Source organism: Papio anubis, chromosome 11, assembly GCF_008728515.1.
Source record: "Papio anubis isolate 15944 chromosome 11, Panubis1.0, whole genome shotgun sequence".
In the NCBI taxonomy this organism is placed as follows: Eukaryota; Metazoa; Chordata; class Mammalia; order Primates; family Cercopithecidae; genus Papio; species Papio anubis.
This window is the reverse complement of record NC_044986.1, coordinates 95,864,253-95,932,657: the sequence shown is the minus strand read 5'-3', so window position 1 is coordinate 95,932,657 and position 68,405 is coordinate 95,864,253. Positions and strand designations below refer to the sequence as shown.

General features: G+C 43.1%; 1 protein-coding gene across 4 annotated transcripts; it reads left to right on the top strand.

Moving 5' to 3' along the window:
- The first annotated feature begins 22,673 nt into the window (after nt 1-22,673).
- MAP3K8 (mitogen-activated protein kinase kinase kinase 8) lies at nt 22,674-49,449 on the top strand. Of its 4 annotated transcripts, XM_031652421.1 has the most exons (9): nt 22,990-23,310; nt 27,496-27,854; nt 31,180-31,245; nt 35,681-35,848; nt 37,457-37,718; nt 38,844-38,950; nt 45,390-45,542; nt 46,541-46,787; nt 48,281-49,449. In XM_031652421.1, the coding sequence occupies exons 1-9, from the start codon at nt 23,019-23,021 to the stop codon at nt 48,409-48,411; spliced, it is 1,785 nt and encodes a 594-aa protein (XP_031508281.1). In that variant the 5' UTR covers nt 22,990-23,018; the 3' UTR covers nt 48,412-49,449. The 4 variants fall into 4 exon arrangements, with proteins under 4 accessions (XP_003903562.1, XP_031508281.1, XP_009212447.2 ...); XM_003903513.4 differs by lacking the exons at nt 22,990-23,310; nt 31,180-31,245 and adding an exon at nt 22,674-22,940; XM_009214183.4 differs by lacking the exon at nt 31,180-31,245.
- The last annotated feature ends 18,956 nt before the right edge of the window (nt 49,450-68,405 follow it).

Genomic DNA, 68,405 nt, shown 5'->3' with positions numbered 1-68,405 from the left:
AATTTTTGTATTTTTAGTAGAGATGGGGTTTCACCATGTTGGTCAGGCTGGTCTCGAACTCTATCCTCGGCCTCCCACAGTGCTGGGACTACAGGCATGAGCCACCGCACCCAGCCAGGACTTCTTGATCTCTTTTGTCAAATGCCTGAGTGTTCAGTGAATGATCGAACATGTCAGAGTCAAATAAAATATAGAGATGAATTTCTACATTTAAAAAGTCTTATTTGGGAAGCAAAAATTGCAATTCAGGCACACAGACCGGGTGCCCTTCAATTTGAAAAACAGGCAGTTACAGCAACCAGGTTTGCAGAGAATTGCATTCTTGGAGCAATGTTTTGTACCCTGAGTGCTTTTTCACCCCTTGCTTCTCGACTGTTAGTTGGATATAACAAGGATGATCCAATTTGTATGATCAGCTTCCACGAACATTATGTTGTCTAAATAAGGAGAAACTCCTATGGATAAATTGCCCTTAGTAACCAAACAGTTGACTTCACATAGCCATTCAGTTCACACTTAAAAGGAAATCTCACAATCTCTTTCACTGACTTTAAACCAATACATGCAGAAAGATCTACTTATATATTAGGGAAGCCAAAACATATGTTTATGTTAATTCCATTCATTTATTCATTGCTTAAGTCCAAGGAGAAAATTTTATAGTTCTGTTCCTTATGGCTTAGCCTAGCATCTTGCAAAAGGATAATCCATAAGTATTAAGTAAAGATCAGGGAATCTTCAGGGTATAGTACAAAAGGCACTGGCCTGGGAATCAGAAGAACTGAGTTCTAGTCCTCCCTCTACTAGAAACCTACCACCTGTCATTAGGAAAGAAATTTAATATATTTTTCCTTTTTTTTTTTTGAGATGGTGTCACCCTCTGTTGCCCAGGCTGGAGTGCAGTGGCACGATCTCGGCTCACTGCAACCCCTGCTCCCTGGGTTCAAGTGATTCTCGTCCCTCAGTCTCCCAAATACCTGGGACTACAGGTGTTCACCACCATGCCTAGCTAATTTCCGTATTTTTAGTAGAGACAGGGTTTCTCCGTGTTGGCCAGGCTGGTCTGGAACTCATGACCTCAAGAGATCCACCTGCCTCGGCCTCCCAAAGTGTTGGGATTACAGGCAGAAGGCACCATGCCCGGCCAAAAGCTTATTTTAAAATCATATTTTCTTTGATGTAATCTTTATGAGTGGATTGTAGAAACCATGGAATTGCGTAAGATTGACATGTTTTCTGAACTAAAATGAGTGAAATTCATCATCTGACAAGCCAGTTGTTTAATGTATTCAACATGCTTGTTATGTAATCACTTCTGGTTGTATTTCTAAATTCTGGGCCTCCTAACTTCTCTAGCAGGTCAAGTCAGGAGGCCTTTCATGAACTATATCTCATGAACTACATCAGCAGGCCAATCTCAACCATTGACTAAGATTCACTCTTAGATTTTGCTGGGAAATATAAGATACAAATAAAATTGCCAAAGTGACTCCTCATGGTTATATTATGCAGAGAGATAGACTGTTCTTATGTTGTTTTCTTAGAAATCATTACAAGCTGCTTCACGTGTGTGTGTGTGTGTCACAATATATTACATGTGCAATATATTATATATGCAATATATTAAAAGATATAGGCCGGTCACTGTGCTCACGCTGTAATCCCAGCACTTTGGAAGGCTGAGGCGGGTGGATCACCTGAGGTCAGGAGTTCAAGACCAGCCTGGCCAACATGGTGAAACCCCGTCTCTACTAAAAATACAGAAATTAGCCGGGTGTTGTGGCACACGCCTGTAATCCCGGTTGCTTGGGAGGCTGAGGCAGGAGAATCTCTTGAACACAGGAGGCAGAGGTTGTAATGAGCTGAGATCACACCACGGCACTCCAGCCTGGGCAACAGAAAGAGACTCCATCTTAAAAAAAAAAAAAAAAAAGGTTTAAAGCAATCACTCAGATCCTCATATACAGATTGGCAGGGCCCATTATCTCTTTCCTGAACTCTGTCTGTATCAGATTATTCAAGAATCTCATGGCCTGGCACAGTGGTTCATGCCTGTAATTCCAGCACTTTAGGAGGCCAAGGCTGGTGGATCACCTGAGGTTGGGGGTTGGCGACCAGCCTGACCAACATGGAGAAACCCCATCTCTACTAAAAATACAAAATTAGCCAGGTGTGGTGGCGCATGCCTGTAATCCCAGCTACTCGGGAGGCTGAGGCAGGAGAATCACTTGAACCTGGGAGGCGGTGGTTGCAGTGAGCCAAGATCGCGCCATTGCACTCCAACCCGGACAACAAGAGCGAAACTCTGTCTCAAAAAAAAAAAAGAATCTCAGGCATAGGCTTTGGCCATGCAAATGGACAGTCCTGTTAACAAACACCAAAGAAAGAACTGATAAATCTGGTCATTTCTGACAATACATGCGTTTTCTGCCACTGCTATTTCTATTATGGCCACGTGGAGTCACTGTTGAAAACTGATGGTTTCCATAGTCCAGTGCTTTCTCACCAATGCTAGGATGAAGCAATGCCCTGCTCTTTCAAATGTCCTCATAAAAATAGCTTACATTTACTTTGAACATACTGTGTGCCAGTATTGTCTTGTGTCTAATTACACCACAATATGCCTGTGAATGTTATTATCCCCATTTTATAGATATGAAAATTGAGAAAATTAAATTCTATGACCAAGGTCAAAGAATAAGTGGTGATTCCAACACAGATTTGACTGACTTTCTAATCATTATGATTACAGGTCCACCCCTTAAATTTGTTCAGGTTTTTTGATCTAGTAATTCCATTACTAGAAGTCTATCTGAATTAGAGACGCACATGAAGGTACATACAAGAATATTCAATGCCGTATATGTAGGAAAGTTAGAAGCAATATACAGTTTCAATGTGAGGAGGGGACTAGTTAATTTGTAATCTATCCACAGATTAGACTACTGTTAGATTATAAATATAGATCTCTGTTTATACATATGTTACATATAATTTATATTATGTTATATATGTATTATATGTATGTATTATCCTACACATTTATATTATATGTAATGTAATTTATATGTAATATATATGTAAATATAGATCTCTATTTATGTGTTACATATAATATATATATACCATATGTATATATCATATTTATATGCTACATATGTCATATCATATTTACATGTGTTATGTATGGTATATATTTTATGTAACAATATATAAACATTATGTGTAATATATGTAAACATGCATGTTATATATAACACATATTACATAGTATGTAACATATAAGGAGATCTATGTTTACACATATATCACATATATGTATATACACATATATACACACACACACACACACACATATATATTTATTTATTTTAGAGACAGGGTTTACTATGATGCCCAGGCTGGAGTGCAGTGGTTGTTTACAAGCACAATCGTAGGTCACTGTGGCCTAAGACTCTTGGACTCAAGTGATCCTCCTGCCACAGCCTCCAGAGTAGCTGGAACTACCTACATGCCATCATGCTCAGCTAACATATTACATTTATTAAGTGATTAATGTTAATATTAGCCACTTATAATTCTAAGCATTTTAGGTATCTTGGCTCAGTTAACACCCAGAAAACGCTAGGATACAGGTAGTAATAGAATATTTCATCTAGTGTAAGACATCGTCATTATGAAACACTTCATTATTTTGGCCAGGCATGGTGGCTCACACCTGTCTGTAATCTCAGCACTTTGGGAGGCTGAGGCAGGAGGATCACTTGAGGCCAGGAGTTTGAGACCAGCCTGGCCAACATGGCAAAACTCTGTCTCTACTGAAAATACACAAATTAGCTGGGTATGGTGGTGTGCACCTGTAATCCCAGCTACTTGGGAGTCTGAGGCACGAGAATCACTTAAACCCAGGAGGCGGAGGTTGCAGTGAACCAAGATCATGCCACTGCACTCTAGCTTGGGCAAGAGAGTGAGATTCCATCTCAAAAAAAAAAAAAAAAAAAAAGAAGTAGCATTAACAATTTTCTTATTTCCTCTGTGATTTCCTTTTCTAAGCCATTGTTGCTATGGAGATGATGAAGGATCGGTGAGACTGAAAGTCATGTACCAGTGCCCACGGGCAAATGTTTTAAAGTGGGAACATTGGATTTTGGAATCTGACACTAATGTTCTTGCAGTTTGGCTTCGTATATTCCCAAATAAGTTTTCTTTCTGTTTTTGGGAGACAGTTTCTAAAGTTGGTCCAGGGAACTGACTCGTGAGTCAGAAGTATTCGGTGAGCTTACTGAAATATAGATTTCTGGGCTGCACCCTTAAAATTATTTCATCAGAATATCTAGAAGTGAGATTCAGGAATCTGTATTTTTTTTTTAAACAATGTTTAGCATTTATAAATGGTTTTAGCTAAAGCATGAGAACCATTACTGAAGACCATCACTACATGTGTGCCCATAATTCATGGAATTCTAGATTTACTTTTTAATTTACTTTTCTTTCTGTTTTTGAAACAGAGTTTCACTCTGTCACCCAGGCTGGAGTGCGGTGGTCAACACAGCTCACTGCAGCTTTGAACTCCTGGGTTCAAGGGATCCTCCCCTGTCAGCCTCCCAAGTAGCGAGCCTCCATGCCTGGCTAATTTTTGTAGTTTATGTAGAGACAGATTGTCTCCATGTTTCCCAGGCTGGTGTCAAACTCTAGAGCTCAAGAGATCTTCCAGTCTTGGCTTCCCAAAGTGCTGGGATTATAGGCATGATTCACCATGCCCACTCTTTGTATTTAATTTTCTGATAAGGCTGTGGTTTTCTTTTTTCATTTTATTTCATGTATTATTTTATTTTCATAGAGACAAGGTCTACCTATGTTGCCCAGGCTGGTCTCAAACTCCTGGGCTCAAGGGACCCTTCTGCCTCAGCCTCCCAATGTGCTAAAATTACAAGCATGAGCCACAACACATAGCCCTGTGTTTTACCACATGAAAAACATCTCATCAAATCCAGTTATTGCTAGAGTTAAGCACTTTTCTCCATGCAGACCAAACGAATGTTTTTTTTCTATGTTTGCTTCATATTAATTTTTGACTTAGATTACAGAGAGTTTTGTAAATTTACTTACATGTGATTTTCAACTGTGATCCCCTCTTTAATAATGAGTTCTATGAACTTAGACCCCAATAATTCCATGAGTTCAGATGCACAGTCACCTGTACAAGTACAGCATTACTCATTTCTATTCTTTGTTTTTTTGTTTTATTTTGTTTTGTTTTTTTGAGATGAGGTCTGGCTCTGTTGCCCAGGCTGGAGTGCAGTCTGGAGCTCCCAGGCTTAAGCGATCCCCTCATCTCGGCCTCCAGAGTAGTTGGCACTACAGGTGGGCGCCACTGTGCCCAGCTAATTTTATTTATTTATTTATTTATTTATTTATTTATTTTTGTAGATACAGCGTCTCCCTATGTTGCCCAGGCTGGTCTTGAACTCCTGGGCTCAAGCATTCCTCCCCTCTTGGCCTCTCAAAGTGCTGGGACTACAGGAGTGAGCCACCGCGCCTGGCCCACAATTCCTGCCACATTTGATACTAACTCATGTCTTCTTTTCTTCAAAATAAGAAAGAAGGAAAGAAAGTGTCATTGGAAGAGACAATAGAGAAGAGAGATTGCTGTCCCATGTTTCTTTCCTCTGCAGGCTGTTGTACCATGTCAGAGCCATCTGTCCCTGGCTCCCTTAGGAAGTGTTACTGCTGCCAGATTGTCTTGTGGGCAGAAGTGCCTGTACTTGCCAGTGGTTGCAAGGCAGAGGAAACGGCCTCTAGTTGGATAGGGACCAGCATCTGGGAAATACTCTGACTCCACTCCTGGGGATAGAACCCATGTTTTCTTCCTGGGTCAAGAGACTTCTCCTTGGTCTATGGCAATCCAGCTGGGTTAGGAAAAGAAAAGCCCGCCTGGGTAGCTGCATAGCTATAAGGCTCAGGACATTCAATACTAGGCTTGCTCTTCTTTGTCCCAGTGTATTAAAAAACAAACACTCCGTGTAGTTCCCTGAGACACAAAAACAGGCCTTTAAACTGACCTTTCTAAAGAAACTGTTAGCAGGGCACAGTGGCTCACACCTGTAATCCCAGCACTTTGGGAGGCCGAGGCAGGCAGATCACTAGAGGTCAGGAGTCCAAGACCAACCTGTTCAACGTGGTGAAACCCCATCTCTACTTAAAAAAAAAAAAAAAAAAAAAAATAGTGGGACGTGGTGGTGGGTGCCTGTAATCCCAGCTACTTGGGAGGCTGAAGCAGGAGAATTGCTTGAACCCAGGAGGTGCAGGTTGCAGTGAGCTGAGATCACGTCACTGCACTCCAGCCTGGGTGACAGAGCTAAACTCCATCTCAAAAAAAAAAAAAAAGAAAAGAAAAGAAAAGAAAAAGGAAAGGAAAGGAAGGAAGAAAGAAGGAAAGAAACTGTTGCCCAGGGAGGTGACTCACACCTGTAATCCCAGCACTTTGGGAGACCAAGGCTGGCAGATCACCTGAGGTAGGGAGTTTGAGATCAGCCTGACCAATATGGTGAAACTCTGTCTCTACTAAAAATACAAGAATTAGCCAGGCTGTGGTGGCACACACCTGTAATTCCAGCAACTCAGGAGGCTGAGGTGGAAGAATCGCTTGAACCCTGGAGCCGGAGGTTGCAGTCACCCGAGGTCATGCCACTACACTCCAGCCTTGGTGACAGAGGGAGACCCTGTCTCAAAACAAAAAAAAAAGAACCTGTTAAGATCTCCCTAAAGTCTCTGCAAACTATGTCAAACATTCAATAGTTCCTTAGTTGGGTATTTTCTTAAAATTTTCCTGTTTCTTATCAATGCTAGATATTTTTCCAAGAACTCAAGGGAGATTTGCAGTGGGATAATCCAGTTCACATGGTAAAAGTGAAACCACTACTACATAGCTTGTGATGCAATAAAGTAAGTGAAATAAAAGAGGCACAAAAGGAAACCGGAAGTTTCCATATCTTAAAAAGAAAAACCACAGTGATAAGGCTTCAACCTGCTGAGTCGGTTACCCAGGTTTCTCCAGGAACTGGAGAAACCTCCATGTGGGGTTTCTGCTACTAACAGAGCCCTATTGAGTTGAAAGAAAAATCCAACCACCACCAAGCGTTACTCTATTTCTCCAGCATCAAGGAGGTTAATTTTTTTCACTCTATTTATGCCTTTTATTTTTTTCACATAATCAAGCAAAGTAAAGCTCAAAGGGATTAAATAGCTTTTCTAAATCAACAGCTAGTATCAGGCCAAAAAAGAAAACAATTGGCATCTGGATGTTATATAACACTAAAGCTCATGTTTTTTTCTTTTACCTCAGACTTTCCACCAGGGACTAAAACAGGTTCAAATACTGTGTAATTGATTATATTTGATTATGGCGTATTTATGGGGACTATGTAAAGCAACATTTCTTTACAATATTCTTTTCTTTTCCTTCTTTCTTGAGACCAAGTCTCGCTCTGTTGCCCAGGCTGAAATGCAGTGGCAAGATCTATCCATATCAATTAATAAGAAAATTGAAACATGGACTTAAGTGACAAATGTTTATTCACCCACAGTGACTTTTGACTTATACCAGGTTGCTATAATCTAGAGCATTATGTTTATGTGAGTGTCACAGTCTCAGAAATATTCTCCCTGACCTGAGTAAGTTCTAGTCCAAAAGTATGTCTCCCCATCCCGTTCACTTCCTTCACTTTGTTCATTTCCTTCTTGAAACGTGTCATAAATTGTGCACTTATGTGTGCTTATTTATTTGTCCAGTGTCTCTCTCTCTCTCCCTGACAAAACTCTAGACTCCACAAAGGCCATCGAGTTTTGTGCACTGCTGCTCCCCAGCACCTGAAACTGTGGCTGGCATATGCTACACACTCAAGTATTTGTTGAATGAATGGATAAATGATGTAGTGGTTATTCTTTTCTTCTCATTTGCAAAGCTGATTTTAGAAGCAGATACCAGAGATAAACGTTATAAAATCTTAATATCTGTGCTTTACAAAATCAGAACTATGTTCACTAAACTGTTGACGGCAATTATCGTTGATCTGAGTGTCGGGATTGGTGGGTAAATTTCATTATCCCTATTTTCTAGCAAGTCTTTAGTAAACAGGAATTGTTTTGAAATCAGATTTAAGCTTTTAAAAAGTATAAACTCTTGGTACGCTCTCTAATTTGCTGTTCTTCTGAGAGCAGTTAGAGCTCTAATCTGTGCATCAGGATGGGGAGCATCTGAAGTTTCCTCAAATGTAACTAACTAGAGCCAAGAAGATACATGTCAATATTCCAGTATCTCCTTCTGCCAGGAGGTCTCTGCACCCAGACTTTGCTCTGTGAATCTTGGATCTGACGGATAAAACTGGGGGATCCGACTGGGCAGCAGTTTACTTAGCTAGAACCACTCATGGTGGTGGGTTTCAAGCAAACAAGGATGTGGGAGGCAACCTGGTGTCAACTCAGGGCTGCATGCAGAAGTGAGGAGGGCTGGCCAGTGGCTTCATGGGTGACAGCAGCCCATGAGTAATGTGGGCTGTATCTCCAGTACCTATAGCAATCCCTGGAGCCCACCGATATGCGTAAGTGTCTCTTGAATGAGTGGGTGACTTAGCACCTGCTAAGTCCAAGAATATAATAATCCAATGGCTATATAATTTTGAAGGCAATATATTTGAGTTAGAATTTTGGCCATGTGTATTATCTGAGTGATCTTGGACAAGTTACTAATCTCCAAATTTCAGATTCCTCAAATACAAAACAAGCCTTGTAACAGCAACTTTCAGGGTCACTGCATCAGGGATATTAACTGAGTAAATAAGTATGCTTTTCAAAAGCATTTTAGTACAGTATAAATACACGCAATACACGATTTCACTTTTCTCCTATGGTCAGAGCTGTAGGTTAAGAGGTTTTGATATTATGAAAAGTAAAATGAAAACAAGATAACTTTTCTTTTTTCTGTTATATAATAAAGAAACCAAAGCTCTCCGAGTTTAAGTGACTTGCCTAAGGTCACATGGACAGAAAATGGGGAAGCAGAGATTTGAATTTAAAAAGTGTTCTTTTCACTTGGTGAGTATTTCCCAGGAACATTCCCCTCTTGCTTTCTGAAGTTCAGATTTGAGGGGCCTAAGCCTACCCCTACTGAATGAGAATTTCCTAGGTGATACTTATGAGGCAAATGGGAATCACTGATCCTAAAACCAAGCCATCATCAGCATGGAGTTAAGATTCTGAGTGAATGTGTCCCCTTCACTGCCCCCCGTGACAGGCTGGCCATGCCCATGAAGGGCTATCATAAGGCGACAGCCTGCCCCTCAGGACAGGTGACAGACAATCTCCTCTTCCCTTGATTATGTTGTTAGAATAAGGACGGAGCTACAGTAACGCCTCAACTAACGAATTGAGGCCACAGTCACCATTTATTGCCTGTGATTTTGCTACTCAGATAGAAGTAAGATAGACAGATGTGGTATTATACATTAGAAAAGGGCTAGGCGGTTGGGCACAGTGGCTCACGCCTGTAATCCCAGCACTTCTGGAGGACAAGGCGGGTGGATCACCTGAGGTCAGGAATAGGAGACCAGCCTGGCCAACATGGTGAAACTCCATCTCTACTGAAAATACAAAAATTAACCAGGCACGGTGGCTCATGCCTGTAATCCCAGCACTTTGGGAGGCTGAGGTGGGTGGATCACGAGGTCAGGAGTTCGAGATCAGCCTGGCCAACATGGTGAAACCCCATCTCTACTAGAAAAAAAAAAAAACAAAAATTAGCCAGGCATGGCAGCGGGAGCCTGTAATCCCAGCTACTTGGGATGCTGAGGCAGGAGAATTGCTTGAACCCAGGAGGCAGAGGTTGCAGCGAGCCAAGATTGTGCCACTGTACTCCAGCCTGGGTGACAGAGCAAGACTCTGTCTCAAAAATAAATTAATAAATAAAATAAATAAATAAATAAACAAACATTAGCTGGATGTGGTGGCGGACTCCTGTAATTCCAGCTACTTGGGAGGCTGAGGCAGGAGAATTGCTTGAACCCGGAAGGCGGAGGTTGCTGTGAGCCGAGATCACGCCTTTTCTTCTGTATAAAAAAAAAAAGCCACATTTTGGGAGACAGGAGGATCACTTGAGGCCAGGAATTTGAGACAAGACTGGGCAATGGAGTGAAATCCTCTTCTCTAAAAAAAAAAACTGTAAAAAACAAACATTAGTGGGGCATGGTGGTACATGCCAGCAGTCCTAGCTGCTCGGGAGGTTGAACACGGTGGATTGCTTAAGCCCAGGAGTTTGAGGCTGCAGTGAGCTGTGATCACCACTGCACTCCAGTCTAGGTGACAGAGTGAGACCTTGTCTTAAATAAATAAATAAATATTAGAAAACCTAAAGTAGGTCAGAAGTACCAGAAAATACAAACTCTGCCCATTGGCAGTGGTGTGCTAGTAAATATTTAAGAATCAGCTTTCTGAAAGCCCTGCCCTGATGTGTAGTATTCGCTGGTCTCTGTGATGTAAATTCTCCCACCACGACGTATTTCAAGTTACCAATGTGAGGCCACAGAATGTAATGTTGGAAAGAGAGCTACATCATTATGCAGTGTTTCCATCACACAGATATGATAGACCTAAGTAACCCGGAGAGCCTCAAGAAGGGACAAATGTATCACAATTATCAGGAAGTGGTGAGTTTTTGTATTTATTCTCTTTGTCTTTAATATATACTTTACTTTCTTGGAATTTTTAAATTTTATTTTATTTATTTTTGAGATGGGTTCTTACTATGTTGCCCATGCTGGAGTGCAGTGGTGCGATCTCAGCTTACTGCAACCTCTGCCTCCTGGGCTCAAGCGATCCTTTTACCTTAGCCTTCCAAGTAGCTGGGACCACAGGCATGAGCCACCATGCCTGGCTAATTTTTGTATTTTTTCTAAAGATGGGCTTTCACCATGTTGCCCAGGCTGGTCTCAAACTCCTGAGCTCAAGTGATCCACCCGCCTTGGCCTCCCAAAGTGCACCCAGCTAGGAATTTCATTTTTGATAATGGCTATGTTTAACAACTCATTCTCACAGATCCCTGAAAAGTTTAATGCTGGCTTTGGTTAAGGCCTTAACAAGGGATTGCAGCAGGCCACTGCCTTTAAGAGTCTCTGGGCAGGGAACCATTGTTGTAGGGAAAGTGTTGGCCTGAAGACTGGGATTTGTGCTAGAGCTGGCTGGGCAAATGGGGAGATGCCTCCGTCTCCCTCAAGCATTCTTGGGAATACTGTAGAAACAGGCCTGAAGCCCCAGCAATACCTCCTCCCACCTCCTATTGTCCCATCCAGAACTTCCTCAGCATCTCTGGGTGAGAGGAGGCAGCATGTGTCTGTGTTCCTGCAAACCTGGAGAAATTAAGGCAGGACTACTTTAAGGGTAAGCAAAACTAGTGTTCTATTTCGAAGGTGTCCTGAGCTCAGCCCTCCCTCACATCCTTAGTCCCAGGAAATAGCTGAAATTCCTTGACAGCCCCTTCCCTGAGTTAGAGATCAAAGATGAAAACATTAGATCTGCAAACTGCCTGAAATTCATTGACGTCTTCAGCCTGCAGCCTGCGTAGGAAAAGAAGCTGGGCTGGGAGAGCAGGCTGAGGCATTTCACAACCGGTGCATGGCAACCCTGTTATCCTCCAATAGGCAGCAACAAACACCAGCTGCATACAGAGTTGCCTTTGCTGCAGGAGGCAGAGCCCCTGCCTGTAGATGCAGGAAGTTGTTTATTTGAGTTCAGAGTCAGTCAGACATGGATTAGAATCGGGTTTCCCTGGACACTTAACCTCTTTAAACTCACGTAAATCCTACAGGTAAGTGGAGAGAATAGGACCCACCTCAGGACTGTCGTGACAGTCAAAGGAGATAATCCATTTACAGGGCTTAGCAGAGTCCTGGGAACATAGTACATGCTCAAAATGCAGCTGCTATTAATGTTTTTCCAAAAAATTTTATTTATTTATTTATTTTTTAGATGGAGTCTCGCTCTTGTTGACCAGGCTGAAGTGCAATGATGCAATCTCGGTTCACTATAACCTCTGCCTTCTGGGTTCAAGCTATTCTCTTGCCTCCGCCTCCTGAGTAGCTGGGATTACAGGCACCCGCCACCACACACGGCTAACTTTTGTATTTTTAGTAGAGACGGGGTTTCACCATGTTAGCCAGGCTGGCCTCAAACTCTTGACCTCAGGGGATCCACTCACCTGGGCCTCCCAAAGTGCTGGGATTATAGACATGAGCCACCATGTCTGGACTTAATAGCATTTCTAACACCGTCAGAGTGTATGATGATGTTTCATTATTATGAAATTGATCAATCAAAGCATCTAAGTATTAAGGAAAAAATCCTTCTGGGCTGGGTGCGGGGTGGCTCATGCCTGAAATCTCAGTATTTTGGGAGGCCAAGCAGGAGGATTGCCAGAGGCTGGGAGTTCCAGACCAGCCTAGCCAATATAGTGAGACCCCTGTCTTTAAAAAAAAAAAAAAAAAAAATTAAAATATTGTTTTAAAAAGGAAAAAAGTTCTGATGGGCATTAATCTGTAGATTTAATTAAGAAAGGCAAGCAATCTCCCCTGCCCACACTAAAGAAATTGAATTTGTTAGCAATTGCTTTTAGTACTGCAGCATAACTGCTATGGCTTGGATATGTCCCCTCCAAGATTCAGGTGTTGCCAATGTGATAGTGTTGCTGGAAAGAGGTCCCAGTCCAGACCCCACAAGAGGGTTCTTGGATCTCATGTAAGAATGAGTTTGGGGCAAGTTCATAGAGTAAAGCGAAAGCAAGTTTATTAAGAAAGTAAAGGGGCAGTCGCGGTGGCTCACGTCTATAATCCCAGCACTTTGAGAGGCCGAGGTGGACGGATCACCTGAGGTCAGGAGTTCAAGACCAGCCTGGCCAACATAGTGAAACCTGTCTCTACTAAAAATACAAAAATTAGCTTGGCATGGTGATGCACGCCTGTAATCCCAGCTACTCTGGAGGCTGAAGCAGGAGAATCGCTTGAACCTGGGAGGCAGAGGTTGCAGTGAATCGAGATCACGTCACTGAACCCCAGCCTGGAGGATGAGACTCTGTCTCCAAAAAAAAAAAAAAAAAAAAAGTAAAGGAATAAAGAATGGCTACTCCATAGGCAGGGCAGGGGCTCTACTAAGGATACTTATAGTTATTTCTTGATTATATGGTAAACAAGGGGTGGATTATTCATGAGTTTTCGGGGAAAGGAGTGGGCAATTCCATAACTGAGGGTTCCTCTGCCTTTTAGACCATATAGGGTAACTTCCTGCCATTGCCATGGCATCTGTAAACTGTCACGGTGCTCGTGGGAGGGTCTCTTAACATGTGAACGCATTGTAATTTGCATATAACAAGCAGTGAGTGTGACTAGCGGTCACTTTTGTCACCATCTTGGTTTTGGTGGATTTTGGCCTGCTTCTTTATTGCAACCTATTTTATTAGCAAGGTCTTTGTGACCCATATCTTGTGCCGACCTCCTATCTCATCCTGGAACTTAGAATGCCTAACCTGTGAATGCAGCCCAGTAGGTCTCAGCATTATTTTACCCAGCTGTATTCAAGATGGAGTCGCTCTGGTTCAAAAGCTTCTGACAACAGGATTAAGAGGTGGCATCTTTAAGAGGTGATTAAGCCAAAAGGGCTCTTCCTTTGGCAATGGGATTAAAGCCCTTATAAGAGAGGCTTCAGGGAGCAGTGGCTCCATTGTCCTTTGACATTCCATCATGCAACAAGGCACCATCATGGAAGGGGCGAGCAGACCTCACCAGACAACCAAATATGCCCCACCTACCAGTGCCCTGATCTTGTACTTCCCTGCCTCTAGAACTGTTCTTTATATATTCTCCTTATTATAAATTACCTAGTCTCAGGTATTTTGTTATAGCAGCACAAAAAGGTACTAAGAAAGGAAAAACCAAGGAACAAAATGTGTTTAACTCAGCTTAAAACAAAGTCTCACATAAAGATAAGAATGCCACATCCTTTTAAATCCACTTCCCAAACCATTGCATGGGAAAAACACCATTCAAAAAGACAAATTATTTTTGAAGAGTATAATATTCTAGTTTTCTTTTGTTCATTCTTTTTTTTTTTTTTTTTTTTTTTTTTTTTTTTGAGATGCGGTCTTATTCTGTCACCCAGACTGAAGTGAAGTGGTATAATCTTGGCTCACTGCAACCTCTGCCTCCCAGGTTCAAGCAACTCTCCTGCCTCAGCCTCCCAGGCAGCTGGGATTACAGGCATGCGCCCCCACACCAGGCTAATTTTTATATTTTTAGTAGAGACAGGTTTTCACCGTGTTGGTCAGGCTGGTCTTGAACTCCTGACCTCAAGTGATCTGCCCGCCTTAGTCTCCCAAAGTACTGGGATTACAGGCATGAAGGCATGAGCCACTGCACCTGGTCACGCATGTTTTTTGTTTATTTGTTTGTTTTTTTGTTTTTTAAGATAGGGTCCTGCTCTGTCACCCAAGCTGGAGTACAGTGGCCTGATCACAGCTTACTGCAGTCTCGACCTCCTGGGCTCAATCGATCCTCTCACCTCAACCTCTTGATTATATGGGACTACAGGCACCCCCACCACATGGGCTAATTAAAAAAAAAAAAAAGTGTTTTTTTTAGAGATGGGGTCTCTAAAAAAAGAGGCTGGGAGTTCCAGACCAGTCTAGCCAATATAGTGAGATCCCTGTCTTTAAAAAAAAAATAAATATTTAAAATATTGTTTTAAAAAGGAAAAAAGTTCTGATGGGCTTTAATCCACAGATTTAATTAAGAAAGGCAAGCAATATCCCCTCCCCCACACTAAAGAAATTGAATTTGTTGGCAATTGCTTGTAGTACTATGCTGCCCAGGCTGGTCTCCTGGGCTCAGGTGATTTTCCCAGCTCAGCCTCTCAAACTGTGGGATTACAGGGTGAGCCACCATGCCCAGCCCTTTTTTTCTTTGTTTATGCATTTACACTTGCATGTACAGGATGGGGATCAGATTGTACATATATTTTTTAACTAGTTCCTCCCCCTGCCCAAACAATATGTTGACAGCAGTTCCCTCCCATCACAGGCAGAGCCTTCGCTGTGCAGTATTTTCAGGCCCTGCATTGTACTGGGGGGAGAGAGGACTGTGAGGTTAATATGTAAAGGAGTGAGAGGAGGCACTTAAGATGGCATATGGGAAATCTCCACCAACTCAACTGGGGCTACACTTTAGCATTTAGCCCTAGGCAGTTTAGAGAGACACGGAGTTGGAGGGAGCATGATTGCTGAGTCTTTCTCCCCCTTTAAAAGTTCAGCAAGTGAGTCAGGGTGCTGTGGCTCATGCCTGTAATCCCAGCACTTTGGGAGGCCGAGGCAGGTGGATCACTTGAGGACAGGAGTTTGAGACCAACCTGGCCAACATGGTGAAACCCCATCTCTACTAAAAATACAAAAAATTAGCCACGTGTGGTGGCACATGCCTATAATCTCAGGTAATCGGGAGGCTGAGGCAGGAGAATGGCTTGAACCTTGTGGGGCAGAGGTTGCAGTGAGCTGAGATCACACCACTGCACTCCAGCCTGGATGACAGAGCAAGACTCTGTCTCAAAAAGAAAAAAAAAAAAAAAAAAAGGGTGGCAAGTGAAAGCTACTGCATGTGCATGAGGACAGAACCTTGCACAGTTCCTGGGTGCCAGCAGTCCTATGCCTTGTGGTCATTTCGGAAGGCCATGACCAAGAAACGCTGCACAAGGAGTTTCCATTTGGGAGGTGGAACAGAGGAGCACAGACCAATAGTTTCCGTTTTTAAAGTGCCGCTCAAGAACCTCAAATTTGGGGAAGCCACAACACTAAGTAATACAATTCTTAACACTTAGCATACAGAATAGTGCTTTTTAGGCCCTTCGAGAGACCTACATTTTAGTTTTCTGCACATGAGAACAGATGGTCTTGGTTCATACACAGGCCCAGTTTACACCCAGCTTTCAAGATAAACAACAGCCACAGCTGAGTGAATTTAGGAACTCCCCTTCCCTTCCCAGGGTTACCGGGGACTTCTCTCCCCTTACCCCACGGGAGGACCTCATCTCTGCCTGGGGCCCCATTTCCCTTACTCAGTTGCTGTTTTCACTTTACACAGTAAAGGCAAAAGCTGGTGTGCACAGAAATGCTCCCAAAGGGGAGGAGAAGGCAAAAGGAAGGAGGAGGATGGAGAAGACTGTCCCTTTCAACCTTGTCTGCATTCCTCCCCCATAGTCCTAAGGTGGATGGGAAGGGAAGAGGGTTGTAAGAGCTGAGGGCATAGCCTTGCCCATTGCTGTACCATGAATGCGTTATACATACTCATCTCTATTCTTTAAGGCAGGCAGGTGGGCCTGTGGCTCCAGGGCCTGGTGTCTTTGCAATCTCACCTGGGTTGTCTTAGAGGGTTGCTGGGGGCAGCAGAATCTAATGAAGCACCCTTGTGGTCCCCACAGGTCTGATGGATGGCTCTGCTCCACCTCAAGATGCTAAGTGAGGCTGAACAGGTTCTCATGACTGCGTGGTCATGAACAGAGGGCCCAGTCTGTGCTAGAGGAAGGAGTTTATGTTTTAGGTATTGGAGCAGATGGCCATAGTCCAAGGAGCAGTCAGTGGCAGGGATGGGGCATGGGGTGGAGCTATCGGTTCCCACAGTGGAAAAGGCAACCCTAAATCTCTGCCTCCATTGGATACTTCATTCTTTGGGCCGATGTGCCTTTTCAGTGGTATCCAAGCTAACTGCTCTAAGGATGCATGCATTTTCTGCATGTTACTTTGTCAATCTGAAAATCCCGCCCCTCCTTTTTTTTTTTTTTTTTTTTGTCACTTAAGCTGCAGCACAGTGACATGATCATAGCTCACTGCAGCCTCAACATCCTGGGCTCAAGCAATCCCCCTTCCTCTGTTGCAGGAAACTGAGGACCAGAGAGACCGATATGGAGAACAGGAGGATTGTTTATTTTAGGTACGCACCGGCTCAGTGGATTCACATCCAAAAAGCTGAGCATTGAACAAAGACTGAGCAGGGTTTTTATAAGCAAACTTACAAAAGCCAAACAAAAGCAATTAATCATACAGTGACAGGTCACGTAATCTACAGCACAACTGTTGACTTAGCATAACTTGTGGCATTGCATAGCAGGTGACCTTGTAGCTGCGTCAAAAGAAAAACAAGAAGTGGCTAAATGCAGACTTTTGTAAAACATAATCATGCTTAAGAAACCAGGGAAAGGAGTAACAGTAAATTTATCTTTTTCTTCTTTTTTTTTTCCTTCAATCTTGCTCTGGAGGGGGGTGTTGTCTGGAGCCCATTCCCTTGGCCTTGGTTTTCTGGACAGCATTATCTTATAACTGTCCTTGAAGTGAGCTTGCTAGGCAGAGAAAAACTTAATACTTGTTCTTTTCTTTTTAACCCTTGCCTTGTCTGTTACTTTTCTTATTTATTTATTTATTTATTTATTTATTTATTTATTTATTTTTCGAGACAGAGTCTCTATCTGTCGCCCAGGCTGGTGTGCAGTGGTGCGATCTCCACTCACCGCAACCTCTGCCTCCCGGGTTCACTCCATTCTCCTGCCGAGTAGCTGGGACTACAGGCGCCTGCCACAATGCCCAGCTAATACCTGTTACTTTTCTTACAGTGAATGAATGCATATTTAGTTTTAAATTTCTGCCTCACCTCAGCCTCCCGAGTGGCTTGGACTACAGGTGCGTGCCACTGTGCCTGGCTAATTTATTTATTTATTTATTTATTTATTTATTTTTTTGTAGAGAGAGGATTTTGCCATGTTGCCCAACCTGGTCTTGAACTCCTGGGCTCAAGAAATCCTCCCCTGGCCTCCCAAAGTGCTGGGATTACAGGTGGGAGCCACCATGTCCCGCTTGAAACTCTTAATATGAAAAAATTAGCCGGGTGTGGTGGCTCACACCTGTAATCTCAGCACTTTGGGAGGCTGAGGTGGGTGGATCACTTAAGGTCAGGAGTTTGAGACCAGCCCAGCCAACACGCAAAACCCCATCTCTACTAAAAATACAAAAATTAGCCCGGCGTGGTGACATGTACCTGTAATCTCAGCTCCTCAGGAGGCTGAGGCAGAAGAATTGCTTGAACCTGGGAGGCGGATCTTGCAGTGAGCCGAGATCGTGCCACTGCACTCCAGCCTGGGCGACAGTAAGACTGTGTCTGGGAAAAAAAAAAAAAGAAAGAAAGAAAGAAAAAAAGAAAGAAAAGAAAAAAAAAACACCAGAAAAACTTTAATTATTTTTATTTTATTTTTTATTTTTGAGATGGAGTTTCACTCTTGTCCCCCAGGCTGAAGTGCAATGGCGTGATTTTAGCTCACTGCAACCTCTGCCTCCCAGGTTCAAGTGAGTCTCCTGCCTCAGCCTCCCAAGTAGCTGAGAGTACAGGAATGAGCCACCACACCCGGCTAATTTTTGGATTTTTAGTAGAGACGGGGTTTCACCATGTAGGTCAGGCTGGTCTGGAACTCCCAACCTCAGGTGATCCCACCTGCCTCGCCTCCCGAAGTGTTGGGATTACAGGCATGAGCCACCGTGCCTGGCCAGAAAAACTTCAATTATATCTGAAATCCACTCACATTATCATAAGAAACTTACACATATCAATGAAAAAAAAAAAAAAAAGAGTTACTGGATTTTTAAAATCCAATTTCAAGTTGTTTACAACTTAAGACAATAATAATGGTTGTAAATTTATTAGCTATGTGTCTGTACAGCTTCTCACCTGAAGGTTATTATCAAAAGTATAAATAAGTTGTTATTGAAACATCTTAATTTGTATAGCTGTTTCAACATGAAACCATAAAGAAAAAGTTATGATCATGAAATCAGGCTCAAGTTCCTCTTAACTTTAAAAATATCTCATTTAAAGCTTTATTCAAATTATCTTCCTTCAATACTTTGTATTTTATTTTATTTTTTTTACAAAAAAACAACATATTTTCACCAAGCCACCTATAGCTATGCTCCCAATTTATTGCAGTTTATTTTATTCACAAAATTCCATATTTTACTAATATAAAAAACTGAGAAACAATGCCCCATATCATATTAATTAGTCTAGAGCACAATTGTGGTTACATCGGTTAACAGGCCAACAGGGTTACCTACCCATTGTTAATAATTTTGTTTCTGTGAGTAAAATAATTTGGATTTCCAAACCACAAATTACAAATCCATTAATGTCCCAACCTGTGAGTTGGAGCAAGCCTCTTCAGGTAAACTGCAATCGGTTACAACTTCATTTGCAAATGCATTTTGCTTGCTTCCAACAGCTGCTAGAGAGCTGTTTCATAACGTGCTTTAGGATCGTTTCCAGAATAACCCCCTAAGGTTGTGTGCACTCTGGCTCAAGGGACTTCTCATTGGTAGGTTTAAAACTCACTTAGCTTGCTCCTAAAAGCGCAGGATTGTTTTAGTAAGCCTGCATAAAAAACGAAAAGCCAGACCAAGAAAAATGCAAGGAGTCCAGGCACGGTGGCTCACGCCTGTAATCCCAGCACTTTGGGAGGCTGAGGCGGGCAGATCGCTTTAGCTCAGAAGTTTGAGACCAGCCTGGGCAACATGGCAAAACCCCGTCTCTAACCCTACCCAAAATACAAAAATTAGCCGGGTGTGGTGGCATGCACCTGTAGTTCCAGCTATCTGGGAGGCTGAGGTGGGAGGATCACTTGAGGAGGAGGGTGGAGGTTGCAGTGAGCTGAGATCGCCCCACTGCACTCCAGCCAGGGTGACAGATCCAGAACCTATCTCAAATACATATACATACATACATACATACATACATACAAGAAGTCCACAAACGTTTTATTTCTTTTCAGCTGTTCTCTCCCTTTTGGCCACCTTGTTAAAAACTTTACAAATATTTTCAAGTAAAACCTTCTAATTCACCCCAACAGATGAAACCTACTCTGGCTTAAGCCAGAAGCAAGAGAGAACCCTGCTAGACCAGCCATTTCACGAGCTCTCTAAAATGCAACTCTATTTGGGAGACTTCTATGTAGGAAGTAAGGCTAATAATGCAGTTCCCAGATTAGGTGTGGTTTTAATGAGCTCACTCAAGGCGGGTGGGGAGGGGAGTGGTTCCATGGTTCTATTTTTAAAACTCTTGTAAAGATCATCCTTTGTTGTCTAAACACCGCAGAAGAGAAAGAGACGTCTCCCAGTTTCTCAGGTTACAATCAGAGGTAACAACCTGTGCTAACCCGGTTTCCAGCGAAAAGGCCAAAAGTGTACTAATAACTTCGGCTTCAGCTGAGACTGGGATAACCCGCTTGAGCCAATGCCAAATTCCACCCATCCGGCGCGCAGGCGAGCGGGGCTTCTCCTCCCCAACCCTGGCCCAGGCTGCTTCTGCCAGGTCAATGCTGCCGCGTTGGTGGAATTCCCTCGCTCCAAGATCAGAAAGGCGGAGGCTTCAGGAAGTGGTTCTCCTCTAGCTGCAAGGGACTGCCTGGATATTTGGAGGGAATGGCAAACGCCCTGCTTCATGAGGTGAATGAATATAAATTAAATCGCTCTCGTATTTAAAATAACTTCGGGGATGACAGTGTCCAGGCAATCGGCCCTCGATGTTGGATTAGCTACCTGGGCTTGTTGTCTGCGAGTTAAGGTCCTGCAAAAAGTCCCTAGTTTGTCACCTCAGCTAACCTACCTCCTCCGGCAATTCTCTCGGTACATCCTCGGGTTGGAATTGTAATTCATTTTCCATAGCAGAAATGGGGAGGGCTCTAGAGAAGGTCCAAGGCAAATCGTTTAAAAAATTTTTATTTTTGGCCAGGCGCGGGGGGCTCACGCCTGTAATCTCAGCACTTTGGGAGGCTGAGACGGGCGGGCGGGAGTTTGAGGCCAGCCTGACCGACATGGAGAAACCCATCTCTACGAAAAATACAAAATTAGCCGGGTGTGGTGGCGCATGCCTGTAATCCCAGCTACTCGGGAGGCTGAAGCAGGAGAATCGCTTGAACCCCGGAGGCGGAGGTTGCGGTGAGTCGAGATCGCCCCATTGTACCCCAGCCTGGGCAACAAGAGCGAAACTCAGTCTCAAAAAATTTTTTTGTTTTATTTTATTTTTTAAATTTGAGACAAGGCCTCGCTCTATCGCCCAGGCTGGAGTGCTGTGGCTCAATCATAGCTCACAGCAGACTCGAACTCCTGGGCTCAAGGGATCCTCCTACCTCAGCTTCCAAGTAGCTGGGATGGCACGCGTGAGCCACCATGCCTGGCCAATTTTTATTTTTATTTTTTGTAGAGACGGGGTAGCTATGTTGCCCAGGTGGTCTCCAACTCCTAACCTCCAGTGATCCTCCCGCCTCGGCCTCCAAAGCGCTGGGATTACAGGCGTGCGCCACTGCGCACGGCAATTTAGAAACTGCACCGGGAGCACGTACCTGGGCACTGTGAAGAAAAGGGCATGGACTTGAAGTGTGACCGCGTTTGAATCTGAGTTGTGCCTGGGACACCCCACCTCCTGGGCCGTAGGGCAGAGAGAGAGGATGTCCTCCTCACATGGTCCCTAGCTCTCCGCGCTCTAGCGGAATGCCTGGCTCCTGGTGGATGCTTGATACGTGGGAAATGTAGGGGGAGGGGGTGGCGGGGTATTGGGAATGTCCCGCGGAGTGGATTTCGGGAGAGTGGCGCTTTTCTCTAGAACTCTCTTCCGGTTACACCTGGAGTAAACGCTTGCCACTCAAGAAGGAAAACCCCAGATGAGCAGCTAGGACTGAGGGGGGTGGGGGGGAGGGGGGAGATCAGTACAGGTACTCTTCCTAATGAGGCGGTGCTACAAAATAACCAATTTTAATAAAGACTGCAAAGAAGAAAACCAGGTTCTGCTGTCGGAGTGCACAGGCCCCCAGCCGAGCGCCCAACACCCAGGTTCCGGGCCCACCCTGAGGCAGCCTCTTGGAAATCTCTAAGCTGGAATGTGTGCGTGAGCCATTGCCCTCTTTGTGTGTGAACTTGAAGCGAAATCTGGGCGAGGCGGGGCCGTGCTACTAGTAATCGGACCCACAGTCGCGGTTCCGAGAAGCCCCAAGCTTCCCCGGCCTCCCGCAGCACGGCGGGGAGGGCACGAGGCGCCTCTGTCCCCACCCCAGAGCACGGGGCGCGCGGCAAATGGCCTGGTGACCGCTCCCCACCCCCACCTCCCACCCCCGCCCCCTGGGAGCGTGCCCTCCTGCCGGACCCTGGGACTCCAGAGAAGCGCGGAGGGCGCGAGTACACTAAGATATACGACCTTCCCTGGGGACCGGGAAAGGGCACAACTGCTTCTTGCAACTCCGCCACCAGGACGCCTTGGGTCACCAGGCCCGGGGGAAAACTCGTCCACATCCCAGGCTCTCGACTCGAGCCGCAGCTCACGTCCTGCGCCCCTCCCCGCGTGCCGCTCTGCTCCTCCCTAGTCCCGCCTCCAGCTCCGCCCGGGCGCCCAGAGGGTAAACGAGGGGCGGCGGGGAGCGCGGGGAGGGGGGGCGGACGCGGAATTTCCCAGCGCGGGGGCTCTGGCTTCCCCTGCAGCTAGGCAGTCTCTTTCTGTTTACGGAGAGAAAGGGGAAATGGAAAAGTCGGGGAGGCGGTGGCTGGCGTGCGCTGCGCCGCCCCTGGGCCGGCTCAGACGCCGTGAGTCAGGAGCAGAGCACGGCGGTCTGGACGTGCGGGCGACGCGGGGCTCACTCGTCCGCTCGGCTCTGGACTGCTCGCCACGCTCTGGGGTCCGGCGCCCTGGCTCCTGCTTCTGCCGCTGCTGCCGCCGGATCCCGGTGGCCCGGCGTGCCCGGCTCGCACGGGCCTGCAGCCAGCATCGCACCGAACCTTCGGGGGTCCGCGGCTGGAGCGCTTGGCCGGCGTGGGAGCGCCAAAGCCGCAGGTAACCCAGGGTTGGGGGTCTCCGGCGTGTCTTTCGGGTCGCGTCCCGCCTGGGTGCCCCGGGGATTCCCATGCAGAAATGGAGGGTGACCCCAGCAGAGGGGAAAACTCTGGCGTGGGAAGAGGTGGGGGCGTGCCCACAGCTGCGCTCGCGGGTCGCCGGCTGCACCAGGCACAGCTGGAAAGCACCTTGCGCAAGGGTCTCACGGGGTGCAGACTCGCGGCTCCTCCCCCTTCCTCCTCCTTCCCGGATCCGCAGGGCCCGGGCAGTGCTGGTCTGGGCAGTGCGCGGGGAAGCGGGGACCCGCTGTCACTGCGCCTCCCGCCGCCGACACCGCCTGGACGGCCGCGCTGTCCCTGCCCCAGACCCGGTGAGTGCAGCTCGGAGGTTGGAGGACCCGACCCTCCCAAATGCTGGGTGCTTTGATAATTTACAAGCTTTTTAGGCTCCTTTGACTTAGAGAACCAGGAGGAAGGGAGTGGGAGTGTGGGCTGGTGGAGCCCAGAGGCTTGTGAATGGCTGGAACTAAATTCAAGTTTGTAACCTGGACTGTATCCCGTGACTAAAGGAGTCATAGCAGAACACGAAGGCTGGGCTTTTGGTCTAAGAAAGAATACTAGGAGAAAAAAAAAAAGTTATTTTCACGGAAGTTGTTTTCGAGCGATAATGCATGATCAGGACTGACTGAAATTTTTCTAGCTCTAGGCGGAGAAGGACGCCCAGGGATAGTCCCCATAGTTAACAGGGGAAGACACCCGCTGCCTTTAAGAGTGAAACGTTGCGATGCTTGTCTATTTCACTTTGGGGAAGACAAGATAAAATGCTGCTCTTGATAAAAACGGGGACAGAAAGGCTCTTGCAGTTGCTTTACGTACTTGTAGCCTGAGTCGTGTGTGCCAAGGAACGTGTAATCCACTTCCAGCTGACGCCCCCAGCTCTCTCCGAAGGATTGAGGTTTGTGTGCAGGTCGTCTGGCAGATGGCCCATGAGGACTTTGTCGTGTAAAGAAAATGGGAACGTGGAGGCATCTAGAGGTTTTGAAGCAGAGTGGCGGTCCTTCCTTCTATACCCCTGAAACGCATAATTCCGGGGCTTTTTGAGAACAAAAACATAATCAGAGATGTGCCCTGAGGGAGAATATACTATTTTGGCAGGATCTATCTATCTATCTATCTATCTATCTATCTATCTATCTATCTATCTATCTATCTATCTATATTAGTATAAATATATATATATAATTTTTTTTATTTTTGAGGCGGGTTCCTCTTATGCATGGGCTGGATGCAATGGCCTTGATCTGGTGACACACTGCAACCTCCACCTCCACCTTCAAGCGATTCTCTTGCCTTAGCCTCCTGAGTAGCTGGGATTACAGGCGCCCGCCGCCATACCCGGCTAATTTTTGTGGAGACAGGGTTTCACCATGCTGGCCAGGCTGGTCTTGAACTCCTGACCTCAAGTGATCCACCCTTCTTGGCCTCCCAAAGTGCTGAGATTACCAGCATGAGCCACTGCTCCCGGCCTAAAAAAAATAATTTTAAATGGGAAATAACACAAGGAATAGTCATTCTTTGTGAGGCAGAAGCATATGCTGGTACGTTGGCCATTTTCATTCACACTTGCCAGGAAACACTCACATTTTGTTTATGTATGTGGAGGCAGCCAAGAGTATTATGTTAATGTTTAGGAACAGAATTTCCTCGTGATTTTATTGCTGATTTCTGAAATAATTCAGTGTAACTAGTTTTGACTGTATTTGCACATCTGTCCAATTCCAAAAGCTGGCATAATTTTCTGTTTGGTTAGGAAGCAGGAATTTTATGAGGACTTTTATTGTAAATTGTGTCAAGGGAAAAATCATCTTATACTAAACGTCTTTATTGCCAAACTAGAATACCTTCACAATCTGAACTTTCTAGGTGGCTACAGATCATGAATAACTCAGAAACCATTCGCTTATTGTGTGCTTCTTTAAGGCTGGAAAGTGCTGAGGCTTTTTGCAGGAGCAGTTAGCAGGCGAACTGGTCAGCAGGGTTTCTGGGGAGCATAGATTTGTGTGTTGCTAAGGAATTAATGCAGGCAGTGAGAAAAGTCTCAGTGTCAGACCCTCCTCCACCTCCCGGGTCCTGCTTCCCTCCCTCTCCCCTTTCCAGGCAACTCACAGTTTAGGGGTGTGGTTGTGTGTGTTTAAGCTCTTGGGTTTTACATATAAATGCTTGAGACTTTCTGCAGGATTTAAAAACCAAAACCTTGTATTACCGCTCTTTTAGGATTTGTCTTTTAGTATCTCCAGTCCTCACAGGAAAACCCCCCAATTAACAAAATAAAAGAATAAAAAGAATACTACTACTAATTTTTTTTTAAAACCTCTAAAATTTGTCTTCCCGGATCAGCAGAGTGAATTTGAGCTGTGTGGACATTTTTCCTCTTTCTTTCTTGAGTCGTGTTAGTACTGAGAACTTTTTTTTTTTCTGTCAAGTCATCCATTTGATAAATAAGTCCAGGAGACTTGGATCCTTTCAACCCCTGAGGCCCCAAATTAGGCTGTTTTTGTTTTAACTTCTGTGTTTCCAGTAAATTCGACAAGCAGAAACTGCAACTAGATGGCTCAGTAAAACCGATGTCAAATGTTCCTCCATTAATCTAAGAAGTTCCTTTCCTAACTCAGTAGACTCCAAGAACCTGAATCACAATCTCCCTCAAAGATGTACAAGATCTCGGGAGGGGAAGCTGCCCCCTCACTCTAGATTTCACTGTGTTGATAACAGCCATCAAAGCATTTCATGGGTTTCTGCCTTTTTTTCTCTCTCTATGTCTTGTTTTAGATACAATCTTCTTACTGCGAAGAAGCCAGGGGAATAGGTAGCCACATCTCATTTGCAGATAAGAAAGGAAGCTAATGCAGTATCTGCAAAGCCAGGAGTCTGACTCAGTACTTTTCTCTCTCATGCATATAAAGCAGCTAAAAATGACACAGCTTATTTACCATGCCCCTGACACTGCACTGAGCACTTTATGAGCTTGAACTCTTTTAATCCTCACGACCACTTCATGAGGTAGGTGCAGTTATTACTTCCATTTTACAGATGGGGAAAATTGAGGTTGAGAGAGGTTAAGTTACTTGCTTAACGTCATGCAAGCAGTAAATGGGAGTGTGGTGGGGAGGTGATGTGATTTGACTCCAAGCAGTCTGAGACCAGAGGAATGTTGGATTGCAGGATGCTAGACCACTTTCCTCAGACACAATTCATACGTCAGAAAATGACCATCAAGTAAGTGAATGATGACACTAAATTGCATGGTTCTTTTGTCAAATGAAATTCACTGAGAGGCAGATGGCTGGGTCATGCATGCAGGTGGCTCTGCAGTGGAGCATTTCCTGGAGCTTTGAAATGAAGCTCCAGGTTGATCAGAGATGCGTGGCTTTAGCCCTGAGTGTCCTGTGTGTTAAAGGCTTCTGCTTTTCAGAACTTGAAATACCTTTCAGAAAGAGGCTGTGCTTTTGGGAGTGCAAACGATGATTTAAGTAGACCAATGTGCCTTGAAATTCTCTTTGATCTCTTAGAGCTTTTGTCTTTTCTCCTTCAGAACAGAGTTGTTCTAAAATCCTGAGTAACAACATCAGTTTTTACTCTTGCTTTACTTTCTTTTTCTCATCTACAGATCTCCAAGTGTGGCAGCTGATTTGTATATAAGAGCTGAAATGCAATTTTGGTTCCTATAGTCACTTGGCCTTGCTTATGATATATTTGACTTTCCTGGCTTCTTTCTACTATTCACAGCTTCTAGAGGGCTGTTTATCTAGATATTAATCTTCTAGGACCCTCAAGATGTTTGCTTTGCACTACTAAAGAATTCTGGTCCTAAGGGAGGACAGCTGAATCATAGGTTAAATGCATCATCATCTTTCTCATACTCATCGCTGGGAGAACAAGGTTCCCTGTCACCCTTCCAATTAGCTGTTTAACTCATTTGCATAAGAATCATTCCTGAAACTTGACCTATTGCCATCAAATTTGTTTAGATTGAAATCCATTTTTCCAGCTTCTGGCTTTCAGGGCCTGAGTTTTATTTGCCAAGTTAGCTCCTGCATTTCGTGAAGAGGTTATTTTTCTTTCAAGTCACCGGAGGCATAAAAAAGCCATAGCGATTTTTGCAGGGAGGGTGCCACTTTGGGGGAATAGCTGGGTTGTGTGAAGTTGGAAGCCCTAAAGAGCCGGAAGCCTGAGGTCTTCAAAGATTCCTGAGCTGCTCTTGATTGGTGTGTATGCGTAGTGAAAGTTTGTCTTCAGTGGCTGTAGCTGATACCACTGACTCCGTGAGTAATAGTAAGCTCTCTGGGTCTCAGGTTTCCCCTCTGCAAAGTGAGCTGGACTAAAGGTTATCTTAGGTCCCTTTCTGCACTGTCAACTTGAGTTCACACACACAGTTGACACAAAACCCTCGTTTTCTGAACAAAAGCATATAAAATCCTGTTGCCAATCCGTGGCAATCCTTGTCTTGAATGCAAATACAAATATCGTAAACTAAGGATTTGTGTTTTCTTTCCTAGACTCTCCGGAAAGCGCAACAGTAATGGAGTACATGAGCACTGGAAGTGACAATAAAGAAGAGATTGATTTATTAATTAAACATTTAAATGTGTCCGATGTAATAGACATTATGGAAAATCTTTATGCAAGTGAAGAGCCAGCAGTTTATGAACCCAGTCTAATGACCATGTGTCAAGACAGCAATCAAAACGATGAGCGTTCTAAGTCTCTGCTGCTTAGTGGCCAAGAGGTACCATGGTTGTCATCAGTCAGATATGGAACCGTGGAGGATTTGCTGGCTTTTGCAAACCATATATCCAACACTGCAAAGCATTTTTATGGACAGCGACCACAAGAATCTGGAATTTTATTAAACATGGTATGTTTCTTTCCGATCAGTTGGGTGCTGTGTGCTCAGCTTTCCTACTGCAGCTTCATTTAATGCAGAGTGGTATTTGAATTTGGTTTAGATGGGCTGCCAGGTATGATTTTAAAAAATGTAATCATCAGTAAGAAGTACCTCAATGTCAAAGATGCAAAAAAAAAGTCTTCATTAAAAGTTCTATTTAAAGACTCTTGATCATATTTTAGTAGTATTTCTACAAATAGATCATTAAGAAGGATGTATTTTGACTGGGCACAGTGGCTCACGCCTGTAATCCCTGCACTTTGAGAGGCCGAGGTGGGTGGATCACTTGAGGTCAGGAGTTAGAGACCAGTCTGGCTAACATGGTGAAACCCCGTCTCTACTAAAAATACAAAATTAGCCTGGTGTGGTGGCAGGCGCCTGTAATTCCAGGTACCTGAGAGGCTGAGGCACGAGAATCCCTTGAACCTGGGAGGTGGAGGCTGTGGTGAGCTGAGACTGCACCACTGCACTCCAGCCTGGGCGACTAAGTGAGACTCTGTCTCAACAACAGCAACAACAACAACAAAGAAGAATGTGTTTTAATTTAACAATTCACTAAAAAGTTTATTCATCAGTTATGCAGAAAAGAAAGGCTTAATGAGACTTCTTTGTCTGAGAGGAGAATAAACACTTTGTCATTAATTCATCTTCTTGAAGGTTGAATTATTTGTTCTTTTCTTGTCACATCTTGAAATGTTATTAATTCATTTCTGCAAAAATGTAGTATGTAGGCAGTAAATAGCTATCCACAGATTCACTCTCTTTAATTGGCAAAGTATGAATGGCAAATGATATATTTGCTTAATCATCGCAAGTATGCAAATCATGCAAAATATTGTGGCAACATTTTGTTGCCCTAATAGTAGATCAGGTGATGTGTTTAGGTGTGCCTGGGATTCTGTCAGGCTTTTAGTATGGCAGAGGTGAACGTAGGTGCTGGCTAAAGGTAACCTAATATTTTTAAAAAGAATAATTTGCAAAGGAGTAGGTGGTAACTTACAAAACATGCTTATGGATGAAAGTGACGCCCTTTCTTTTGGTGTATCTAAATGGCAAAATGGCTAATGTAGGGGGAAAGTCAGTGCTGAGTGAGTATGGAGTCCAGACAAAGTACTTAATTATTTTGTTTTTTTTGCATACTACATTCATTTAATTAGAAACAACACAGTAATTTAGGTCAGGTATGTAGTGAATTGTTTTGTCAGAAGCCAGTCATATTCAACCATAGCTCACCATGGAGCAAGATCATATTTTGCACTGTTGTGTGACTGCTTTGGTCTGGACCTATCAAGCTCTATTTAATAGTCGACTAAGTACTTTACCTTCAGAATATTTCTTCCTTTTATAAATGAGAAGCAATCATTTGAACTAGAAGCCATATCTGATTTTCCCAACTAAAGGATAGTTGGAGAACTCGGGTTCAAAGTTATATATATGTCTATACCAAGAAATATAATTGTTTGTGTATTTCTCTCATTTTTAATGTATTTATTTGTTAAAGTGGGAATTAATTTTTTTAAATCCTGCTCCTTCTATAAAAATGAGTATTTTAAATGAAAATATGCAGAAAAAACCAAATTATTCTTGCTTGTAAACATGCAAAGACTTAGGTATGTTTGCCTATTCCCCTGGCCTATCTGGGAATGTACAGAAAGAAATTCAGGAAAATTAGAAGAAATACAAAAAAATAGCCTTCTGAAGTCTTTTAGGAGTGGGGCCAGAAAAGTTAATCCTAAAAAGGAGAGAGACTAAGACATTAAGAGGAGGGTAAAATTGTATCAGCAAAGGGTTTGAGTAAAATGTTGTCATTACCTGCCATGGGTCCTGTACTCTTTAAATGAACAAGTACATAATTAAGGAGAATTCTTTTTTTTTTTTTTTTTTTTTTGACACAGAGTCTCGCTCTGTCACCCAGGCTGGAGTGCAGTGGCGCAATCTTGGCTCACTGCAACCTCCGCCTCATGAGTTCACGTGATTCTTCTGCCTCTGCCTCTTGAGTAGCTGGGATTACCGGCGCCTGCCACCACGCCCGGCTAATTTTTGTGTTTTTAGTAGAGACGGGGTTTCACCATGTTGGCCAGGCTGGTTTCAAACTCCTGACCTGAGGTGATCCACCCGCCTTGGCCTCTCAAAGTGCAGGGATTATAGGCGTGAGCCACTGCGCCTGGCCAGGAAAAATTTTAAGAGTAAACAAATACGTAAGTAAAGGCAGGGATCTTGAAAAACTTGAAAAAGATTTTTATTTTAAAAATGATCAAGAATATAACATATAAAACAAGAAGACTGAAAAACAGAATAGAATAAGAGGAGGACCTTAAAATCCACTGGATCGTAGACATGGCCTCACTAGGCAAATCGACCCAGTGGTTGATGGCTCTGGGGTACTGCAGTTGACTTTCCTGCTACTCACATTAAAGATGGACTACATTGCTGTGCCTGCTAGGTAACCCATCAGAGCTCCATGATTCATAAATGATAGCCTAGAGATTGGGACTGTCATCTCTGAACATAGTCACTTCAAGACAGTAGTGAAGGAGGCAAGGCTTGCTTTCGGCTCCCTTTCATCCTCACATGGAACATTGGAACCACCCAATGTTCAAGATCTTTCTGTTCCCATCATCTTCCACCCACTACCCTATCAAAACTTTACTCATTGGGCTTCATTTGCTGCTCTCTAACTCTCAGCTTTAGGAAAATAGCAGCTGATTATCTATTACACGATTGGTTCCTAGGTAAAATCCATCTATACGGTGTATCTACATAGGGATGGGGAAACTTTCATTCAAGTATTTACCTATTCATTTGCTAGACATAGCTTGGACATCTACAGTGCGTCAGGTGCTAGAGATAGTATGGAACAGTCTGTGCCTCTGGGAGCTTGCTGCCTGGTACATGCAGGATGCAGTTAAATAGGCAATTATAGTAGAATGTGCTGCTTCCCAGCATACCTGCACCCTGTTTCCTCTGGCAGTGCACAGGCAGGATACCTTACATAGCCATGAGTGTGGTAGAAGGAAGGAGAATGTCAGCACAGCCTTCCAAGAAGGATTGATGCCTAAGCCGAGGTCTGAAGTGTTGAGTTGGAGTCAGTGGGATGAAGTGGAGAGGGTTCCAACAGCATGTGCAGAGACCCAGAGACATAGAGACCTGATGTGTTCAGGCAGCCAACAACCACAACACCATAGAGTTATTTAGACAGGGTGCAGAACCAGAAATTACAAAAGTATCCTGAAGCACAGTCATGTTCAGTGATTTTGTGTGTGTGTGATTTTACTAAAAATAATATTTGTTAAAGATCCCACCAACATCCAGCAAGACCTGGGGAAGAAGCTTTGGGAGACTAACCTGGGAATTGCTTTGGGTAAGAGTGCTGCATGTTATTTAGAATCTACGCTGATTCATAACCTGGTCTGGGAACAAATAATCTAAAATGGGTTCCAAACACTCAACTTTGTGGTGGTTTTATGGGGACTGAAGGACCCCATTCCTTCACTTTTTTACAACTTTATAAGTGTGAAATGCTGAAGATGTTCCTTAGGGCTTAGTCATGGAGTTATGGCTTCTCAGAGTTGAAAAAGCGTTTAAGATACTTAAGTCCAGCCCTCTGTCTAGTACTCAAAGAACCCTATTCATCATCTCCAATAATTGGTAGAACATTTTGGTCTATTCTTGAAAATCTACTGTGACAAGGAGCTTATTACACACTGGGACACAGTTTCCTATTTGTCCAGTCCTGACTGTAAGAAAGTTCTCTTGCTTATATAGAACCAAAATTCATCTCTGACCATTTAGTGCAAGCCCTACTTGTTGGCCATTTAAAAAAGTACATATGATGAGCAGTTTTGAAGATGATGGGCCCTGAATTAAAGTACCTGTGTTATGTAGTTCAGCTCTGAAACGGATTAGCTGTGTGACCCTGTGATGGTCATTTCCCCCGTCCTTTCCTCAGTTTACTCATCTATAAAATGGATAACATCATGACACTCCATAGGGTTGATATTTGGAGCAATTAATGAATACACATGACCTAGTTACACATAGTGAGTGTTAAATGGACACAAGGCCTTGTGGGAGTTGCTGTTATATACAATTGTTACACCCCTTCCAAAATTTTTCAAATTGCATGTTCCCCAGATCTTCTCTCTTCTTTCACATGCATTTCCAACTGTGTCCATGACTTCTCATGAATTGTACTGTTAACTTTTCTCATCATCTGGGCAGGACGCTGTGAACTCAAGCTGGTATTGGTGTCTATCTTGGGGCCATATTTTGAATGTGAGGATCCATTCGTTGTGATCAGCAGAGTAGGACAGAGCTTGCTTGGCCTTTGTGCTAGATAATATGCCTGCATGACTAGAGATCAATACCATGTCTGTTTCATAGTAGCATATTACACAGGTCACTTGTGGAATTTATTCTTGCTACAATACTTAAAAATTTTTCTCAATATGCTGCTTGTTGGCCTGGTGTTGTTTAGTATAAATGACGGTGATCTGGATGAGGAAACAGAAAGTGTGCTTATAATGCCTGCCCTTAGAGATGATTTTGGTAAGTTGAAGAATTGGCAGAGATAAGCAGCATAGAGTTCCCTAAGATGGTTTAATAGGACTGGGTGTGGTGGCTCGTGCCTGTAATCCCAGCACTTTGGGAGACTGAGGCCACTTGAGCCCAAGAGTTTGAGACCAGCCTGGGCAACATAGTGAAACCTCCATCTCCACAAAAAATAAAGTCAGCCAGGTGAGGTGGCACACACCTGTAGTCCCAGCTACTTGGGAGGCCGAGGTGGGAGGATCGCTTGAGCCTGGGAGGTTGAAGCTTCGGTGAGCTGTGATGGGGCCACTGCACTCCAGCCTAGGTGACAGAGCAAGACCCTGTCTTAAAAAAAAAAATTATAAGGCCCCCTAGAAAGAAGAAAAACACCTATCTAAAATTTAAATATAGGGTTCAAGACCAGCCTGATCAACATGGAGAAACCCCGTCTCTACCAAAAATACAAAATTAGCTGGGTGTGGTGGCACATGCCTGTAATTCCAGCACCTTGGGAGGCTGAGACAGGAGCATCACTTGAACCCAGGAGGCGGAGGTTGTGATGAGCTGAGATCATGCCATTGTGCTCCAGCCTGGGCAACAAGAGCGAAACTCCGTTACAAAACAAAACAAAAAAAGAAAGTTAAATACAGGGGACCCGGGGCTAGGGGAAGAACCAGGCATTTGCAGAACTACAAACTGGTCAGGACTTACACATTACACTAGAAATTCAGGGCCAGCCTAGGAGAACTCACTCCAGCCACTGCACTCAAGCCTGGGTGACAGGGCGAGACTCTGTCTCAAAACAAAAACAAACAAAAAAAACCCAAATTGGGTTACAACAAATTTAGGTTGATAAAACTTTCACGAAAGTGAGTTAAACATAGAGATGGTTCACTGGAGGGTGCATTGAAATCAGGCCTATAAATATTTAATGACAAGAAAGGGAAAATCAGCAAGTGCTCTTGAGTATCTAAATGTCAAAAGGGACTAAATCCATCATGTTCTCAGCATGCTGCAAAAGAGGCCTCAGCAACCAGAGGCGACATACTTCTTGAAAGGAAGTCATCTTTCAAACAAGGCAAGACCGCCATCTGCACTTATTCATGTTAGCCCTAGGGCCCTGCACAGGGTCTCACACAGCAGAAACGCTCAGTAAATAGTTTCTAAATTTAATGACTTCATATTTCTAAGCATTAGAGTTAGTCTTTGCTTTATTCCCTGACTAATAGTGAACACATCTGTTTGTGGGATGTGTAGCTAAACTTAGCAGTGGTGGAGCTGACTGAATGGCCCTTACAGTTACTAGAACTATTTCTGTAGCCGTGTCCCAAGTGAGAAGTCCCACGCATCTGCAGATGAATCAGGAGTTCATTCTCTTCCCATGTCGTAGATTTGGGGATTTGTCACATTCCCTTCAGCTGCTGCTGCTGCTGCTTTTGAATTTTAAACAAAAACAATTCTTTTAAAAGAATCAGGAGTTCATTCTCTTCCCATGTGGTAGATTTGGGGATTTGTCACATTCCCTTCAGCTGTTGCTGCTGCTGCTTTTAAATTTTAAACAAAATAGAAATGGGATCTCAGTGTGTCACCCAGGCTGGTCTTGAACTCCTGGCCTCAAGCAGTCTTCCCACCTTAGCCTCCCAAAGTGCTGGGATTATAGGCGTGAGCCACCACACCTAGTTGTTCAGCTTCTTCTGTTACTTGAAATAAGTTAAGGTCCTTTAATAGTTTCACAATTCCTGAGCCAGGCGCCATGGCTCACACCTGTAATCCCAGAACTTTGGGAGGCCGAGGCAGGTGGATCACTTAAAGTCAGGAGTTCGAGACTAGCCTGGCCAACATGGTGAAACCCCGTCTCTACTAAAAATACAAAATTTAGCCGGGCGTGGTGGTACACACCTGTAATCCCAGCTACTCAGGAGGCTGAGATGAGAGAATCCCTTGAACCTGGGAGGCAGAGGTTGCAGTGAGCCAAGATCATTCCATTGCACTCCAGCCTAGCCAACAGAGCAAGACTGCATCTCAAAAAAAAAAAAAAAAAAAAAAAAAGAAGTTTCATAATTCCCGAATTCCGAATCAGAAGCTGTAATATTACTGATTACATTGAGGAGAAACTGGTACTGAGGCGATTTATCCCTTGAAAGAACACTTTGGACATGTTACAGACAGGTATTCCAGATCGCATTTCCCATGAACTACCATATTATTTTGTTTTAATTTTGATTATAATTATTTTCTCTTCTAATGTTTTCCTCTTTAAAAATTGAAATATATTTTATATATAGCCAAATACACAGATGTTAAATGTCCAATTTTACGAGTTTTGACAAATGCATGTGCCTTTGAACCCACATTGCTATTAGAGTAGACCTCTTAATTTTTGTTTTATTATTTTAAAATTTATATTGTGTTTTTATTTCTTTCTGTAGAAATGAGGTCTCGCTATGTTGCCTAGGCTGCTCTTGAACTCCTGGCCTCAAGATAGCCTCCTGCCTCAGCCTCCCAGGGTGCTAGTATTACAGGCGTTATCCACTGCTCCCAGCTGTCTTTCAATGTTTGAATCAACTAGTTTCAAAACTTCTAAGAGTCAGCTTGCTTGTGAACCCTGGGAGGTCAAGGATCAGCCATCTCTTGTTCATGGCTGCCTCCGCAGCGCCAAACACAGTGCCTAGCAACTTTTTTGCACACAATAGATACAATGCATGCAATAGATATTAAGTGAGTAAGTAGATGAGAAGTAATTCAGCCCTCACTTAATTTACATAGCATTGTCAACTCATAGCTCTGGCATACGCTGTGGTTTTCCAAAATCTTCCATGATCATCAGTTAATTTTGATGCTCTTTCTCTGTATGCATCATGTGTGAGTAATAGCTATGTGGACTAACAGGTTCGCACATTTTAATAGAAACAAGTCAACCTGCAGGCACGGTTTATATTTACGCAATCTTTATTTTCAACCTTTTGGTTGCCATAGTCATGCTTTTTTAGATAAATAATTTTTAAAGTTCTATTTGGCAATTAATTACTCATGAGTAGGTGGAAATATGACCAGGTCTGACCAGGCACCTGTGTCTGTTACATGCTCTCTCTGACTTCCTCAAGCTCTAAATATAGGTCTGTACAGTTGGTAGGATTAAGCACAGTGACATTAATTTCGTAACTGTGTATCAGAATGCTGCTAAAATAACCAGTTTCCTAATGGAAACTTAGAAAAAGTCAACTTGACTGAAGTCCTCACCCTCTCACATTTTTATTTTGCTGTAGGTCATCACTCCTCAAAATGGACGTTACCAAATAGACTCTGATGTTCTCCTGATCCCTTGGAAGCTGACTTACAGAAATATTGGTTCTGATTTTATTCCTCGGGGAGCCTTTGGAAAGGTATACTTGGCACAAGATATAAAGACGAAGAAAAGAATGGCGTGTAAACTGGTATGTGTTATGTAACTAGATAACCCACACTGTGTGTTTGGCATTCTGGCTTTTGTTTGTTTGTCCATTTGCATTAACCAAAGATTTTTATCCTTTGATTGGATCTTATCTAAGGGTGCACTGCCTCAAAGCATTTGTTTTTCTGAATTCGTTGGCTACCTGGGGCCATTCAGCCCCAAAATCTCTGTTTAGGAGCATAGTTGATTTTAATCTAGATGATTACAAGGAAAGTGCTGGTTTTTAAAGCACTGATTTGGATAAAATCATCACTCTTGGAGGGAGGTAGAGAAGAGCCATCCTGTGAAGTAGGAGCAATTCTATGTGCTTCTCCTTTCATTCAGCTGCGGAGGGGGCCAGGCAGAGGCAGAAACTGGGAAGGAGGTAGCCTTCTCAGGAAGGCAGATTTAAAAGGCTGAATTTAAATATATCAATGATTGAAAAGACCCTATCCCTTCTTTTTTTTTTTTTTTTTTTTTTTTGAGACAGAGTCTTGCTCTGTTGTCCAGGCTGGAGTGCAGTGTCGGGGTCTTGGCTCACTGCAAACTCCACCTCCTGGGTTCAAACGATTCTCCTGCATCAGCCTCCCAAGTAACTGGGATTACAGGCACCCACCACCATGCCCACCTAATTTTCGTATTTTAGTAGAGATGGGGTTTTGCCATATTGGCCAGGCTTGTCTCGAACTCCTGACCTCAAGCCATCCACCTGCCTTGGCCTCCCACAGTGCTGGAATTACAGGCATGAGCTGCCGCACCTGGCCTGATGTGATTTTTCATTTTGATTTAGATGGGGGTTACATTTGTACATTCAGCTGATAATTCATTAAGTTGGACCCATCATTTTTACACTTTTTTGTATGTCTGTTTTGCTTTAATTAATTTTTCAAAAAGTACAACAAAAAATACACTCACTTTTGATTTAACAAAAAATAAAATAAATAATTGCCAAATATTATGTCTTGGTCTCTCTTATTGTAATAAGAGAGTAGCTGGGATTACAGGCGTACACAACCAATGCCTGGCTAATTTTTGTATTTTTTGTAGAAACGGGGTTTCAACATGTTGGCCAGGCTGGTCTTGCACTCCTGGCCTCAAGTGATCTGCCCACGTTGGCCTCCCAAAGTGTTGGGATTACAGGCATGAGCCACCGTGCCCAGCTTCAGTGCTTATTTTAAATACATTGCTATAATAGAGTATGAACTGTGGCAACAAACACTTCATACTATCTCACAACAAACTGAAATATTGAAAATACAACCTAAAATCTAGGTACCATAGATACTGTTGTCTAATAGGTGGGAAATTATCTCTTTTTTGATTCATTCATAATTTGAAAACATTGGATGGATTTCTGACTTCTAAGTGAAAATAATAACTCATTATTTTGTTTTTTATTTTCTTGTTCTGAATTTTATACTGAAAGCGGACTAGCATAGTTAAAGGCAGATCTGAGGCAAACAGTATTGTAACCGGGCAGTCCATTTTCACACAGGGCAGAGTATTCTTGAGGGCATTTGTTTGCCTTTTGGTTTTTGCATTGACCTATATTATATATTTTTAAGATGACTTTGGGGTTGTTTAGAATCTCGCTCGTATTTTTGTGTTCTAGATCCCAGTAGATCAATTTAAGCCATCTGATGTGGAGATCCAGGCTTGCTTCCGGCACGAGAACATCGCAGAGCTGTATGGCGCAGTCCTGTGGGGTGAAACTGTCCATCTCTTTATGGAAGCAGGCGAGGGAGGGTCTGTTCTGGAGAAACTGGAGAGCTGTGGACCAATGAGAGAATTTGAAATTATTTGGGTGACAAAGCATGTTCTCAAGGGACTTGATTTTCTACACTCAAAGAAAGTAATCCATCATGATATTAAACGTAAGTATCTTTGGACATATACCTTTTTGGCTCAAAGAGACTAGTTATTCAGGAGACAAACAAGCTCCTTCCTGTAATCTGAAGACCCTCCATGAAGGGTGGAAAGCTCCCTCAGAGCACCGTCCATCTTCCTTCTCCAGAGACATGTCTTAGAATCATGCGGGGTTACTAGAGCTTTCCAAGTCAAAAGGAAAGATTACTTTGAACAGTTGTTGAAAAGTTATAGCTACATACCTATTAGGTACTGCTCTGTTAAAAAGGCTTTTAAAATTGCAGTTTAGGCTGGGCGTGATGGCTCACGCCTGTAATCTCAGCACTTTGGGATGCTGTGGCACGTGGATCACCTGAGGTCAGAAACTGGAGACCAGCCTGGCCAATGTGGTGAAACCCTGTCTCTACTAAAAATACAAAAAAAAAAAAAAATTAGCTGGGCGTGGTGTTGGGTGCTGGTAATCCCAGCTACTTGGGAGGCTGAGGCAGGAGAATCATTTGAATCTGGGAGGCGGAGGTTGCAATGAGCTGACATGGCACCATTGCATTCCAGCCTGGGTGACAACAGCAAAACTCCGTCCCCTCCCCCCCCCCCCCCAAAAAAATGCAATTTACTTAAAAACATACAAACACAGAGACAAGTATTTTTGAGAAACAAATACCTCTTTCATTTTGTATACCAATGTAATAATAATCCATTAAACACAACTTTGATAACTGTTTTCTAGGAGTCTGATATGATGAGGAAATAGGTAAACCTTTAATAGCCAGTACTCAATTAGAGTGGCATAACTTTTACTGGGGGAAAAAAAATGGGTATTTTACTTTTCTGCTTTAGAAAAGTGGCTTGACAACAATATGCTTATGTCTTAGAGTTTGAAACTCAAGTTCTTGACCATTATTAATGGCTACAATCATTCATACCCACATTGGCTGAATTCCTGATGGATCCGAAGTGATTTTCACCTAAAATCTGAGCTGCATTCTCCCCTTTTGAATACAATACACCCATCTCACTAGAGGAAGCATTTCAGTCTTTTCTGATTTGAGATTCATTATTGTTTCAGATAATGTTTGCATTTGACTTATGAATATATAAAAAATTTTGTCTTAAAAAATTTCCTCTCATTTTAGCTAGCAACATTGTTTTCATGTCCACAAAAGCTGTTTTGGTGGATTTTGGCCTAAGTGTTCAAATGACCGAAGATGTCTATTTTCCTAAGGACCTCCGGGGAACAGAGGTAATTATATTCACATGAAAAGGGTTACTATTTTATTAAGAATAAAAAAGGAAAAATTGTTCTATAATTATCGTGGGAATGAAGGACAAAGAAGGGAAAGAAATCCATTGCATTAAATCATTATTATCCTTGGAACATGTTTAATGAGCACTTGCTCTGTGTCAAGTACTAAGTTTAGCACTTGATTTTTTATTTTATTTTTTGCTATGTTATTTATAATACGTAATAGTATTTGTAATATAATATACACGTTGATATATAGAACATTTCTAGATATAGAACATATATAGAACATTTATAAACAATGTAATGACAAAATAGATCATATTTGCCCGGTGTGGTGGCTCATGCCTATAATCCCAGTGCTTTGGGAGGCTGAGGTGGGAGGATTAATTGAGCCCAGGACTTTGAGACAAGCTTAGGCATCATAGCAAGACCCCATCTCTATAAAAAAAATTCGTTCAGGCTGGGCATGGTAGCTCACACCTATAATCCCAGCACTTTGGGAGGCTGAGGTGGGCTGATCACCTGAGGTCGGGAGTTCGAGACAAGCCTGACCAACATGGCGAAACCCCATCTCTACTAAAAATACAAAATTTGCTGGGCATGGTGGTGGGCACCTGTAATCCCAGCTACTCGGGAGGCTGAGGAAGGAGAATCATTTGAACTCGGGAGGCAGAGGTTGAGGTGAGCCGAGATCACGCCATTGCACTCCAGCCTGGGCAACAAGAGTGAAACTCCATCTCAAAAAAAAAAAAATTAGTTCAGTGTGGTGGTACACCCCTGTAGTCCCAGCTAGTTGGGAGGCTGAGGTGGGAGGATTGCTTGAGCCTAGGAGTTCAAGGCTGCAGTGAGCCATGGGCACTCCAGCCTGGAAGACAGAACAAGACCTTGTTTCAAACCCTCCCCTCCCCTACAAATAGATCATATCCACAGTTCAGCTTTATGTTGTGTGGTTTTGGTTTTGGTTTTGGTTTGTTTTGTTTTGAGATAGAGTCTTACTCTGTGGCATGATTGCAGCTCACTGCAATCTCCACCTCCTGGGTTCACACGCTTCTTAGCCTCTTGAGCAGTTGAGATTACAGGTGTGTGCCACCACATCCAGCTAATTTTTTGTTTATTTTGCTTTTTCAGTAGAGATGGGGATTTCACTATGTTGGCCAGGCTGGTCTTGAACTGTTGGCCTCAAGTGATCCTCCCGCCTCCCAAAGTGCTGGGACTATAGGTGTGAGCCCCCGTGTCTGGCCCACAGTTCAGCTTTCATAATAATTGTAGAATTATAGTTAACTTTATAATAAGTTTAGCCCTTAAAAAGCAGTATGTTATTTAATCCTTACAACAACCCAGTTGTTGTAAATACTATTATTGTAAGCAGATTCTATTGTTATTCTCATTTCACAATAAAGGAAATAAGTTTGCAGAGATTAAAATAAAGTGTCCAGAGTCACTCAGTGACAGACTCTGGACTTGAACCCAGTTCTTTCTAAGTCTAACCCTAAAGTCTAACTGCTACATAACTTTAAAAAAATATACTACTATATACATTATTAAAATATATTACCGATATAACTAATATCACTTTGTTTTGGCTCAATGACAGTCTTAATTATCATGATCATTAATATTTATGAGGACTCTGAAGGCCTCTCTTTGAGCCTAGGAATCCTATAATAAACCTCAAGTAGTGAGCATAAATGTATCTTATTTAAAGATGTAAAATAGCACTCATGTTTAACTCATCTGTGAAGCAAAAAACGACCCAGAAAAAGCCTTTCTTTCCTGACTCTAAATGAGATTCTGGAAAATTCATTCGAGGGCTTCCAAATAATATATTTAACATTCACATCATTATGCTGGCTGGTTGATTCAATTAGCAAGTGTCCACTGAGCATCTGCTATGTGGCAGGTTCTTGTGGGCACCAACAAGGAAGCATGAGACAAGGCAATGAGGAGCAAGCCTTAGTGGTACTCCAGCAATCCTCACTCTTTGGTAGGGGGACTTACTTTAAATTACCTGAATTATTAAAAGAGCAACCGTTTAGGGATGGGCATGGTGTTCCCACACCTGTAATCCCAACCCTTTGAAAGGCCAAGGAAGTGGGGGTGGTTTGCTTGAGCCTAGGGGTTCGAGACCAGCCTAGGCAATATAGTGAGACCTCATCTCTTTTGAAAAAAAAAAAGAAGGAAGAAAGGAAGGAAAATGGAGGAGGGAGGGAGGGGGAGAGAGAGAGTGGGAAGGAAGGAAGGAAAGGAAGGAAGGAAGGAAAGGAAGGAAGGAAAGAAAGAGAAAGAAAAAAGAAAGAAAGAGAAAGAAAAAGAAAGAAAGAGAGAAAAGAAAGAGCACAACAGTTTAGTTCACAGTTGATTGTGATGGGCACAAGGTTGGGTGCAAGCAGGAAGGTAAATGGGTGTAAAATTGCCTCCTTGGCCCCTCACCACTACTGGGGGAAGCTTCACTGCCTGAGCCACTCAGCCCCATGCCCTTCTCTTTGCTGGAAGTGCCCATAGGAAATAGAGAGAGGGTCTTTGACTGCACCTCTATGTCAAGGTTACCAGGTCAGTCTTGGTGTTCAATCAGATGACCGCCCTTAGTCTAGTTTAGCTAGTATACGTGTTGCACTGAACTGGATTGCAGCAACAAAAAAATTATCTTCCTTTCAAACCAAGATTCTTCCAGCCTGGGCAACATTATGAGACCCCATCACTACAAAAAGTAAACAAACAAACAAAAACTTTACTTTTTGTAAAAATGGCATGGTGGTGCATGTCTGTAGTCCCAGCTTCTCAAGAGACTGAGGTGGGAGGATTGCTTGAGCCCAGGATGAGGCTGCAGTGAGCTGTGATTATGCCACTGCACCCATAGCCTGGACAGTAGAACAAGACCTTGTCCTAAAAAAAAAAAAAAAAAAAAACAAGATTCTGTATGTAAGTGCTTTCTCAACTCTCTCAAAGCCAAGACTCTCCGGGGCAACAGAAGAAATCCTTCTTTTGCAAATATTACCGAAGTTATTATTGAAAATACTCAAGCAGGGATTCTTGATAGTTTGAGCCGAACAATATTCAGAAGGGAAACTGTAGTTTGTTTGTTTGTTTGTTTTTAAGAATGCTTAGTCCCTAGATCTTAAGAATACTTTACCAAAATGTGAGATCTCATAAGACTTAATGCTTACGACATGTTTTCTTTGGAAAATGTTTCAGCATATTTGGCGTTAGTCAGGAGTTCAGATATGTAATATTCCACCACCCTTTTTCCTGGAACCAGTTTAAGAAACAAACTATTTATGGTATGAAAGATGGAAAATACTTTTCTCTTCCTGGCAGTGTGGTGAAGTCGAACATTTTGCAACATTGGAGAAAGAAGTGTTCTTTCTGGGGCTGTCTAGCAGAATGCATGGATGTGAGATAATAACATATTTTACTCCTGAGTAGTATTTGGATCAGGTTATTTTTGGCAAATGCAAATTGCTTTTTGTGAGGTGCAAAACTGAGCCTCGGTGTTTATAAATATAAACCCTCTTCTAATCAGCCTGCATTTACTATCTGCCTAATACACACGAGTTGAAGTTTGGTAATGAACAAAGTTGTGAAGTCACCAATGAAACCTTTCAACAAGCTTGCTTTTGCTCTTCCTACTTAAAGAGCTAGGAGATCAAATTAGTCAGTCAACTGTGCAGATTGGCTGATGTTAGAATTTGATCATGTGGCTACTGCACAGTCATAGACAATTTCTGATTTCTGCAGTATAGCTCCCAAATGCAAATCCTGCTTACCCCCTGTTTGATTTCTCTCTCTAAGCATCGGTATTCAGAGCATTCTACTGTAACCATGTAATACACATACAGGGTTAATCTGGTGTGTACAGAACCAACTGTTTTTGAGTTACATGGTACAGAGAAAGAATACATTGTGAATGTGAATAACAAATCAGAATTACTTTTAGAACTTGGTCCTTTTTGAAAAGTCCTTCTAAGTCTGCTTGGTTTTACTTTTGTAAGTTAACTATATAATCATCACACGCACATATACGCACACATACGGTCTCTTTCCCTTTCTAATAAACATGTTGAGAGGTGAAGGGTTCGATCACTGACATCAAGGTTTTCTCTTGCTCCGGTGCCCAGCCCCAAGGGTGCAGAACTCTCAGAGAGCCCTGTCTTGGCCCCACCAGGGCTGTTTCATGCCTTCTAATCAGCCAGAGTGCTTGAATATCATGCTCTGCTGCTCCGTGATCTATCTGGTAGTTGGTAGAGCTTGAAGAACAAGAGCCCTGAGCCAGGGTTTCTGCCTGAGGGGCAGCACCCAGGCCACCAGGCTTACAGATGCTCCATCTCCCCAGGCTGCCTAGGCGTGCAGTCACGTAGAACCTGCAGAGCCACCTCTGCACAACCCCTGTTGCCTACACCAGCAGTGAGCACTCGGCCCAATCCTTGCTGTATTGGCGGGGAGGAGGGGATACAGGAGAGAAGGTAGGCATCCTCTATGGACAGTTAATAATACCCATTGCATTTCTTTTTCTTTTTTTATTTGATTGTGTTAAGAACACTTAGCATGAACTGTACCCTCTCAACAAATTTTTAAGTATACAATACACTATTGTTGACTATAGGTACAATGTTGTGCATTAATTTTTTAACTTTGTGATCTATTTAGTAGCAAAGTCCGTCTGGAAAATCCTTTGGCTTTGCTGCAGGGAAAGCTTGAGAACAGGAGCTCAGTTTGACCTGTTTGCTGAGAGCAAAAGGAAGCTGGCCCGGAAGTGGCTTGTAGGAAGGAGTTGAGCAGGGTTAGGGTGGGGAGACTGGGCAGTTTCTTCGGTTTTTGTAAGCTAGTTCTCTACTTACTTACCCTGAAATGTATTCCGGGAACACTGACCTCCATTCTCTTACTCACATGGCAGACAGTGTACAAGCTGTTTCAAGCGAAATATTGATAATTAGGATATTAACTACTATATGTCTGCACCAGCCATGAATACAAATAACTGATCACCAGTGTTTGCTGTATTCCTTTTAAAAAAAATGTTTAATTAAATTAGGTAACTAACTAATTTGTAAAGATGGGGGGTCTCCATCTTGTCCAGACTGGTCTCAAGCTCCTAGGCTCAAGCAATCTTCCTGCCTCGGCCTTCCAAAGTGCTGAGATTCGGTGGCTCATGCCTGTAATCCTTGCACTTTGGGAGGCCGAGGCAGGTGGATCACAAGGTCAGGAGTTTGAGACCAGCCTGGCCAACATGGTGAAACCCCATCTCTACTAAAAATACAAAATTAGCCAGGCGTGGTGACACATGCCTGTAATCCCAGCTAGTTGGGAGGCCGAGGCAGGAGAATAGCTTGAACCTGGGAGGCAGAGGTTGCAGTGAGCCAAGATCGCGCCAGTGCATTGCATTCCAGCCTGGGTAACAGACGGAGACCCCGTCTAAAAAAAAAACAAAAATAAACAAAAAAAAACCCAAAGTGCTGAGATTATAGACATGAGCCACCATGCCCCACCTCTCTTTGTTTCTTTCTTAAGTTTAGAAATAAATGCTTCTTAGAGAAACTATTTATAAAACCAACCCCGTTTATTCAGCATGGACTCATGAAACCCAAAATAACTTATACAATGTTAATATGGTTGCATTTAATATTTAGTCACTGGGCTACATGGTAGGTAAAAGTAGCAGATAGTTTGTAAAAATGACTCTTTAGAATCACTTTTACAACATTACACTTTATTTTTTAAGTTTTTCCCTTTCAAGACATTTGTGTTAATACCCTATGGACTTATATCGCCTTTTACCATTGCAGATATTTAGAGGGTTAGCAATGTAACAACAAACAGATGAAGAAGTCTGTTTGTAGTTCATTTAAATATAAAAGGAATTGGCTCTAGTAGAAAACTTAGCTGCACCTGATCAGTGTACTGCAGAACTTTGATGAGTGGCAGTCCCAGATAGATTCCTGGTTCTAGTCTCTTTGCCGCCAGATCAACCAGAAAAGGGTGTTTTTTTGTTTTGTTTTGTTTTGTTTTGAGACGGAGTCTCACTCTGTCTCCCAGGCTGGAGTGCAGTGGTGCGATCTTGGCTCACAGCAGCCTCCACCTCCCAAGCTCAAGCAATTCTCCTTGCCTCAGCCTCCCAAGTAGATGGGATTACAGGTGCCCACCACCATGCCCAGCTAATTTTTGTATTTTTAGTAGAGACCAGGCTGGCTTTGAACTCCTGACCTCAACTGATCTGCCCACCTCGGCTGGGATTACAGGTGTGAGCCACTGCGCCCAGCCAGGTGTTCTTTATCAGACTGCAGGGACACCTCCAGCAAGAGCTGCATGGTTCCTGGGGAATGCCTGCATTATTCTCCTAGTTTAAGGCGAATGAGTCAATTTCCAAAACTGGAGTAGGGAAATGGAACCCCACACAAAGGAGGGGAATGAAGCTGAATGTTTCCCGCTTCTTTTTCAGATTTACATGAGCCCAGAGGTCATCCTATGCAGGGGCCATTCAACCAAAGCAGACATCTACAGCCTGGGGGCCACGCTCATCCACATGCAGACGGGCACCCCGCCCTGGGTGAAGCGCTACCCTCGCTCAGCCTATCCCTCCTACCTGTACATAGTAAGTGGGGTTCAACCAGGCCTGGGGCGGGGTGGGGGCTGAGTTATGCATCCCACAGGCTGGGAGGGACTGCTCTGCCTTCTATACCACCCCCATCTGAATGAGGGAATGGTGAAATGACAGGTAGCTACAAGTTCTTCCCATGTAGAAGCAAGCTCCATTCTTGCAAAGAAAACATAGCTGTTTTAGTGGGAGCTTACTAAAATGTGCATTGGGCATAATTATGCTATTCCATTTTATGTGTAATAATGCAATACTACTAGCATCAGAGTAGCGTAAATGTATCAGCCACCGAAGTTGTATATGTTCTTTGAACACTTAAAACATTTTTTATTATTAATGTTCACACCAGCGTGGCTTGTAGTGGAACATGCAATTCCCAGTTTACTGCTGATAAATTCAGGAGCAGACACTTCCCTGTTACTACATAGTGACTTTTGGGCCACTGATTTGAAGCTGTCACTGACATTCAAACCTAGCACTTATCTTTTGCAACATTAAACCAGAAGATGGGTTTAACCTGGTATCCTTTAGAAATTAAACAGTGGCTCACGCCTGTAATCTCAGCACCTTAGAAAGCCAAGGCAAAAGGATCTCTTGAGCCCAGAAGTTCAAGACCAGCCTGGGCAGCAAAGCAAGACCTCATCTCTACAAAAAATAAAAAAAAAATTAGCTAGGTGTGGTAGTGTATGGCCTGTGGTCCCAGCTGCGTGGGAGGCTGAGGTGAGAGGATCACTTGAGCCCAGGAGTTCGAGGCTACAGTGAGTTGTGTTCATGCCACTGCTCTCCAGTCTGGACAACAGAGCAGAGACCCTGTGTCAAAGGGAAAAGAAAAAATAAATTAAAGGGAAGCTTGCTTGCTTAAGGGCACGAACTGCATTTGTTGCAGGGCATGTGGTGGGAAACGGATTACTTTCTAGGTCCTGTTACTAGCGTGCGTTTGCTGTTGAGGGTGTATCTCCATACCTTTGATGCTAAGAGAGCTGGTTTGTTCATAGATCCACAAGCAAGCGCCTCCACTGGAAGACATTGCAGATGACTGCAGTCCAGGGATGAGAGAGCTGATAGAAGCTGCGCTGGAGAGAAACCCCAATCACCGCCCAAGAGCCGCAGACCTACTAAAACATGAGGCCCTGAACCCGCCCAGAGAGGATCAGCCACGCTGTCAGAGTCTGGACTCTGCCCTCTTTGAGCGCAAGAGGCTGCTGAGTAGGAAGGAGCTGGAACTTCCTGAGAACATTGCGGGTAAGGACACCCTGCTGTGTGCCGTACCCTTGCTTTCCTTCTGTTTCTGTCCACATCCGACCTCTAATGTAGTTCATGAAAGCACTTGGAAAAAAAGGAAATAACTTCTTGAGTACCATACCTTGCTTGAGAAATTTCAGCAAGATTAACAGAAGCAGGTTTTTTTTTTTTTTTTTAAATTGGCTAATTTAGCACCAAATTATAATAGATTTTCAGTGCAAGTGTAGGTAGCACAGTCACTGGAAAATGCTTCTGACTTGCTTTTCTACAACTTGCTTTTTTGCAACGTTTGTCTTAACTCACCTTTTTGTTGTTGTTGTTGTTGTTGTTGTTTTTTGAGATGGAGTCTTGCTCAGTTGCCCAGACTGGAGGGCAGTGGCATGATCTCGGGTCACTGCAACCTCTGCCTCCTGGGTTCAAGTGATTCTCATGCCTCAGCCTCCTGAGTAGCTGGGATTGCACGTGCCCACCACCATGTCTGGCTAATTTTTGTATTTTTAGTGGAGACAGGGTTTTACCATGTTGGCCAGGCTGGTCTCTAACTCCTGACCTCAGGCAGTCCACCTGCGTCAGCCTCCCAAAGAGCTGGGATTACAGGCATGAGCCACCGTGCCCAACCTAACTCATTTATATTAAGCCACCCTAGTCCTTGGTAGGGGAACATCATGGCACTGCCCTGCACAGATAAAATACTGAGTTTGAAGTCAACTTGCATTTCCATCTTCCTTGGCTTAAAATCTTGCCAGTTGTAAATTTTTCCCACTTAAGAAAGTCTGAGGGCCGGGCGCGGTGGCTCACGCCTGTAATCCCAGCACTTTGGGAGGCCGAGACGGGCGGATCACAAGGTCAGGAGATCGAGACCATCCTGGCTAACACGGTGAAACCCTGTCTCTACTAAAAGTACAAAAAAAACTAGCTGGGCGAGGTGGCAGGCGCCTGTAGTCCCAGCTACTCGGGAGGCTGAGGCAGGAGAATGGCGTAAACCCAGGAGGCGGAGCTTGTAGTGAGCCGAGTTCACGCCACTGCACTCCAGCCTGGGTGACAGAGCAAAGACTCCGTCTCAAAAAAAAAAAAAAAGAAAGTCTGTATGCATTCCAGGAGCATTGAATATGCATAGACAAGGGTTTCCATTTTTATTAAAAATCTGTGGCATTCTTAATCCATTTAGGTCCAAACCCAGATGTCAAGCCTGGCGCACTTATTTATATTTCTTTGCTGCTTGTCTGACTTTTGTGTATTTAAAGAGAACGATCTGGCTGTTGGAAAAATATGCCAGGATTTCTAACTAATTTCTTGTCTCCATTGACTCCTGTTTGAACTTTTTGTTCTATGTCCTATTATGTGAACTTATCCATAATGTTCCAAGACCCATCTTTCACACTTAAGACACTGTCTTATTAGGCCCCAAAGGATTTATTTTACTGCAGAAGGAACAGGTATTTATTATTTGACAGGTTTTCTTGTAACTTACTTTTTAATGTTTTCCTTTTCAGATTCTTCATGCACAGGAAGCACCGAGGAATCTGAGATGCTCAAGAGACAACGCTCTCTCTACATAGACCTCGGCGCTCTGGCTGGCTACTTCAATCTTGTTCGGGGACCACCAACACTTGAATATGGCTGAAGTGGCATGTTTTGGCATGCCACTTCAAAAAACATGTCATGTTTGCTCTAAATTAAGACAGCGTTGATCTCCTTGGGGGCTGGTTCTGCTGCCTTGACACAGGGGCCCTGTACAGTGAATGGTGCCAGTTTTGAAGGAGCAGTGTGACCTCCCGTGACCCATGAATGTGCCTCCAAGTGGCTCCTGTGTGTTTGACTTGTGAAGCTATCTGATACACACCAGTTCTCAAGGTTCTCATTTCTCAGGTGATGTGATTCTAAGGAAGGAATTTGAGAGTTCACAGAAGGATCGTGTCTGCTGACTGTTCCATTCACTGTGCACTTTGCTCAAAATTTTAAAAATACCCATCACGAGGATAACAGAGTAGCCTAAAATTACTATTCTTGGTTCTTATTTAATTATGGAATCTTCATTTTACTCAGAATAGTCGTTTTGTGTATATTGGTGTATATTATATAACTCTTTGAGCCTTTATTGGTAAATTCTGGTATACATTGAATTCATTATAATTTAGGTGAATAGAACAACTTGAATATCGTAGCAATAAGCTGGACTAGTGTCTTAAAAATGGCTAACTGATGAATTAGAAGCCATCTGACAGCAGGCCACTAGTGACGGTTTCTTTTGTGTTCCTATGGAAACATTTTGTACTGTACATGCTATGCTTAAGACATTCAAAACATGATGTTTTGAATGTGGATACAACTGTGTAAACCACATAATTTTTGTACATCCCAAAGGATGAGAATGAGAAAAAAAATGAACACTTTTGTAAATTATTGATGATGCTCCTTTTGTAATTCTTATGACTCAATTTTCTTTTAAGCATTTGTATATTAAAATAGCATACTGTGTATGTATTATATCAAATGCCCTCATAAATCTTTCATATATGTGTGTATATATATGTATTTGTAACATTGTAAAGTATGTAAGTAGTCTTAAGTAAAGTGTGTTTTACATTATGCAAATAAAACCCAACACTTTTGTCCAATGTAACTGGTCAAATCAACTGAATAAATTCAGTATTTTGCCTTAGTTGTCGTGAAGCCTGTGATTCTCAACTGGGACTGAGGATGGGCTATAGGAGTTGAGATATAGACTGGAAGGAAATGTGTATCATAAGAAGGCAAAAAATACCAGGAGCTTTGCAAATTGTATTAACACACTCCTTTTCTATTGCTCTTGTATGAAGCTATTGTCAATTGGAATGGTTTGCATCCCCCTGGTACACTGAGGTAGAAAAAGTAACTGTGGTTGTGCCTGTAATCGCAACACTTTGGAAGGTTGAAGTGGGAAATCTGCTTGAGCCCAGGAGTTCGAGACCAGCCTGGTCAACATGGTGAAATCCTGTGTCTACAAAAAATACAAAAATTTGCCAGGTGTGATGGTGCACGCCTGTAGTCCCAGCTACTCAGGAGGCTGAGGTGGGAGGATCACTGAAGCCTGGAAGGTGAAGGTTGCAGTGAGCCAAGATCATGCCACTGCACTCCAATCTGGATAACAGAGGGAGGCCTTGTCCCCCTGCAAAATAAAATAATAACTGTGAGCCACTGGTTTAGGGTTATGTGGTTCTATTTTGCACCCTATTTTTATACATTTATACTATCCTTGAATACATGCTTGCATACTCTTTGTCCATTGTTACGTGGCAAGCTAATAACTAGCCATTGTAGAAGGTGGCTTTAACTCACATACATCAAATCTAGTGAAAGCTGTTGAATGGAAGTCTATCATCTACATAGCTAATAGTATTAAACACTTTTACATGTGTTATGTAAAACATGCCATCCCTTGTAATCCATGTAAATACATATGACATATGCATTGCTACCTCTTTTTTCTCAGAGAAGGAAATTGAGGCATAGCGAGGGTAAGTAACATTCCTCAAGACCACAAAGCAAGTGAAGAAACAGCTGGTATTTGAACCCAGGCCTTTCTGACTCCAATACACATGTTCTCCCTCGTACATTGCTGCTTGTAAGTGAGAGATCAACACTGCAGAGGAAACAATTTCCTTTTCTGCCCCTCTGGTAAGGGCAGAGGCAGATCGACCATGAAGCTATTGAAGCTTCAGCCTCAGGGCTCCTCACTTGCATGGGCGCCTCCATAGTCCTGCACCTAATTTTTTTAAATGTATTTTTTATTTCAATGACTTTTGGAGTATAAGTGGTTTTTGGTTACATGAATGAATTACATAGTGGTGAATTAGAAGACTTTAATGGACCCATCACCTGAGTAGTGTATGTTACACTCAATATGTAGTTTTTCATCCCACACCCCTCCCCTTTTTATTTTATTTTATTTATTTATTTATTTTGAGATGGAGTCTCACTCTGTTGCCCAGGCTAGAGTGCAGTGGCACAATCTTGGCTCACTGCAACCTCCATCTCCCGGGTTCAAGCAATTCTCCTGCTTCAGCCTCGATAATCCCAGTAGCTGGGATTACAGGCGTGCACCACCATGCCCAACTAATTTTTGTATTTTTAGTAGAGATGGGTTTTTGCCATGTTGGCCAGGCTGGTCTGGAACTCCTGACCTCAAATGATATGCCCACCTTGGCCTCCCAAAGTGCTGGGATTACATGCTTGCTAGAGGTCACACAACCAGTGCTAGTGTCTTATCTTCTGATTGTCACCGCCCCCTTTGTATTTTCCTTGAGGTCTGTAAAATATTCAGAAGCAGGTGATGGAGACTGTACCAGGAATTTACTGGACCTGATGGGAATTTGCCTAGCCTTGGAGAGATGCTTCTCATCTGGGGATCAGCCAGTGTCCTCGGTGCTAAATTTCTACCGATGACTGCCATGTCACTGAGCACCACGGTGGGACCTGGAAGGGATTCTGTCAGTCCCCTGGGCTCCTTGCTGACCCATGCTCCCTGTCTGGCAGACACAAGCAATTTGGTCTTTTATTGACAGCAAGTTATGAAAGTCAGTGTTTTCTGGAGGGCCTGGGGGATATTTTTCAGAGGCCTGCAATGTGACTAGGAGTAAGGATTGCTTGATGCCATGCCCCATGGGCACCCAGGAGGGAATGTGCCCAGCAGGAGAGCAGGCCTAGTAATGGAGAGTTGAAGTCTCATGAGGACCAACTCTGGGCAAGGAACTGTGCTGGGCCCTGAAGGGGACACAAGTGAGAGAAGACTCTAGCCCCTCTAACTTATCCACTCTCTGCTGAAAGGAAGCACGTTCCATTTTGGAATTGTTAGGAGGTTCTTTGATTTACTGTATATCCCCATCTGCCTCCAAAAATGCTTTTTTCATCAAGTATTTACTTGAAATTTTATCTTTCGCCTGTGAGCTGGCTTTCTAAATGTCCATTGACTCGCCAATGCATAAGAAGATGATGACTAAAAGAACATGGTTTAGGCATCAGCATCAGGTTTCAAAAGCTTGCTTTGGGCCGGGCGCAGTGGCTCACACCTGTAATCCCAGCAGTTTGGGAGGCCAAGGCAGGCGAATCACCTGAGGTCAGGGGTTCAAGACCAGCCTGGCCAACATGGTGAAACCACGTCTCTACTAAAAATACAAAAAATTAGCCAGGCATGGTGGTGCATGCTTGTAATCTCAGCTACTTGGGAGGCTGAGGCATGAGAATCGCTCGAACCTGGGAGGTGGAGGTTGCAGTAAGCCGAGATTGCGCCACTGCAGTCACTGAAGCCTGGGCAACAAGAGCAAAACTCTGTCTCAAAAAAAAAAAAGTTTGCTTTGGGCCAGAGAGAGGACAAATGCAAAGTAGTCATTTACCAAGCTTTTTTTTTTTTGTTTTCGTTGTTTTTTATTTTTATTATACTTTTTAAAAATATATTCAGAAACTTTATTTTTTTTTCTTTTTAATTATACTTAAATGTGGCACATATACACCATGGAATACTATGCAGCCATAAAAAAGGATGAGTCTGTGTGCTTTGTAGGGACATGGATGCAGCTGGAAACCATCATTCTCAGCAAACTATCGCAAGAACAGAAAACCAAACACCGCATGTTCTCACTCATAGGTGGGAACTGAACAATGAGATCACTTAGACTTGGGAAGGGGAACATCACACACCGGGGCCTATCACGGGGAGGGGGGAGGGGGGAGGGATTGCATGGGGAGTTATACCTGATGTAAATGACGAGTTGATGAGTGCTGACGAGTTGATGGGTGCAGCACACCAACATGGCACAGGTATACATATGTAACAAACCTGCACGTTATTTTTATTATACTTTAAGTTCTAGGGTACATGTGCACAACGTGCAGGTTTGGTACATATGCATACATGTGCCATGTTGGTGTGCTGCACCCATTAACTCGTCATTTACATTAGGTATATCTCCTAATGCTATCCCTCCCCCCTCCCCCCACCCCACGACATGCCCCAGTGTGTGATGTTCCCCTTACTTACACTTGTGTCCAAGTGTTCTCATTGTTCAGTTCCCACCTATGAGTGAGAACATGTGGTGTTTGGCTTTTGTCCTTGCAATAGTTTGCTGAGAATGATGGTTTCCAGCTTCATCCATGTCCCTGCAAAGGACATGAACTCATCCTTTTCATGGCTTCATAGTATTCCATGGTGTATATGTGCCACATTTTCTTAATTCAGTCTGTCACTGATGGACATTTGGGTTGGTTCCAAGTCTTTGCTATTGTGAATAGTGCCACAATAAACATACGTGTGCATGTGTCTTTATAGCAGCATGATTTATAAACATTTGGGTATATACCCAGTAATGGGATGGCTGGATCAAATGATATTTCCGGTTCTAGATCCTTGAGGAATCACCACACTGTCTTCCACAATGGTTGAACTAGTGTACAGTTCCACCAACAGTGTAAAAGTGTTCCTATTTCTCCACATTTATGTTTTTGTTATATGTTACATGTTTTCTTTTTTTAATGTTTTTGTCGATTTTGTCTAAGATCAGTTGGCTATAGATGTATAGCTTTGTTTCTGGGTTCTCTATTCTGGGTTCCATTAATCTATGCAATTGTTTTTATACCAGTACCATGCTGTTTTGTTTACTACAGCCTTGTAATATTATTTAGGGTCCGGTAATGTGATGCCTTCAGCTTTGTTCTTTTTCCTTAGATTGCTTTGGCTATTTGGTGGTTTCATATGAATATTAGGGGTTTTTAAAAATTCTGTGACAATGACATTGGCGTTTTGAATTACACTGAATCGGTAGATTGTAGATCACTTTGGGCAGAATCATCATTTTAACAATATTAATTCTTCCGATCCAAATGAGCATGGAATATTTGTTCATTTGTTTGTGTCATCTCTGATTTCTTTCAGGAGTGTCTTGTAGTTTTCCTTACAGAGATCTTTTACCTCCTTGGTTAAATATATGCCTAGGTATTTTTTTTTTTTAGTAGCTATTGTAAATGAGATTGTTTTCTTACTTTGGTTCTCAGTTTGATTGTTACTGATACAAAGAAATGGTATTGATTTTTGTATGTTTATTTTGTATCCTGAAACTTTCCTGAATTCATTTATCAAATGTAGGATTTTTTTTTTCTTTGGGGTTTTCTAGGTATAAGATCTTATCATCAAGCATTTTTGTACTCATCTGTGAAACAGCCTCATCCGGATTTGTGCTCAGCTCTCTCCAGGCAGGGTGTGCAGATACAAGTGCGGATGGGAGGGAGAATCATGTCCCTGTTCTGTTGGGCAATGGTCCTCAGCTCTGGGAGCAACAGCTGCATTTTCAACAACTGGAACTTGGAGTACAGATTTCTTCCCACATTGCCTATGTTTAACCTCAATGTGGGAAATCTGTTTTGTCACACTTCAGAATCACAGTGAGAGATGACCACTCAGAGCCAGCACACATAAGCATGCGCTGCGTTTTTTTTCAGGGTTGGGATAAATTCTGAGCACTTAACCAATTTCGAGATATCTGCTTCACCACATATTACAGAACCAAAGGTGATAATAACTGGCTGTTTGGCTGCCTGGAGCATAATCGCTGATTGAACGACATCTTGTTCATCCTGGTGACTGTACAAGGAGGTCAACTGGAAATACAAATCAAGGCACAATCAGGTAAGAGCATAGCGGTCTCTCATTATGGCTCTACACCAAGGTACCCTGAGTTGGCCTAGCAATTGTATCATTACATGAATAACATTAAAGATTAGAGGATATATGGAATTTCCCTACAAATATTGGCATTATTATTGTTTTAATTCATTAATGCTAAATGTTCTCCTACGAAGCTTAATGAAATTCCACTTTATCTTTCCCATATGTATGTAGAATTTCAGACAGCATTTCATTGGAGCATATCTTCATACTGGTCCATTTATAAATCTGAATAGACTTGACTCTTTTCAGCCTAATTAACTTTCTTCCAAGGCATCAAGGGAGATGAGAAGGAAGAAGAATATTTTCAACAAAAAGAGAGGTAACAGGCACTACTGAAGGAAGGCTTGGAGCTTGTAGTGGAGTTAACTTTTGGTTCATTCTTGCTTTTTGCAAATGCACCAGTGACAGTAAGCCCACGGGACTGATACTAATGGAAAGAGGGCTGAGAATGGTGGCTCGTGCCTATAACCCCAGCACTTTGGTAGGCTCAGGCAGGAGGATCGCTTGAAGCAAAGAGTTCAAGACCAGACTGGGCAGCAGAAAGAGATCCTGTCTCTACAAAAAAAGAAATAAAAAATTAGCCAGGCATGGTGGCATGCGCCTGTAGTCCCAGCTACTTGGGAGGCTGAGGCAGGAGTTTTCAGCACAGAAGTTCAAGGCTGCAGTGAGACATGCTCATGCCACCGCACTCCAGCCTGGGCAACACAGCAAGACCCTGTCACACACAAAAAAGATAATAGAGAGAGGCTGTAGGATGACAACAGCTGGCACTAAGACAGTCTTCTGTCAATGTCTGGGCTTGTGGGAAAAGGAAATGGTGTCAACCTCGCATATACACACAACTCATCTCTTGCTACCTATATCTCTCTTCTGATTGGAAATTTGCATCTTGCTCAAGTTTTGCTCCCAAAAAGACAGAGGGCTAGGAGCTGATTCCAAGCCTAGGAGGCTCCCAGAATCTCTCACAGTTTCCCTGTGTGGACTAATTTGTGAGCCCTTGCCAGGACCAGCGAGCAAGAAAGCACCAATTGTTTCTATCTTAATTAAGTTACTTAGGGAAGAAAGAGAAAGAACAAAGGAATTAATTCAGATTTTCTCACTGAAACTGAAAGGTCCTTTTTTGGTCTGGCCAGCAAGCAAGAGGGAACAGAAAGATTTGGCTTGTGCCTTCCTCATTTGCCTCTTCAGCTTGTCCCTCTTCCTCTATACACTTCCCTACATTCTACATTCCCCAATTCTGATCTCCAGAAGCAATTGCTTCTAGCAAAGATAGTCTATGCATACACAAATATATGTGATGATATAATGATTATATAACACTCTTCTTTATAAGCAACAACAAAGGTGCACATGGTAGCATACTTTATACATAGCTCTCTACATTTTTGTTTGTTTTATTTTGTTTTTTGAGATGGAGTTTCACTCTTTTTGCCCAGGCTGGAGTGCAATGGCGTGATCTCGGCTCACTGCAACCTCTGCCTCCCAGGTTAAGTGATTCTCCTGCCTCAGCCTCCCAAGTAGCTGGGATTACAGGCGCATGCCACCATGCCCAGCTAATTTTGTATTTTTTAGTAGAGACGAGGTTTCACTGTATTGGCCAGGCTGGTCTTGAACTCCCGACTTCATGATCCACCTGCCTCAGCCTTCCAAAGTGCTGGGATTACAGGTATGAGCCACCTCATCCAGCCCATCTGTTTTTTTGACAGACTATTTCCCAAAAATTACGAGGAAGTATGTAATTCAATTAGATGAATTCATTAATTAATTATTTTTCTTTTTTCTTTGAGACAGAGTACCACTCTGTCACCCAGGCTGGGGTGCAGTGGCGAGATCTCGGCTTACTACAACCTCTGCCTCCTGGGTTCAACCGATTCTCCTACCTCACTGTCCCAAGTAGCTGGGATTACAGGCATGCACCATCTTGCCCAGCTAATTTTTGTAATTTTGGTAGAGACGAGGTTTCACCGTGTTGGCCAGGTTGGTCTCGAACTCCTGACCTCAAGTAATCCCCCCGCCTCGGCCTCCCAAAGTGCTGGAAGTATAGGCCCGAGCCACCACGCCTGGCCCAATTTATTTTTTGAGACAGGGTCTCACTCTGTTCCACAGGTTGGAGTGCAGTGTTGCAATCACGGCTCACTGCAGCCTCAAACTCCTGGGCTCAAGTGATCCTCCTGCCTCAGCTTCCTGAGTAGCTGGGACTACCAGCACACACAACCATACTCAGTTAACTGTTAATTTTTTTGTAAAGACAGGATCAGCTGGGCACGGTGGCTCACGCCTGTAATCCCAGCAGTTTGGGAGGCCAAGGAAGGCTAATAATTAGGCCAGGAGTTCGAGACCAGCCTGGCCGGCACAGTGGCTCACGCCTGTAATCCCAGCAGTTTAGGAGGCCAAGGCAGGCTAATAATGAGGCCAGGAGTTCGAGACCAGACTGGCCAATATGGTGAAGCCTCATCTCTACTAAAAATGCAAAAATTAGCTGGGTGTGATAGCACGCACCTGTAGGCTGAGGCAGAAGAATCGCTTGAACCCGGGAGGCAGAGGTTGCAGTGAGCCAAGATTGCACCACTGCACTCCAGCCTGGGCAACAGAGCGAGACTTTGTCTCAAAAAATAAATAAATAAATATAAAAAAAATTAAAATAAAATAAAATAAAGAAGAGACTCTACCATGAATGCAAAATCAAGGTGATACTAAAGGAGAGGAATCAATGAGATTTGGTGCAAGAAAATAAAGTCACGAGCTGCTCATTAAGGTGAACAATGACACAGAATGCTGCCATACCTGCAATGGGCTCAAGAATTGTGGGATGCAGCCGGACGTGGTGGCTCACGCCTGTAATCCCAGCACTTTGGGAGGCCAAGATAGGTGGATCACTTTAGGTCAGGAGTTTGAGACCAGCCTGACCAATATGGTGAAACCCTGTCTCTACTAAAAATACAAAAATTAGCTGTGTGTGGTGGCACGTGCCTGTAATCTCAGCTACTCAGGAGGCTGAGCCAGGAGAATCGCTTGAACCTCGGAGGCAGAGGCTTCAGTGAGCCGAGATCGTGCCATTGCACTCCAGCCTGGGCGACAGAGCGAGACCTTGTATCAAAAAAAAAAAAAAAAAAGAGAATTATGGGATGTGGTTATGGGTAGATACAGTGAACTAACTCTATGGCACTCAAACTCTTCTTTTTTTTTGAGGTGGAGTCTCACTCTGTCACACAGGCTGGAGTGCAATGGCATGATCTCGGCTCACTGCAACCTCGGCCTCCCAGGTTAAAGCGATTCTCCTGCCTCAGCCAGCTGAATAGCTGGGATTACAGGCGCCTGCCACCACATGCAGCTAATTTTTGTATTTTCAGTGGAGACAGGGTTTCACCATGTTGGTCTGGCTGGTCTTGAACTCCTGACCTAGTGATCCACCAACCTCAGCCTTTCAAAGTACTGGGATTACAGGCGTGAGCCACCATGCCCGGCCTCAGGGAAACTCCTTTTTTTTTTTTTTTTTTGATACGGAGTTTTGCTACTTTTGCCTAGGCTGGAGTGCAATGGCTAAATCTTGGCTCACTGCAACCTCTGCCTCCCAGGTTCAAGCGATTCTCCTGCCTCAACCTATCAAGTAGCTGGGATTACAGGCACGTGCCACCATGCCCGGCTAATTTTTGTATTTTTAGTAGAGATGGGGTTTCACCATGTTGGCCAGGCTGGTCTCGAACTCCCGACCTCAGGTGATCCACCAACCTCAGCCTCCCAAAGTGCTAGGATTACAGGCATCTGCCACTGTGCCTGGCTCAAACTCCTTTTAAAAAAATTTTTATTTATTTATTTTTCTGAGACAAGGTCTCTCTCCATTGTCCAGGCTGGAGTGCAGTAGCATAATAATGGCTCACTGTTGCCTCGATCTCCTGGAATCAAGGGATCCTCCCACCTCAGTCTCTCAAGTAGCTAGGACTACAGATGTGCACCACCACAACTTGCTAGTTAAAAAAAAATTGGTAAAGATGGGGTCTTGCGATGTTGCCCAGGCCGGTCTTGAACTCCTGGGCCCAAGTGATTCTCCTGCCTCAGTTTCCCAAGGTGTTGGGATTACAGGTGTGAGCCACTATGGCTGGCCTCAAGCTTCTTTAATTAAATTAAATTAATTAATTGTTATTCATTTCTTTATTTTTTGCTAGTTAAGAGTCTTTCTTGGACCAGGCTTCCTAGAAAAGTGAGCATCAGACAAAGCTTAATGAACTGCTAACATGTCATGGGAGGCCCAATTCCAGGTCAGTGAGAGTAAGGAAAGAGGGAAGTGGGAAGTGGGAAGAGGGGATCGCCTCAGAAGGGGAGGGGAAGCAAATAAAAGGAGCCACGTTCCAGAACTGGTCATGGCTTCAGGAAAACACACAGCTAGTTGCTTAGTCACACGGGTTGTCTTCACAGAAGCCATAGAGAACACAGTGTCCCAGTACAGCCCATTGAAGGGGAAAAGGGAGAGGAATCTATTTTCTCTCTCTCTCCTCTCTCCTGTCTCCCACTGGTCAGGGTTCTCCCATGAGTGTTCACTCTCCCGTCTTTCTGGATTGTGTCTCCAGACACTTTCGTGCAGCTGCTGGGAAAGCCAGTTTCCACACGCTACACATCAGCACTTCCTCCAAATCCATCAGTGAAAGGAAAGACTAGACGCCTTCTAGGTCTGGTCACGCCTGGGCATCAGAGCTGCTGCAACTCCCATCGGAGCGGGAGCAATGGGGGCTGTGTTGGAGCTGGGCATCCCTCTGGGTGGAGGCTTGGGGGCTGTCAGTCCAGCGGATGATGTGGCACTGAGAGGAGTGATGGCTGGTGGTGGGGGTCTCCATGAGTGAGCAACCAAGGGCACGGGAGACAGCTGGGACCAGGGGAACCTGAGGAGGTGTGTAAACTGTATCTGATACAGAGTTCCAAAAGAAAAGAGATAAGACATTCAAATTAAGGTAATGCTAGAAAAATCTATTCATAAAGGCACTCTTCCTAGAGATAGCAGTCTAAGGGAAGCATGAGGGATAATTTTGATAGCTCTGGGCTGGTAGTAGCAGAGCTTTTACCAAGTCCAGGCTGGAGGGATTTAGGGAAGAGTATAATTACTGGAATCAGGACATTCATGTAGAAGAGGCCACCTTGAAGGGAACAACGACCTTTGGTCAAGGGACACCACCAATCCCAGGGCAATCTCACAAAGTAGGAGTTAGGGCTGGTGCAGTGGTTCATGCCTGATATCCCTGCACTCTGGGAGACCAAAATGGGAGGATCACTTGAGCCCAGGGGTTCAAGACCAGCCTGGGCAATAGAGTGAGACCCCATCTCTAGAAAAAAATGAAAAATTAGCCGGGCATGGTGGCTTGTGCCTGTGGTCCCAGCTACTCAGGAGGCTGAGGCAGGAGGATCTCTTGAGTCTGAGAGGTACAGGCTGCAGTGAGCCATGATCACACCACTGGACAACAGAGAGAGACCCTGTCTCAAAAAAATGAAATAAAACAACAAAATCCTCACAAAGTTTGAGGGTAAGAGTTCCAACCAGAAGCCAGAGAGTAAGAGACTATTGGGGTAGTTTCTACAGGTCAGCCTCCTGGGGCTCAGAGCGGGTTGGGGAGGTGAGGAGAGTGGATCTAGGGGGCGTATGGAGCATCTAGTCTAGGTCTTTCTCACTCCTGCCATTTTTTTTTTTTTTAATTTAATGAGAGCTGACATAGCTGTTTGCAGGGTGAGTAAGGTGAGTAGGGTGGCTGGGCGAGGGAAGAGTGTCCCAGGCAAGAGAAGAAAGGTGAGCAAATGCCCAGGAGCAGGAACAAGCAAGGCAAGTTCAGGGAACATTGGCAGGGGGTGGGGAGTTGTCCTATCCACTGGAAGTTGAAGAATTAGAAGAATTACTGGTAACTGGGTGGGGTTGTACTTTGAAGCGCCTGGAAATAAAGCAGGTCAATTTCCCTTTGGTGTGGCAGGAAAAAGACTGCTATTAAGGTTTTGAGATGAAAGCAGAATTAAATATCAGCGTAGGCAAAATAATTAACTTTATTTTATTTTATTTTATGTTAATCAATTTATTTATTTTTTGAGATACAGTCTTGCTCTGTCACCCAGGCTGGAGTGCAGTGGTGCCATCTCACTCACTGCAACCTCTGCCTGCCAGGTTCAAGCGATTCTCCTGTCTCAGCCTCTTGAGTAGCTGGGACTACAGGTGCTCACAACCACGCCCGGCTAATGTTTGTATTTTTAGTAGAGATGGGGTTTCACTATGTTGGCCAGGCTGGTCTTGAACTCCTGACCTCAAGTGATCTGCCCACCTCAGCCTCCCAAAGTGCTGGGATTACAGGGGTGAGGTTCCACGCCCCACCACTGTTGGGTTTTAATAATGTATTATTTAAGGTTCAAGTTAGTACATTTCAGTTACTTATCCTTAATTAATTTATTTATTTAGTAGAGACAGGGTCTTGCTCTGTCACCTAGGCTAGAGTTCAGTGATGCAATCAGAGCTCACTGCAGCCTCGAACCAGGCTCAAGCAATCCTCCCGCCTCGGCCTCTCATAGCACTGGGTTTCAGGCATGAGCCACCGTGCCTGGTCACTTACCCATTAATAAACATTGTATGGTAAAGGTAACTAATTTGGGAAGCTAGTTATAAAGTTATCCCAACTCAGCCACATGTATTAGTTTCAAGAGTGAGTTCTGGATGTCATGTAACTGTTGAAGTTTACTCAGGGATGTTGGTGTCTGCACTCCTCTGTGGTCTTACACATCCCTATGTTTGAAACGGATTAGCCAAGTAGTTTTAAAGATGACACAGAACTTGTGTCACTTCAATTCTGTCATTCAGTGTGGAATTTTTGTGTTTAAAATTTAAAACTGTGAAAGAACAAACTGTGAGGTAAATTTTTCTTTTTGGTCTGGTAGATGCAAACTTTCATACATGAAGTATTTTAAATCTGACTTACATCTTTAAAATTAAGATATATTTTTCTAATTTTAATTAATAATTGTTGGTTTAAAACTGATAAATTAGTCAAGAAAATAACTGGTTTTCTTTTTGTGCGTGCATGTGCGCCAATATTAGCAGTATATGACTTGAGCAACAACCTGGTAAAGAGGGAAAATGAGTCTCTCACAATAAAGAAAACTTTTTCAGCCAGCACAGTGGCTCACGCCTGTAATTCCAGCACTTTGGGGGGGCCAAGGTGGGCAGATCACATGAGGTCAGGAGTTCGAGACCAGCCTGGCCAACATGGTGGAATTCTGTCTTTATTAAAAATACAAAAATTAGCTGGGCGTGGTGGCACGTGCTTGTAATCCCAGCTGCTTGGGAGGCTGAGGCAGAAGAATTACTTGAACCCAGCAGGTGGAGGTTGCAGTGAGCCGAGATGGCGCCACTGCACTTCAGCCTGGGCAAAAGAACAAGACTCTGTCTCAGAAAGAAAGAGAGAAAGAGAGAGAGAGAAAGAAAGAGAGAGAAAGAAAGAGAGAGAGAGAAAGAAAGAGAGAGAGAGAAAAAAAGAGAGAGAGGAAGGAAGGAGGAAGGAAGGAAGGAAGGAAGGAAGAAAGAAAGAAAGGAAGAGCTTTTTCTACCGTTCACAATAAGAGAGAAAAGAACACAATAGGCTGGGCACCATGGCTTACGCCTGTAATCTAAGCACTTTGAGAGGCTGAGGCGGGTGGATCACTTGAGGTCAGAAGTTCAAGAACAGCCTGGCCAATATGGTGAAACCCCATCTCTACTAAAAACGCAGAAATTAGCTGCGTGTGGTGGCGCATGCCTGTAATTCCAGCTACTCAGGAGGATGAGGCAGGTGAATCACTTGAATCCAGGAGGTGGAGGTTGCAGTGAGCCAAGATTTTGCTGTTGTATTCCAGCCTGGGCAACAGAGTGAGATTCTGCTAAGGGAGGAGACCACCCCTCATATTGTCTTATGCCCAATTTCTGCCTCCAAAGAAAGAAGAAGTAAAAACTAAAAGGCAGAAATGAAATCCACAGGCAGACAGCCCAGTGCTGTGCCCTGGGCCTGGTAGTTAAAGATCAACCCCTGACCTAACCGGTTATGTTATCTATAGATTCCAGACATTGTATGGAAAAGCATTGTAAAAATCCCTGTCCTGTTCTGTTCTGATCTGATTACTGGTGCATGCAGCCCCCAGTCACACACCCACTGCTTGCTCAATCAATCATGACCCTCTCATGCGCACCCCCTTAAAGTTGTGAGCCCTTAAAAGGAGCAGGAATTGCTCACTCAAGGAACTCAGCTCCTGAGACAGGAGTCTTGTGATGCTCCTGGCCAAATAAACCCCTTCCTTCTTTAACTCGGTGTCTGAGGAGTTTTTTCTGTGGTTCATCCTGCTATATTTCTCGGTTCCTTGACCGGGAAGCGAGGTGACTGGTGGATGGTCAAGGCAGCCCCTTAGGGGGCTTAAGCATGCCCTGTGGAACATCCCTGTGGGGGACTCTGACCAGCCCGAGCGACACGGATCCTGAGAGTGCTCCCAGGTAGGCTTTTGCCCCAGTGGGTCGCATCTCCAGAGCAGTGTGTGGCAGGCCCCCATGGAGGATCAACGAAGTGGCTGAACACTGGGAAGGAACTGGTACTTGGAGTCTGGACATCTGAAACTTGGTAAGACTGGTCTTGAGAACTTGCCCACTCCATTTGAGTGGAAGCATGGCCTGATCACACACAGCGTGCCTTTATTGGCACTTTGGTTTGGTTTTGGTTTTGGTTTTGACTTGGTTTGAATTGCTTGACAGGACTCGTCTTGGGAACTTGCCTACTCCATTTGAGTGGAAGCGTGGCCTAATCACCCATGGTGGGCCTATACCGACATTTTGGTTTTTGTTTTTGACTTGACTTGGATTGCTTGATACTTTGGTTTTGGTTTTGACCTGGCTTAGATTTCTGGATACTCTGATTTTGGTTTTGATTTTGGTTTGGTGTAAACTGCCAAAGTATGTGTGTGCCCTTTTTACCCGTTCTTTGTTTTGTGGTTTGCGTGTGGTGTGAGCGTGGTGTTTTGTCTTGAAGAAGCATGGGTCAGGCACAAATAAGCCCACCCTACTAGAAACTATGTTGAAAATTTTCAAAAAAGAATGATTTAACATTAACCACTGAAAATTCCCTTAACCCAGCAGGTTTCCTAACAGGGGATCTAAATCTTAATTACCATACCAAGGTCCAACCAGACCTAGCAGGAACTCCCTTGAGGACAGGACTATGGATAGTTCCTACCGGGTAATTGAAGGGAAAAAAAAGCCGTCTATACCAATTCTAAGTTAATTTGGACAAAACAAGTTCTTATTAATTGCAAAGGAGAATTAAAATCCCAAACTTACAAGGTTTTCAACAAAAGTAAAGTTTGCTAAAAGTTAATGGTGTAACATGTATTATACCAGCTTCTATTCTTGTGGCCTTAGACAGTCTAGTCTACAGACATAAAAGAAGTTTGCTTTGGAAAACAATGGTTATCATCTTCAACAAAAAAAAAAGGAAGAAAAGAGGGGGCAGAATTTATGTAAAAAGAGTATTATATGGTAAATTCTTGTCCTGAAATAAATTAACTGGTTGTTTAAAGAAAGAAATATTTGTAATAAGTCAGAAAGTTGAGGCTTGTCGAAGAATTGTCTGCAAAAGTCGTGAAAGAGAAAAATGTTATAAAAATAAAAAAGAATTTATGCAAGAAGTGTTGTATAATATAAAAGTAACTAGGCCTCCCGAATGTAAAACTATTAAATAAAAAAGTTTATGTACAAGGTGTATAAGGAAAGTAAAATATACCTTTAGTAAAGGATTATAAGGAAGCATAAGAATGTAAATTTTACCTACATTAAAAAGTTTAAAAAATGTGTATTTTGTTTTAAAGATTTAATCAAGTTTTAAAATGTTAATTGGAAAGAAAATTCTGTGTGTAAACATTGGCTAAAATTAAAGAGGTATCATCCAGCTTTTCTGTAAACTGACATTAAAATAAAAGCATAGCAAGTTTTTCTTAAAGCACCAACCTGCTCTTTAGCAAAAATTATGAAAGGTTAAAACGAGTCTATAAAATCTTACCTTATGGTCAAACATTAAACATTGGATAAATATGTCTACAAGGTTTTATTAAAATTAGGTTTAACATTAATAACACACTAATATAAAGGTACAATTTAGCTTATCTGGTATAAAAATCATACAAAAAGCATTGTTAAATGTAAAATGGTATTTGGCTTTCTTTGGTTTAAAAACTAATAAAAATAGGTGCTTAAGGAAATTTCTCAGTTAAAGTCCACCGCCAAGGTCCCCACATTTAAATCAAAAGGTCAATTTCTTAAAAATTATATACTTGATTTATCTTCCACTTTCCTTTCTCTCAAAAACTAAAAATCTTTAACACATGTACCACCCCTAGAATTTCTGGTAAACCAGCACCAACCTGAAGATCACATTCTCATCAAAGGGTGGAAAGAAGAAAAACTCGAGCCAGCCTGGGAAGGACCCTACCTTGTGTTGCTAATCCCCAAGACTGCTGTTCATACAGCAAAAAAGGATGGACTCATCACACCCGAGTCAAGAAAGCGCCACCCCCTCCAGAGTCGTGGGCCATAGTCCCAGGGGAAAACCCTACCAAACTAAAGCTAAGAAAAATTTAACTCTTTTCATCTATTCTATTACTCTTTCTTCTTTCCTCATTCTATTGCTGACCATCTAGTTATTAACATAACAAAGTCAATTTTGCCTCAAATTATTGCTTTTAATGTTTGCCTTGTTATACCCTGTGGAGGCTTGCCAAGTCAAAGACAGCTCTCTACTTCAGAAAAGTACTTCTGTCCCTCCTGACTCTCCTCAGACTGGGCATTAGTAAACTAGGACCATTTAATCTGAGGAGATTTTGATAAAGACCCCAGTGCCAACCAGGAGTCTTGCCCCCAATGTAGAGCTTTTGTTTGTTTGTTTGTTTTTGTTTTTTTTTCTTTGCAATACATTTGCAACAAGTTAGATTGCATGGACAAGTTGAGCTTCAGTTTATATATAGACACTCTGGGACATTTTATTATAAAGCAATAGTGCTGGGAAGCCTCTTACAGGGGTAACTGCATGAGTAACTGTGAGAAGGAGATATATGATTTTTTTTTTTTGAATGAAGTAAGCACTTTATTTGTATTTAGGCAATATTCTCGCCTTTTCAAATCACAACATGAGTTCTTTAATCTGGACTGGTAGCTCCTGATAGAGATCAAAAGTAGGTAACAGACTTGGATCTAACATACTTTAGACACTACAGCGAACAAAATAGATTTGAATAAATCATGATCACAGTAAATTCCTAACATGGCATTCTAATGAATTCAAGACATAGATTGAAAATGCACAGTAATATTTTTCCTTAAGAATCTGTTGGTTTGCAGTTAACTCCCAACAAGGTCTGTGAGGGCTTGCCCATTCTATACTTCTTCTTCTTCTTTTTTTTTTTATTATACTTTAAGTTCTAGGGTACATGTGCACAACGTGCAGGTTTGTTACATATGTATACATGTGCCATGTTGGTGTGCTGCACCCATTAACTCATCATTTACATTATGTAATCTCCTAATGCTATCCCTTCTCCTCCACACACAATACGACCCGGTGTGCGAGGTTCCCCTTCCTGTGTCCAAGTGATCTCATTGTTCAAGTCCCACCTATGAGTGAGAACATGCAGTATTTGGTTTTCTGTTTTTGCAATAGTTTGCTGAGAATGATGGTTTCCAGTTGCATCCGTGTCCCTACAAAGGACATGAACTCATCCGTTTTATGGCTGCATAGTATTCCATGGTGTATATGTGCCACATTTTCTTAATCCAGTCTGTCACTGATGGACATTTGGGTTGATTCCAAGTCTTTGCTATTGTGAATAGTGCCGCAATAAACATACGTGTGCATGTGTCTTTATAGCAGCATGATTTATAATCCTTTGGGTATATCCCCAGTAATGGGATGACTGAGTCATATGGTATTTCTAGTTCTAGATCCTTGAGGAAATGCCACACTGTTTTCTGCAATGGTTGAACTAGTTTACAGTCCCACCAACAGTGTAAAAGTGTTCCTATTTCTCCACATCCTCTCCAGCACCTGTTGTTTCCTGAATTTTTAATGATTGCCATTCTAACTGGTGTGAGATGATATCTCATTGTGGTTTGGATTTGCATTTCTCTGATGGCGAGTGATGATGAGCATTTTTTCATGTGTCTGTTGGCTGTATGAATGTCTTCTTTTGAGAAGTGTCTGTTCATATCCTTTGCCCACTTTTTGATGGGGTTGTTTGTTTTTTTCTTGTAAATTTGATTGAGTTCTTTATAGGTTCTGGATATCAGCCCTTTGTCAGATGAGTAGATTGCAAAAATTTTCTCCCATTCTGTAAGTTGCCTGTTCACTCTGATCGTAGTTTCTTTTGCTGTGCAGAAGCTCTTTAGTTTAATTAGATCCCATTTGTCAATTTTGGCTTTTGTTGCCGTCGCTTTTGGTGTTTTAGACATGAAGTCCTTGCCCATGCCTATGTCCTGAATGGTATTACCTAGGTTTTCTTCTAGGGTTTTTATGGTTTTAGGTCTAACATTTAAGACTCTAATCCATCTTGAATTAATTTTTGTATAAAGAGTAAGGAAAGGATCCAGTTTCAGCTTTCTACTTACGGCTAGCCAATTTTCCCAGCACTATTTATTAAATAGGGAATCCTTTCCGCATTTCTTGTTTTTGTCAGGTTTGTCAAAGATCAGATGGCTGTAGATGTGTGGTATTATTTATGAGGGCTCTGTTCTGTTCCATTGGTCTATATCTCTTTTTTGGTACCAGTACCATGCTGTTTTGGTTACTGTAGCCTTGTAGTATAGTTTGAAGTCAGATAGCGTGATGCCTCCAGCTTTATTCTTTTGGCTTAGGATTGTCTTGGCAATGAACTTTAAAGCAATTTTTTCCAATTCTGTGAAGAAAGTCATTGGTAGCTTAATTGGGATGGCATTGAATCTATAAATTACCTTGGGCAGTATGGCCATTTTCACAATATTGGTTCTTCCGATCCATGAGCATGGTATGTTCTTCCATTTGTTTGTGTCCTCTTTTATTTCACTGAGCAGTGGTTTGTAGTTCTCCTTGAAGAGGTCCTTTACATCCCTTGTAAGTTGGATTCCTAGGTATTTTATTCTCTTTGAAGCAATTGTGAATGGAAGTTCATTCATGATTTGGCTCTCTGTTTGTCTGTTACTGGTGTATAAGAATGCTTGTGATTTTTGCACATTAATTTTGTATCCTGAGACTTTGCTGAAGTTTCTTATCAGCTTAAGGAGATTTTGGGCTGAGACAATGGGGTTTTCTAAATATACAATCATGTCATCTGCAAACAGGGACAATTTGACTTCTTCTTTTCCTAACTGAATACCCCTGATTTCTTTCTCTTGCCTAATTGCCCTAGCCAGAACTTCCAACACTATGTTGAATAGGAGTGGTGAGAGAGGGCATCCCTGTCTTGTGCCAGTTTTCAAAGGGAATTTTTCCAGTTTTTGCCCATTCAGTATGATATTGGCTGTGGGTTTGTCATAAATAGCTCTTATTATTTTGAGGTACGTTCCATCAATACCGAATTTATTGAGCGTTTTTAGCATGAAGGGCTGTTGAATTTTGTCAAAAGCCTTTTCTGCATCTATTGAGATAACCATGTGGTTCTTGTCTTTGGTTCTGTTTATATGCTGGATTATGTTTATTGATTTGCGAATGTTGAACCAGCCTTGCATCCCAGGGATGAAGCCCACTTGATCATGGTGGATAAGCTTTTTGATGTGTTGCTGAATCCGGTTTGCCAGTATTTTATTGAGGATTTTTGCATCGATGTTCATCAGGGATATTGGTCTAAAATTCTCTTTTTTTGTTGTATCTCTGCCAGGCTTTGGTATCAGGATGATGTTGGCCTCATAAAATGAGTTAGGG

Bases quoted from the DNA above. Each gene is read 5' to 3' on its own strand.
- MAP3K8 (XM_031652421.1), top strand. From the start codon at position 23,019: ATGGAGGGTGACCCCAGCAGAGGGGAAAACTCTGGCGTGGGAAGAGGT. The intron at 27,855-31,179 runs GTATGTTTCTTT...TATTTGTTAAAG, and splicing joins CTGGAATTTTATTAAACATG to ATCCCACCAACATCCAGCAA. The intron at 31,246-35,680 runs GTAAGAGTGCTG...ATTTTGCTGTAG, and splicing joins TAACCTGGGAATTGCTTTGG to GTCATCACTCCTCAAAATGG.